We start from the raw sequence: 67,409 nt of genomic DNA, 5'->3' as shown, positions 1-67,409 counted from the left end.
CCCTCCTCACATCAAGGCAGTGCAAATTCTGCTCTCTAGACGATGAATGAGGCTTACGGAAAAACACAGGTAGGAAAATGTCCGTGGATGTGTGGAAGTGGGAAGCTACTTTGGGAAGGAAGGGCAGGTGAGATCGTAGTGGGACTTTATCTTTAAAAAAGATCGTATAAAGTGGCTCTGAGGTCAGTGTCCAGAGCTCTGATTCTCTTCTAGCCAAGGTTATCACTACCAAGGGGGAACATCCAACACCTGCAACCACGCGTTTCTCCTCATTACAACAGCCATAGCCATTGTCCTGGCCGCTGGGTCTGCAGAATCGAGGGCCGCCTGTAAGGTCATACGGGCCACCGTTTTGCCCTCCTCAGTCAAGGCCGCAAACTTCTTGTGGGAGTCCTGTGGAAGACGGTCCTTGAATTTGTCCATGACTGACCACATATTAAAAGCGTACTGCCCCAGTATGGCCTGCCGGTTCGCAATACGCAGTTGCAATCCCCCGGTGGCGTAGGTTTTTCTGCCCAACAGGTCCAACCTCTTGGGCTCCCTTGCCTTGGGAGTAGGACCCGGTGGGCCCTGGCGCTCCCTCTGTCCCACTGCTTGGACCACTATAGAACCCGGGGGAGGTTGTGAAAAAAGGTATTCATGGCCCATTTGGGGAACAAAATAAGGTCTCTCCACTCCTGCCTCCATTCCCCCCACACAGAAAGGAGTCAACCACAATAGCTTTGACATTTTCTCTACTGTCCTGTTAAGAGGCAGTGCCACCCTCCCCAGGGCATTGGGGGAGAGGATGTCCACCACTGGATCTGTGACTTGTTGGACTTCCTCTACCTTCACTGTCAGGTTCATAGCCAGCCTCCTCAAGAACTTCTGATGTGCTCTCACGTCCATCGCAGGGAGCAAGGGGGCTGGATCTCCGACGATGATGAGCAGGGCTCGACAAACCATGGCGAGATCTACTCGCCAGCCCCGCACCGTGCATGCGCTAGACTAGTACTGTGCATGCGTGCAGCACCGGTGAACAGGGCGAACGGAGTGACCAACTGAAGTCTACTCACCACGGGCGAGTAGAAACAGCAGTTTGTTGAGCCCTGATGATGAGTCCCTCAAGATAGGGTCAACCCCCAATGACTCATCATCATGGTGGCCTGCCTGTCCAGGTACTGGCTCCTGTATGGTAGACTGGTGGGCAACCCCAAGGGCATTTATGTCACCTGCTTCAGTCGGTCTAGAAGTCGACGCCCTCGTCGACTTTTCCACTTCCGATACTAGAGCACGATGAAGCAGTGTTGCTGATGGAGGGGACCTTCACCTCGAGAATCCCAACACCAATGCCATCGGGGGTAGGCCCTGAGCTAATGGTATGCCCAAGGAGTCCAGAAAGGCCATTGTTGCTGTGGCCAAGCGTACATTTGAGGCCCTGTCTCTTGCGAGGTTCCGTGATGAGACCATGAGCGGTGTCTGGACCTTGACCTGTATGAAGCCGTGCCCGATCTTAAGGACTCCACTTCTGACTTGGATGAGTAATCCGAGGCAGACCATGGTGGGGCATACCTCTGCTCTCTCTGGTGGTGAGCCATCACCCTCGGTTTCCCACAAGATGTCACGGGTGGTGGCGGAGGCAATATAGTCTGTGCTGGCATCCCATACGCGGGAACCATAGCTTGCGTGCTCAGAGCCAGCAGTGCCAGATGGGGCAGTACATTAGCTGCTCTCAACCCCAACCACATGGTGGATACCGGCAACATTGAGGGTTGTGTCAGTATCACGGAAACGGGCACTGGTGGTACTGGGATGGTGCATGACTTGGTGCCAGGGCCGCTGATGGGTACGGGAATCGACAAGAGCATGGGTTCGGTGCCACTGGCGGTGCCGATGCCGCTGATGGTACGGGTGCCGCTGAAGGTGTCGGCGCTGGTACTGGTGCCACTGATGGCTCCGGTGCCGGCATTGCTACCGGTGCCGCTGTCAGTGCTGGGTATGGTACTGAGTACGATACGGGGTACGGTGCCAGCGTCAGCGGCATGGCCGGTGCCAAGAAATGTCCTGGAATCCAGGGGTAGGAGTCCCAGGGCACGCAGGCGGTGGTGGTACCAGGAACTGGGATGGTGCCACGGTTGAGGTCGGCATCATGTTAGGTCCCCAATGGCTCATTGGGGCGATTGGTACCGGGATGGTGAGGCAGCAGCAGCTCCTGAGCAGTCATAGCTACAAGGTCCCGAGCCAGCTCAAAAGTTTCCGGGGTTGAAGGTCTCAGTTCTTGGAGTTGGCCTTCAGCTTCTCCGCTCAAGGGAGAGCGAGTATGGTCCAACTCCTTACGTAGCTCCCTAGGAGTCCTCGCTGCTGAGTGCCCCTCCTTAGGGTGCACTTTCTGGCCCCTCTTTTCTGGGGATCTGCCTCTGGAGTCCTTTGGTCTCCTCTGAACAGGGGAGTGGGATTGGTGCCGCAATGCCTTGGTCTTATGCTTCACCGGGGCCGTAGCGCCCTCTGGGACAAAGGAGGGGGTGCCCCGCACCAACTGAGGCCCCTCCGGTGCCGGCGGTTGCTGTGTTGTAGTGTGGGTACCTTGCTGGTTGCTAGGCTTGGGTTGTGAGTGACCTCCACTGGCTGCTGGCTGCAGCACAGCCCAGCAGGGCAGGGGATGAGTCATTATGCAAGGGGGCTTCAAACCTGTCTGACGAGTTATCTCCGAGGGAGCAGAACAATGGGAAGAAGGGGAGTGGAGCCCTGGCTGGGGGCAGGGCTGGAAGTGAGGGAGTTAGTTTTCTGTCTGGGAGCATGAAGGAGACAGCCTAGTGAACGGGGCTGGAATTTAGGGGCCCAGTCTCCCGCATCTCAAGGGGGCTGAGGCATCCTAGGCCTGCCCTGGAACCAGATGACATCTGTGCTGTGCTGTATTCTGGAGAAGCAATAAACTCCCTCTGTTCTACTGGCTGGGGGAGTCTGTCAGTGCCATTACGGGGGTGCAGGAGACGGGAAAACCCCAACGCGCCATCACAGTTGCAGAGAAGACTCTACGAGAAGCCTCTTCAGTCTGGCGTCTCTTTCTCTCCTGGTCCTAGGCTTGAACCCCCTACACCTTAGGCAGGAATCATGGGGGTCGCCAACAGGCATAGGCTTAAGGCAGGACGCGCACTGCTTAAAGCCATGGGTCCCTGGCATCCCCTCCTCGGCCGGGGAGAGGAGTAGGGAATAACAGTGCCCCTTATAATCAACTTGTACCAACTATTTACACTAGAAACTAAAACCGACCAGAAACGTAACTAATTACACAAAGCTAGGGGTAGACTGATTGTCTAGAGCGCTTCAGCTACTGTCATGGGCGGCAAGAAGGAACTGAGGGGGTGAGGGGCCAGCAGGGGTATGTAGGCACCGAAATGCCAGCGCCACTCCAGGGGGCTCCCCACGCTGGCCCTACAGATACCGCCAGGGGAAAAAGGCTCCGGAACTCCGTGCACGCGGCGCGCACACACCTGATTGGAATGGACATGAGCAAGCACTCGAAGAACTGGGGAGTGAGGGCTGCTTGTGTCACTCCTTGCTGGCCAGCAGGGTGCAGACATGCTCTCTGGGGCTGGGGAGGGACCTGAGAGGAGGATCCCAGGCTGGGGCTGTGGGCAGCCCTGTCCCTGAGCGGACACTCGCGGCGGTGCCCCAGAACCTGTCATATTACAACAGCATCTCCTGAGCCTCAGCTGGGGGGGCTGTGACCGGGAAGCAGGACAGTGACTGGGGTGGGGATAGCTGGAAGCAAGTCAGGCTGGGAGAACTGGGGTGAGGGGCAGGTCCCTGGCTCTGGGCTCCCATGTCCCCACAAGGGCGATCACTGAGCACTCCTGGTTCTGGTGCATGGGGTGTCCCTCCGGCTAAGCCCCCACCCCTGCCATCCCGCATGCTGGATGCTCTGAGCCAGGGAGTCTGAACTGGTGGGAGCCCCCGGCCCAGCTGCATAAGGAGCAGCACCAGCACGGTGCCCCCACATCTCTGACAATGGGGACACCCCAATATCTGTCAGGGGGCATGTGTATCGGAGCCCTAACGACACACGGGGCTGAAGGAGGTTGGTTGTTTTTCAGCACTTTAATTAGCAAAAGAAAAGTTAATTATAAAATGAACAGAGAAAACAGCTGCGTGGGAAGGACCTTCCCAAACGTCTGGGGGGAGGCTAAGCCCCCGCGCCCACACGCAGCACCACTATTTACACAGATACCGGGGCTACACTGACATTTCTTACACCAGGACAAAATGTACACCGAACCCCACTGAGACACAATAAATTATTCAGTATTTAAGGCACGGCGCCACCTGGAAAGGGGGCGCTGGGAGGGGGGGTCCCTGGGACCAGGGGTGCTGGAAGGCAGGGATGGGGGGTCCCTGGGACCGGGGGGCGCTGGGAGGCAGGGATGGGGGGTCCCTGGGTCCGGGGGTGCTGGGAGGCAGGGATGGGGGTCCCTGGGACCAGGGGGCGCTGGGAGGCAGAGATGGGGGGTCCCTGGGTCCGGGGGGTGCTGGGAGGCAGGGATGGGGGGTCCCTGGGTCCGGGGGGTGCTGGGAGGCAGGGATGGGGGGTCCCTGGGACCGGGGGGCACTGGGAGGCAAGGATGGGGGGTCCCTGGGTCCGGGGGGCGCTGGGAGGCAGGGATGGGGGTCCCTGGGAGGCAGGGATGGGGGTCCCTGGGACCGGGGGGCGCTGGGAGGCAGGGATGGGGGTCCCTGGGACCGGGGGGCGCTGGGAGACAAGGATGGGGGGTCCCTGGGTCCAGAGGGCGCTGGGAGGCAGAGATGGGGGTCCCTGGGACCAGGGGCGCTGGGTGTCAGAGTTAGGAGGCGCCGTGGGGGGCTGACAAGTGGGGTCCCTGGAACCAAGGGTGGGGAAGTGCTGGACGGACACTGCAGCAGCGGGCTCCTGCTGCCAAAACAAGAGGCAAATTCTGACAGCTGTCAAGGGGCTGGGGCACAAGTATTGGGGTGACGGGGGCTGGGGGAGGACCATAGAGTACTGGGGGTGGGGGAGGGGATGTGTGGGGGTGACGGGGGCTGGGGGGGGACCATAGAGTACTGGGGGTGGGGGGGGGAGGGGATGTGTGGGGGTGACGGGGGCTGAGGGCAGACCATAGAGTACTGAGGGTGGGGGAGGGGACCATAGAGTACTGGGGGTGGGGGAGGGGATGTGTGGGGGTAACAGGGGCTGAGGGGGGACCATAGAGTACTGGGGGTGGGGGAGGGGATGTGTGGGGGTGACGGGGCCTGGGGGGGGACCATAGAGTACTGGGGGTGGGGGAGGGGATGTGTGGGGGTGACGGGGGCTGAGGGGGGACCATAGAGTACTGGGGGTGGGGGAGGGGATGTGTGGGGGTGACGGGGGCTGGGGGAGGACCATAGAGTACTGGGGGTGGGGAAGGGGATGTGTGGGGGTGACGGGGGCTGGGGGAGGACCATAGAGTACTGGGGGTGGGGGAGGGGATGTGTGGGGGTGACGGGGGCTGGGGGGGACCATAGAGTACTGGGGGTGGGGGAGGGGATGTGTGGGCGTGACGGGGGCTGAGGGGGGACCATAGAGTACTGGGGGTGGGGGAGGGGAAGTGGAGGGGTGACGGGGGCTGAGGGCAGACCATAGAGTACTGAGGATGGGGGAGGGGATGTGTGGGGCTAACGGGGGCTGGGGGGGCATAGAGTACTGGGGGTGGGGGAGGGGATGTGTGGGGGTGACGGGGGCTGGGGGAGGACCATAGAGTACTGGGGGTGGGGGAGGGGATGTGTGGAGGTGACAGGGGCTGGGGGGGACCATAGAGTACTGGGGGTGGGGGAGGGGATGTGTGGGGGTGATGGCGACCATAGATTACTGGGGGTGGGGGAGGGGATGTGTGGGGGTGACGGGGGCTGAGGGGGACCATACAGTAATCAGGGTGGGGGAGGGGATGTGTGGGGGTGATGGCAGCTGGGGGGAGACCATACAGTAATCAGGGTGGGGGAGGGGATGTGTGGGGGTGATGGCGGCTGGGGGGGGACCATACAGTAATCAGGGTGGGAGAGGGGATGGGTGGGGGTGATGGCGGCTGGGGGGGGACCATACAGTAATCAGGGTGGGGGAGGGGATGTGTAGGGGTGATGGCGGCTGAGGGGGACCATACAGTAATCAGGGTGGGGGAGGGGATGGATGGGGGTGATGGCGGCTGGGGGGGGACCATACAGTAATCAGGGTGGGAGAGGGGATGGGTGGGGGTGATGGCGGCTGGGGGGGGACCATACAGTAATCAGGGTGGGGGAGGGGATGTGTAGGGGTGATGGCGGCTGAGGGGGACCATACAGTAATCAGGGTGGGGGAGGGGATGTGTGGGGGTGATGGCAGCTGGGGGGAGACCATACAGTAATCAGGGTGGGAGAGGGGATGGGTGGGGGTGATGGGGGCTGGGGGGGGAGACCATACAGTAATCAGGGTGGGAGAGGGGATGGGTGGGGGTGATGGCGGCTGGGGGGGGACCATACAGTAATCAGGGTGGGGGAGGGGATGTGTAGGGGTGATGGCGGCTGAGGGGGACCATACAGTAATCAGGGTGGGGGAGGGGATGGGTGGGGGTGATGGGGGCTGGGGGGGGACCATACAGTAATCAGGGTGGGAGAGGGGATGGGTGGGGGTGATGGCGGCTGGGGGGGGACCATACAGTAATCAGGGTGGGGGAGGGGATGTGTAGGGGTGATGGCGGCTGAGGGGGACCATACAGTAATCAGGGTGGGGGAGGGGATGGGTGGGGGTGATGGCGGCTGAGGGGGACCATACAGTAATCAGGGTGGGGGAGGGGATGTGTGGGGGTGATGGCAGCTGGGGGGAGACCATACAGTAATCAGGGTGGGAGAGGGGATGGGTGGGGGTGATGGGGGCTGGGGGGGGAGACCATACAGTAATCAGGGTGGGAGAGGGGATGGGTGGGGGTGATGGCGGCTGGGGGGGGACCATACAGTAATCAGGGTGGGGGAGGGGATGGGTGGGGGTGATGGCGGCTGAGGGGGACCATACAGTAATCAGGGTGGGAGAGGGGATGGGTGGGGGTGATGGCGGCTGAGGGGGACCATACAGTAATCAGGGTGGGGGAGGGGATGTGTGGGGGGGGGTGATGGCAGCTGGGGGGAGACCATACAGTAATCAGGGTGGGAGAGGGGATGGGTGGGGGTGATGGGGGCTGGGGGGGGAGACCATACAGTAATCAGGGTGGGAGAGGGGATGGGTGGGGGTGATGGCGGCTGGGGGGGGACCATACAGTAATCAGGGTGGGGGAGGGGATGTGTAGGGGTGATGGCGGCTGAGGGGGACCATACAGTAATCAGGGTGGGAGAGGGGATGGGTGGGGGTGATGGCGGCTGGGGGGGGACCATACAGTAATCAGGGTGGGAGAGGGGATGGGTGGGGGTGATGGCGGCTGGGGGGGGACCATACAGTAATCAGGGTGGGGGAGGGGATGTGTAGGGGTGATGGCGGCTGAGGGGGACCATACAGTAATCAGGGTGGGGGAGGGGATGGGTGGGGGTGATGGGGGCTGAGGGGGACCATACAGTAATCAGGGTGGGAGAGGGGATGGGTGGGGGTGATGGCGGCTGAGGGGGACCATACAGTAATCAGGGTGGGGGAGGGGATGGGTGGGGGGGGGGTGGGGGGGGTGAGGGGTGGGGGCTGAGGGGGACCATACAGTAATCAGGGTGGGGGAGGGGATGTGTAGGGGTGATGGCGGCTGAGGGGGACCATACAGTAATCAGGGTGGGGGAGGGGATGGGTGGGGGGTGGGGGAGGGGGGAGGGTGGGGGAGGGGATGGGTGGGGGTGATGGCGGCTGGGGGGGGACCATACAGTAATCAGGGTGGGGGAGGGGATGGGTGGGGGTGATGGCGGCTGAGGGGGACCATACAGTAATCAGGGTGGGGGAGGGGATGGGTGGGGGTGATGGCTGAGGGGGGCTGCTGGGGGGGACCATACAGTAATCAGGGTGGGGGAGGGGATGGGTGGGGGTGATGGCGGCTGGGGGGGGACCATACAGTAATCAGGGTGGGGGAGGGGATGGGTGGGGGTGATGGCGGCTGAGGGGGACCATACAGTAATCAGGGTGGGAGAGGGGATGGGTGGGGGTGATGGCGGCTGGGGGGGGACCATACAGTAATCAGGGTGGGGGAGGGGATGTGTAGGGGTGATGGCGGCTGAGGGGGACCATACAGTAATCAGGGTGGGGGAGGGGATGGGTGGGGGTGATGGGGGCTGATAGGGAGCAGTACAGTCTTGGGAGTGAGGGAGGGGATGTGTTGGGGTGATGGGGGGCTGCCCAATATTGGGGGGGTCACTGCTCCTCAACCAAATCCTCCCCAACCCTGCCCACATTGCCCCCGATTTATTGCTATGAGCCCCGATCCCAGTGTTACTGGGGGGGGCAGCTGCCAAAGGTCCCTTCGCTGCCGTCCAAAGTCCGCCGGCCCCTGAGCCAGGGGTGAAAGGTCACATCTACCCGGAGCAGGGGGAGGGCCCCGGCTAGCCGTAGGGGGCCCCCCTCAGCTGTTGCTGGAGATGAGGGTGATGACTTGCTCGAGTCGCTGGGCCAGCCCCTGCCGCCGGCAGCTCCCATCCCGCTCCAGCGCCCCCAACACCTGCAGGAGCCACAGATCAGGGACTGCACCCCGCACACGGGCACAGGCGCAGCAAGGGAGCTGGGGAGCTCACCTCCTCACCGCAGCGCCCCATGTACTAGCCTGTCGGAGTTAGGGGGCAGACGGTGAGCATGGGGGGTGGCAGTGGGGCTGACCTCAGGGTAATGCACCACGTTCTGGCTGACTGGCAATAGGGGCAGGCAGTGGGTGTGGGGTGCAGTGGCGGGGGGGAGACTCACCTCCTCGCGGTAGCACCCACGTGCTGGCTGGCTGGCAATAGGGGACAGGCGGTGGGTGTGGGGTGCAGTGGGGGGCGGGGAGACTCACCTCCTTGCGGTAGCGCCCACGTGCTGGCTGGCTGGCAATAGGGGACAGGCGGTGGGTGTGGGGTGCAGTGGCCGGGGGGAGACTCACCTCCTCGCGGTAGCACCCACGTGCTGGCTGGCTGGCAATAGGGGGCAGGCAGTGGGTGTGGGGTGCAGTGGGGGGCGGGGAGACTCACCTCCTTGCGGTAGCACCCACGTGCTGGCTGGCTGGCAATAGGGGGCAGGCGGTGGGTGTGGGGTGCAGTGGGGGGCGGGGAGACTCACCTCCTTGCGGTAGCGCCCACGTGCTGGCTGGCTGGCAATAGGGGACAGGCAGTGGGTGTGGGGTGCAGTGGGGGGCGGGGAGACTCACCTCCTTGCGGTAGCGCCCACGTGCTGGCTGGCTGGCAATAGGGGACAGGCAGTGGGTGTGGGGTGCAGTGGGGGGCAGGGAGACTCACCTCCTTGTGGTAGCACCCACGTGCTGGCTGGCTGGCAATAGGGGCAGGCAGTGGGTGTGGGGTGCAGTGGGGGGCGGGGAGACTCACCTCCTTGCGGTAGCACCCACGTGCTGGCTGGCTGGCAATAGGGGCAGGCGGTGGGTGTGGGGTGCAGTGGGGGGCGGGGAGACTCACCTCCTTGCGGTAGCGCCCACGTGCTGGCTGGCTGGCAATAGGGGACAGGCGGTGGGTGTGGGGTGCAGTGGGGGGCGGGGAGACTCACCTCCTCGCGGTAGCACCCACGTGCTGGCTGGCTGGCAATAGGGGACAGGCAGTGGGTGTGGGGTGCAGTGGGGGGCGGGGAGACTCACCTCCTTGCGGTAGCGCCCACGTGCTGGCTGGCTGGCAATAGGGGACAGGCGGTGGGTGTGGGGTGCAGTGGCCGGGGGAGACTCACCTCCTCGCGGTAGCACCCACGTGCTGGCTGGCTGGCAATAGGGGGCAGGCAGTGGGTGTGGGGTGCAGTGGGGGGCGGGGAGACTCACCTCCTTGCGGTAGCACCCACGTGCTGGCTGGCTGGCAATAGGGGGCAGGCGGTGGGTGTGGGGTGCAGTGGGGGGCGGGGAGACTCACCTCCTTGCGGTAGCGCCCACGTGCTGGCTGGCTGGCAATAGGGGACAGGCGGTGGGTGTGGGGTGCAGTGGGGGGCGGGAAGACTCACCTCCTCGCGGTAGCACCCACGTGCTGGCTGGCTGGCAATAGGGGCAGGCAGTGGGTGTGGGGTGCAGTGGGGGGCGGGGAGACTCACCTCCTCACGATAGCGCCCCACATACTGGTACAGCTCCCCCAGTGCCCCCAGTGTGTTGAACTCGCCGGCGTGCAGCCGCGACTGCTCCCCCAGATACGCATCCATGTCCTGGTCACTGACGGGCGCCATCTTCGCAATGTCACGGTAGTACCTGGGGCAGGTAGGGCTCTCTGCTGACTCCGCCCCCGGCCTTGGGACCACCTCCCCCTGCGACTCCGCCCCAACTTCACCCCCACCCCAAGGCCCCGCCCCAAAGCCCCCAGACCTAGCCCCCATTCATTCTGTCCCCCTCCCAGCTTGGGGAGCTGGCTGCAGGAGGGGGCTCGGGGCAGGGGGGAGTTGGGGGGCTGGCTGCAGGAGGGCTCAGGGCAGGGGGGCTGGAGAGATGCAGGCTCCAGTCGGGGGACAGGCTCCAGGGCTGCCCCAGGCCTGGCTAGGGCTTGGTGTGTGACTTGGCTGAGGGCCAGGGGCAGGGAGGCTGCCCCGCTGTCTGCCCACGTGCACTGCAGATGGCTGGCGTCCCCCAAGCACCAGGTGGGGGCTGAGACCTGGGGCACCTTTTGCCCAGGAAGCAGGACAGAGGCCAGGGGAGGGGCAGCTGGAGCGCGGCTGGGGACGTGGGGGGGAGGGCAGGCCTGTGGCTCTGGGCTCCCTGCCCCCACGAGGACTCCCGGTTCTGGTGCATGGGGCTGCGGGCGGGGCCTGCTGGATGCTCCAAGCTCTGAGAGGCGGCGCCCGGAGCACCCCTGGCCATGTCCCGCTCACCGCTCCACCCAGCCGCGGTAGCAGGGCAGGTCCTTGGCATAGAGGAGCTTGGTGGAGGGCGAGTCCTTGCCCAGGCGCTGGGGCGACGTGGAGCACGAGTCCATGAAGGTCTGGGCCACAACGGAGAGACACGCGTCCATGGTGCTGCTCTTGTGCACGTCGAACACGAACTGCGGGTTCTTAATCACGTTCACCCAGAACCGCAGGGGCAGGCTGGGGGGCGGGGAAGGGGTTCAGAGAGTGCCAGGGTTCCCCCTGAACCCCCCATTCCCAATCTCCCTCCCCAGAGCCGCAGGGGCAGGGGTTCAGAGAGTGCCAGGGTTTCCCCATGAACCCCCCATTCCCAATCTCCCTCCCCAGAGCCGCAGGGGCAGGGGTTCAGAGAGTGCCAGGGTTTCCCCATGAACCCCCCATTCCCAATCTCCCTCCCCAGAGCCGCAGGGGCAGGGGTTCAGAGAGTGCCAGGGTTCCCCCTGATTCCCCCATTCCCAATCTCCATCCCCAGAGCCGCAGGGGCAGGCTGGGGGGGCGGGGGAGGGGTTCAGAGAGTGCCAGGGTTCCCCCTGAACCCCCCATTCCCAATCTCCCTCCCCAGAGCCGCAGGGCCAGGCTGGGGGGCGGGGGAGGGGTTCAGAGAGTGCCAGGGTTCCCCCTGAACCCCCCATTCCCAATCTCCCTCCCCAGAGCCGCAGGGGCAGGCTGGGGGGGCGGGGGAGGGATTCAGAGAGTGCCAGGGTTCCCCCTGAACCCCCCATTCCCAATCTCCCTCCCCAGAGCCGCAGGGCCAGGCTGGGGGGCAGGGGAGGGGTTCAGAGAGTGCCAGGGTTCCCCCTGAACCCCCCATTCCCAATCTCCATCCCCAGAGCCGCAGGGGCAGGCTGGGGGGGCGGGGGAGGGGTTCAGAGAGTGCCAGGATTCCCCCTGAACCCCCCCATTCCCAATCTCCCTCCCCAGAGCCGCAGGGGCAGGCTGGGGGGCAGGGGAGGGGTTCAGAGAGTGCCAGGGTTCCCCCTGAACCCCCCATTCCCAATCTCCCTCCCCAGAGCCGCAGGGGCAGGCTGGGGGGCGGGGGAGGGGTTCAGAGAGTACCAGGATTCCCCCTGAACCCCCCATTCCCAATCTCCCTCCCCAGAGCCGCAGGGGCAGGCTAGCCAGGGGCGAGGGGTTCAGAGAGTGCCAGGGTTCCCCCTGAACCCCCCATTCCCAATCTCCATCCCCAGAGCCGCAGGGGCAGGCTGGGGGGCGGGGGAGGGGTTCAGAGAGTGCCAGGGTTCCCCCTGAACCCCCCATTCCCAATCTCCCTCCCCAGAGCTGCAGGGGCAGGCTGGGGGGCGGGGGAGGGGTTCAGAGAGTGCCAGGGTTCCCCCTGAACCCCCCATTCCCAATCTCCCTCCCCAGAGCCGCAGGGGCAGGCTGGAGGGCGGGGGAGGCGTTCAGAGAGTGCCAGGGTTCCCCCTGAACCTCCCATTCCCAATCTCCCTCCCCAGAGCCGCAGGGGCAGGCAGGGCCGGAGCCCTGGGGCTCTCACCAGTTGCTTTTCCACGTGTGCCGCACGTCGGGGTCACCGATCTGGCGCCGATCTGCCTGCTCGTCCAGGAAGTCGAACATGTACTTGATAGGCAGGGGCAGGGCACTGGCTCGGTGCGCCGTGCTGAACAGCGTCTCAAACAGGTCGTCCACGAACTTCTGCAACGTGCCCTGGGGGCGCCGGGGGTCAGCCGGGCCAGGCCGGGCCCCCACGAGGCCCCTGGGTCCTCCACACACGCCCATCCCCTGCACAGGGACATGCCTCCCCATTGGGCCCCCACATGTGCTCATCCTCTTATGGTGCCCAGACCCCACAGCACCCTGGCCCCCTGTGTTCGCTCACTTTTCTGGTGATCTCTACTCTCCTGCACTGATCTGTAGTAAGGTGGGGGGAACGTGCCTCAGTTTCCCAGCTGGCCATGGGAATTTTGGATGTGACTCACTGAGGTTACAAAGGAGAAGGTGGGGTGGCTGCAGGACTGAGATGAGGCTGCTGGGTAGGGGAGGGGTCTCAGTTGACTTGGGGGGCAAGGAGGGGGCAGGGCCCTGGTTTGGGGGCAGGGCTCTGGCTCTGGGCCCCCTCCCCAAGCTGGGCTGTCCTGGCGGCTCGGTGCTGCCGAGTCTGTTCTCCACTGTGCCCCGTCTCCTCAGCCCCCCCGCTGTGCTCCCGCCAGTTGAGCCCCTTGCCTGGCTGGGGGGGGGGGGCTAGTGACTCTCCCACACCTTGTTGGCACCCCCACGCCCACCCATCACCCCCATGGTGCCCTAGCCCCACATGCACACATGCCCTCCCCCCACAACAGCACCCTGGCTGGGCCCCGGGCCTCATATGCCCTTCCAGGCCCCCACATGGCCCACTAGACCCTGCATGGCATTGACCCCTGCAGAGCTCCCTGCCCCATACCATCCCCCCACAGCCTCTCAGCATGGCCCCTGGCCCCCCCATTGCCCTTGGCCTGTGCCAGCCCCACCCTGGCCCCAGCACCGCACCCTGTACCTTGGTGGCCAGGAGCCGGGTGAGGTAGATTTCTGACACCATCTTGCTGCCCCCCTCCTTGGGGTCGGCCAGCGGGTCATGGCTGCGGACGAGGTGCCAGAGGCGGGTGCCGCCCTCGCGCTCCGGGCTCAGCGTGGGGGCCTGGGGGCGCAGGCTGTCTGGGTTGCTGGATGTCCGCAGGAGGCTCTCTGGGTGGGAAGGGACAAATGGACTGACATCGCCCAGGGGCATATGGGCTGCTGGCTCCCCCAGGCTGGGGGCAGGAGTGCCGGGTGCGGAGCCTGGTGTTGGGGGGCCGCCCCTGATTCTGAGTGGCCCTGGCAGGGATCCCAGGGGGCACTTACCGTAGCGGCTCAGTGAGCGACTGAAGGTGCAGGAGTTAGGCAGGTTGCTCCCTGAGACCTGCCGGGGCGTCAGGGCCACCCTGGAACCATCAGTCACCTGGGGGGAGGCAGCAGGTTAGGGGGCCGGGGGAAACGGGGGGAGCAAGGGGACGTGGAGCGGGGGGTGGGGAAAAGCACGGGGAGGGGTGCTGGGCAGGAGGAAAGGGGAGAACTGGGGCAGAGGCAGGGGAGGTGGGGAGTTGTGGGCAGAGCAGGGGGACGTGAGGTGCTGGGCAGGAGGAAAGGGGAGAACTGGGGCAGAGGCAGAGAAGTGGGGAGTTGTGGGCAGAGCAGGGGGACGTGAGGTGCTGGGCAGGAGGAAAGGGGAGAACTGGGGCAGAGGCAGAGAAGTGGGGAGTTGTGGGCAGAGCAGGGGGACGTGAGGTGCTGGGCAGGAGGAAAGGGGAGAACTGGGGCAGAGGCAGAGAAGTGGGGAGTTGTGGGCGGAGCAAGGGGACGTGAGGTGCTGGGCAGGAGGAAAGGGGAGAACTGGGGCAGAGGCAGAGAAGTGGGGAGTTGTGGGCGGAGCAGGGGGACGTGAGGTGCTGGGCAGGAGGAAAGGGGAGAACTGGGGCAGAGGCAGGGGAGGTGGGGAGTTGTGGGCAGAGCAGGGGGACGTGAGGTGCTGGGCAGGAGGAAAGGGGAGAACTGGGGCAGAGGCAGAGAAGTGGGGAGTTGTGGGCGGAGCAAGGGGACGTGAGGTGCTGGGCAGGAGGAAAGGGGAGAACTGGGGCAGAGGCAGAGAAGTGGGGAGTTGTGGGCGGAGCAAGGGGACGTGAGGTGCTGGGCAGGAGGAAAGGGGAGAACTGGGGCAGAGGCAGAGAAGTGGGGAGGGGTGGTGGGGAGTTGTGGGCGGAGCAGGGGGACGTGAGGTGCTGGGCAGGAGGAAAGGGGAGAGCTGGGGCAGAGGCAGAGAAGTGGGGAGTTGAGGGAAGACCAGGGGGACGTGAGGTGCTGGGCAGGAGGAAAGGGGAGAACTGGGGCAGAGGCAGAGAAGTGGGGAGTTGTGGGCAGAGCAGGGGGACGTGAGGTGCTGGGCAGGAGGAAAGGGGAGAACTGGGGCAGAGGCAGGGGAGGTGGGGAGTTGTGGGCAGAGCAGGGGGACGTGAGGTGCTGGGCAGGCGGAAAGGGGAGAACTGGGGCAGAGGCAGAGAAGTGGGGAGTTGTGGGCAGAGCAGGGGGACGTGAGGTGCTGGGCAGGAGGAAAGGGGAGAACTGGGGCAGAGGCAGGGGAGGTGGGGAGTTGTGGGCAGAGCAGGGGGACGTGAGGTGCTGGGCAGGAGGAAAGGGGAGAACTGGGGCAGAGGCAGAGAAGTGGGGAGTTGTGGGCGGAGCAAGGGGACGTGAGGTGCTGGGCAGGAGGAAAGGGGAGAACTGGGGCAGAGGCAGAGAAGTGGGGAGTTGTGGGCGGAGCAAGGGGACGTGAGGTGCTGGGCAGGAGGAAAGGGGAGAACTGGGGCAGAGGCAGAGAAGTGGGGAGGGGTGGTGGGGAGTTGTGGGCGGAGCAGGGGGACGTGAGGTGCTGGGCAGGAGGAAAGGGGAGAGCTGGGGCAGAGGCAGAGAAGTGGGGAGTTGAGGGAAGACCAGGGGGACGTGAGGTGCTGGGCAGGAGGAAAGGGGAGAACTGGGGCAGAGGCAGAGAAGTGGGGAGTTGTGGGCAGAGCAGGGGGACGTGAGGTGCTGGGCAGGAGGAAAGGGGAGAACTGGGGCAGAGGCAGGGGAGGTGGGGAGTTGTGGGCAGAGCAGGGGGACGTGAGGTGCTGGGCAGGCGGAAAGGGGAGAACTGGGGCAGAGGCAGAGAAGTGGGGAGTTGTGGGCAGAGCAGGGGGACGTGAGGTGCTGGGCAGGAGGAAAGGGGAGAACTGGGGCAGAGGCAGAGAAGTGGGGAGTTGTGGGCGGAGCAGGGGGACGTGAGGTGCTGGGCAGGAGGAAAGGGGAGAACTGGGGCAGAGGCAGAGAAGTGGGGAGTTGTGGGCGGAGCAGGGGGACGTGAGGTGCTGGGCAGGAGGAAAGGGGAGAACTGGGGCAGAGGCAGAGAAGTGGGGAGTTGTGGGCGGAGCAGGGGGACGTGAGGTGCTGGGCAGGAGGAAAGGGGAGAACTGGGGCAGAGGCAGGAGAGATGGGGAGTTGTGGGCAGAGCAGGGGGACGTGAGGTGCTGGGCAGGAGGAAAGGGGAGAACTGGGGCAGAGGCAGAGAAGTGGGGAGTTGTGGGCGGAGCAGGGGGACGTGAGGTGCTGGGCAGGAGGAAAGGGGAGAACTGGGGCAGAGGCAGGGGAGGTGGGGAGTTGTGGGCGGAGCAGGGGGACGTGAGGTGCTGGGCAGGAGGAAAGGGGAGAACTGGGGCAGAGGCAGGGGAGGTGGGGAGTTGTGGGCGGAGCTGGGGGACGTGAGGTGCTGGGCAGGAGGAAAGGGGAGAACTGGGGCAGAGGCAGAGAAGTGGGGAGTTGTGGGCGGAGCAGGGGGACGTGAGGTGCTGGGCAGGAGGAAAGGGGAGAACTGGGGCAGAGGCAGGGGAGGTGGGGAGTTGTGGGCGGAGCAGGGGGACGTGAGGTGCTGGGCAGGAGGAAAGGGGAGAACTGGGGCAGAGGCAGGGGAGGTGGGGAGTTGTGGGCGGAGCAGGGGGACGTGAGGTGCTGGGCAGGAGGAAAGGGGAGAACTGGGGCAGAGGCAGGGGAGGTGGGGAGTTGTGGGCGGAGCAGGGGGACGTGAGGTGCTGGGCAGGAGGAAACGGGAAAAATGGGGCAGAAGCGGGGAAGTGGGGGGCTGTGGGAAACCCCTCACCTGGTAGTGACCCAGTGTGTTCAGCTGCTGCCAGTCGCCCTCGATGCGGCTTGTCGCATCTTCATCTCGCAGGAGCGTGGGGCCTGATTGTCCCTGGTGCCACTCTGGGTACGGAGGAGGGAGTCTCAGTGCCCGGACAGTGCCCCTCCCTCACTACTCCCCCCTCCTGCCCTCAGCCACCACAGCAGCACTGAGCCTGCAGGGACCCCACAGACCCCTGTGCCTAAAGCCTCGTCAGCCCCTTTCCAGCCTCCCTCAAGGCGCTGGGAGTAGGGCACCCCCCATACCCAGGTCCGTGTCACTGGCCCAGGGGCGCCGGGACTAGGGCACCCCCCGTACCCGTCGCACCCAGCTCTGTGTCACTGGCCCGGGGGCGCCAGGACTAGGGCACCCCCCGTATCCCTCGTACCCAGCTCCGTGTCACTGGCCCGGGGGCGCCAGGAGTAGGGCACCCCCCGTACCCCTCGCACCCAGCTCCGCGTCGCTGGCGGGGGTGCCGGGACTAGGGCACCCCCTGTACCCCTCGCACCCAGCTCCGCGTCGCTGGCGGGGGCGCCGGGACTAGGGCACCCCCTGTACCCCTCGCACCCAGCTCCGCGTAGCTGGCGGGGGCGCCGGGACTAGGGCACCCCCTGTACCCCTCGCACCCAGCTCCGCGTTGCTGGCGGGGGCGCCGGGACTAGGGCACCCCCTGTACCCCTCGCACCCAGCTCCGCGTTGCTGGCGGGGGCGCCGGGACTAGGCCACCCCCCCGAACCCCTCGCACCCAGCTCTGTGTCTCTGGCCCGGGGGCGCTGGGAGTAGGGCACACCCCCGAACCCCTCACACCCAGCTCCGTGTCTCTGGCCCGGGGGCGCTGGGAGTAGGGCACCCCCCGAACCCCTCACACCCAGCTCCATGTCTCTGGCCCGGGGGTGCTGGGACTAGGGCACCCCCTCGAACCCCTCACACCCAGCTCCGTGTCTCTGGCCCGGGGGCGCTGCGAGTAGGGCACCCCCCCGAACCCCTCACACCCAGCTCCGTGTCTCTGGCCCGGGGGCGCTGAGACTAGGGCACCCCCCCCATACCCAGCTCCATGTCTCTGGCCCGGGGGCGCTGGGACTAGGGCAACCCCCATACCCAGCTCCGTGTCACTGGCCCGGGGGCGCTGGGAGTAGGGCACCCCCTGTACCCCTCGCACCCAGCTCCGCGTCCCTGGCCCAGGGGCGCCGGGACTAGGGCACCCCCTGTACCCCTCGCACCCAGCTCCGCGTCGCTGGCGGGGGCGCCGGGACTAGGACACCCCCCCGAACCCCTCGCACCCAGCTCCGTGTCTCTGGCCCGGGGGCGCTGGGACTAGGGCATCCCCCCGAACCCCTCACACCCAGCTCCGTGTCTCTGGCCCGGGGGCGCTGGGAGTAGGGCACCCCCCCGAACTCCTCACACCCAGCTCCGTGTCTCTGGCCCGGGGGCGCTGGGAGTAGGGCACCCCCCCGAACCCCTCACACCCAGCTCCGTGTCTCTGACCCGGGGGCGCTGGGACTAGGACACCCCCCCGAACCCCTCACACCCAGCTCCGTGTCTCTGGCCCGGGGGCGCTGGGAGTAGGGCACCCCCCCGAACCCCTCGCACCCAGCTCCGTGTCTCTGGCCCGGGGGTGCTGGGAGTAGAGCACCCCCCCGAACTCCTCACACCCAGCTCCGTGTCTCTGGCCCGGGGGCGCTGGGAGTAGGGCACCCCCCCGAATCCCTCACACCCAGCTCCGTGTCTCTGGCCCGGGGGCGCTGAGACTAGGGCACCCCCCATACCCAGCTCCATGTCTCTGGCCCGGGGGCGCTGGGACTAGGGCACCCCCCATACCCAGCTCCGTGTCACTGGCCCGGGGGCGCTGGGAGTAGGGCACCCCCCGAACCCCTCGCACCCAGCTCCATGTCTCTGGCCCGGGGGCGCTGGGACTAGGGCACCCCCCCGAACCCCTCGCACCCAGCTCCATGTCTCTGGCCCGGGGGCGCTGGGACTAGGGCACCCCCCCGAACTCCTCACACCCAGCTCCGTGTCACTGGCCCGGGGGCGCTGGGACTAGGGCACCCCCCCGAACCCCTCACACCCAGCTCCGTGTCTCTGGCCCGGGGGTGCTGGGACTAGGGCACCCCCCCAAACTCCTCACACCCAGCTCCGTGTCTCTGGCCCGGGGGCGCTGGGAGTAGGGCACCCCCCGTACCCAGCTCCGTGTCTCTGGCCCAGGGGTGCTGGGACTAGGGCACCCCCCCGAACTCCTCACACCCAGCTCCGTGTCTCTGGCCCGGGGGCGCTGAGACTAGGGCACCCCCCCGAACCCCTCACACCCAGCTCGGTGTCTCTGTCCCGGGGGTGCTGGGACTAGGGCACCCCTCACACCCAGCTCCGTGTCACTGGCCCGGGGGCGCTGGGACTAGGGCACCCCCCCGAACCCCTCACACCCAGCTCCGTGTCTCTGGCCCGGGGGCGCTGGGAGTAGGGCACCCCCCCGAACCCCTCGCACCCAGCTCCGTGTCTCTGGCCCGGGGGTGCTGGGACTAGGGCACCCCCCATACCCAGCTCCATGTCTCTGGCACGGGGGCGCTGAGACTAGGGCACCCCCCATACCCAGCTCCATGTCTCTGGCCCGGGGGCGCTGAGACTAGGGCACCCCCCATACCCAGCTCCGTGTCACTGGCCCGGGGGCGCTGGGAGTAGGGCACCCCCCCGAACTCCTCACACCCAGCTCCATGTCTCTGGCCCGGGGGCGCTGGGAGTAGGGCACCCCCCGAACCCCTCACACCCAGGTCCGTGTCACTGGCCCGGGGGCGCTGGGAGTAGGGCACCCCCCCTCACCCCTCACACCCAGCTCCGTGTCACTGGCCCGGGGGCGCTGGGAGTAGGGCACCCCCCCGAACCCCTCACACCCAGCTCCGTGTCTCTGGCCCGGGGGCGCTGGGAGTAGGGCACCCCCCTGAACCCCTCACACCCAGCTCCGTGTCTCTGGCCCGGGGGCGCTGGGAGTAGGGCACCCCCCCGAACTCCTCACACCCAGCTCCGTGTCTCTGGCCCGGGGGCGCTGGGAGTAGGGCACCCCCCACACCCAGCTCCATGTCTCTGGCCCGGGGGCGCTGAGACTAGGGCACTCCCCCGAACTCCTCACACCCAGCTCCGTGTCTCTGGCCCGGGGGCGCTGAGACTAGGGCACCCCCCATACCCAGCTCCGTGTCACTGGCCCGGGGGCGCTGGGAGTAGGGCACCCCCCTGTACACAGCATCCAGCAGCTTCTCCTTCGTCTGGCTGATGGTGTCACAGTTCAGCACCTTGACGGGCACCTCAGGCCCACCGGGGGCATCCGGGCTGGCACAGAGAAGCGTCTGGGGGGCGGCAGGAGGAGGGGGGTCAGTCTGGCACAGGGCAGCGTCTGGGGGGGCAGAAATTTGGGAGAATCAGGCTGGCATAGGGCAGCATCTGGGGGTGGCAGTTCAAGGGTGTTAAGCTGGCACAGGCAGCACAGGCGGGTGGCAGGTCAGGGGTCGGGCTGGCACAGGGCAGTGTCTGGGGGGATAGCAGGTCGGGGGGTCGGGCTGGCACAGGGCAGTGTCTGGGGGGATGGCAGGTCAGGGGTCGGGCTGGCACAGGGCAGTGTCTGGGGGGATGGCAGGTCGGGGGGCAGGCTGGCACAGAGCAGTGTCTGGGGGGATGACAGGTCGGGGGGGCAGGCTGGCACAGAGCAGTGTCTGGGGGGATGACAGGTCGGGGGGTCGGGCTGGCACAGGGCAGTGTCTGGGGGGATGGCAGGTCGGGGGGTCGGGCTGGCACAGGGCAGTGTCTGGGGGGATGGCAGGTCGGGGGGCAGGCTGGCACAGAGCAGTGTCTGGGGGGATGGCAGGTCGGGGGGGCGGGCTGGCACAGAGCAGTGTCTAGGGGGATGGCAGGTCGGGGGCGGGCTGGCACAGAGCAGTGTCTGGGGGGATGGCAGGTCGGGGGGGCGGGCTGGCACAGAGCAGTGTCTAGGGGGATGGCAGGTCGGGGGCGGGCTGGCACAGAGCAGTGTCTAGGGGGATGGCAGGTCGGGGGGGCGGGCTGGCACAGAGCAGTGTCTGGGGGGATGACAGGTCGGGGGGGCGGGCTGGCACAGAGCAGTGTCTAGGGGGATGGCAGGTCGGGGGCGGGCTGGCACAGAGCAGTGTCTGGGGGGATGGCAGGTCAGGGGTCGGGCTGGCACAGGGCAGTGTCTAGGGGGATGACAGGTCGGGGGGGCGGGCTGGCACAGAGCAGTGTCTAGGGGGATGGCAGGTCGGGGGCGGGCTGGCACAGAGCAGTGTCTGGGGGGATGGCAGGTCAGGGGTCGGGCTGGCACAGGGCAGTGTCTGGGGGGATGACAGGTCGGGGGGGCGGGCTGACACAGAGCAGTGTCTAGGGGGATGGCAGGTTGGGGGCGGGCTGGCAAAGAGCAGTGTCTGGGGGGATGGCAGGTTGGGGGCAGGCTGGCACAGAGCAGTGTCTGGGGGGATGACAGGTCGGGGGCGGGCTGGCACAGAGCAGTGTCTGGGGGGATGGCAGGTCGGGGGCGGGCTGGCACAGAGCAGTGTCTAGGGGGATGGCAGGTTGGGGGCGGGATGGCACAGAGCAGTGTCTGGGGGGATGGCAGGTTGGGGGCAGGCTGGCACAGAGCAGTGTCTAGGGGGATGACAGGTCGGGGGGGCGGGCTGGCACAGAGCAGTGTCTAGGGGGATGGCAGGTTGGGGGCGGGCTGGCACAGAGCAGTGTCTGGGGGGATGGCAGGTCAGGGGTCGGGCTGGCACAGGGCAGTGTCTAGGGGGATGACAGGTCGGGGGGGCGGGCTGGCACAGAGCAGTGTCTAGGGGGATGGCAGGTCGGGGGCGGGCTGGCACAGAGCAGTGTCTGGGGGGATGGCAGGTCAGGGGTCGGGCTGGCACAGGGCAGTGTCTAGGGGGATGACAGGTCGGGGGGGCGGGCTGGCACAGAGCAGTGTCTAGGGGGATGGCAGGTCGGGGGCGGGCTGGCACAGAGCAGTGTCTGGGGGGATGGCAGGTCAGGGGTCGGGCTGGCACAGGGCAGTGTCTGGGGGGATGACAGGTCGGGGGGGCGGGCTGACACAGAGCAGTGTCTAGGGGGATGGCAGGTTGGGGGCGGGCTGGCAAAGAGCAGTGTCTGGGGGGATGGCAGGTTGGGGGCAGGCTGGCACAGAGCAGTGTCTGGGGGGATGACAGGTCGGGGGCGGGCTGGCACAGAGCAGTGTCTGGGGGGATGGCAGGTCGGGGGCGGGCTGGCACAGAGCAGTGTCTAGGGGGATGGCAGGTTGGGGGCGGGATGGCACAGAGCAGTGTCTGGGGGATGGCAGGTCGGGGGGGCGGGCTGGCACAGAGCAGTGTCTAGGGGGATGGCAGGTTGGGGGCAGGCTGGCACAGAGCAGTGTCTGGGGGGATGGCAGGTCGGGGGGGCGGGCTGGCACAGGGCAGTGTCTAGGGGGATGGCAGGTCGGGGGCGGGCTGGCACAGAGCAGTGTCTGGGGGGATGGCAGGTCAGGGGTCGGGCTGGCACAGGGCAGTGTCTAGGGGGATGGCAGGTTGGGGGCGGGATGGCACAGAGCAGTGTCTGGGGGGATGACAGGTCGGGGGGGCGGGCTGGCACAGAGCAGTGTCTAGGGGGATGGCAGGTTGGGGGCAGGCTGGCAGAGAGCAGTGTCTAGGGGGATGGCAGGTTGGGGGCGGGCTGGCACAGGGCAGTGTCTAGGGGGATGGCAGGTTGGGGGCGGGCTGGCACAGGGCAGTGTCTAGGGGGATGGCAGGTTGGGGGCGGGCTGGCACAGAGCAGTGTCTGGGGGGATGACAGGTCGGGGGGGCGGGCTGGCACAGAGCAGTGTCTAGGGGGATGGCAGGTTGGGGGCGGGATGGCACAGAGCAGTGTCTAGGGGGATGGCAGGTTGGGGGCGGGATGGCACAGAGCAGTGTCTGGGGGGATGGCAGGTCGGGGGCGGGCTGGCACAGAGCAGTGTCTGGGGGGATGGCAGGTTGGGGGCAGGCTGGCACAGAGCAGTGTCTGGGGGATGGCAGGTCGGGGGCAGGCTGGCACAGAGCAGTGTCTAGGGGGATGGCAGGTCGGGGGGGCGGGCTGGCACAGGGCAGTGTCTAGGGGGATGACAGGTCGGGGGGGCGGGCTGGCACAGAGCAGTGTCTGGGGGATGGCAGGTCGGGGGGGCAGGCTGGCACAGAGCAGTGTCTGGGGGGATGACAGGTCGGGGGGGCGGGCTGGCACAGAGCAGTGTCTGGGGGGATGGCAGGTTGGGGGCGGGCTGGCACAGAGCAGTGTCTGGGGGGATGGCAGGTCGGGGGCAGGCTGGCACAGAGCAGTGTCTGGGGGGATGGCAGGTTGGGGGCAGGCTGGCACAGAGCAGTGTCTAGGGGGATGGCAGGTTGGGGGCAGGCTGGCACAGAGCAGTGTCTGGGGGGATGGCAGGTCGGGGGCGGGCTGGCACAGAGCAGTGTCTGGGGGGATGGCAGGTTGGGGGCAGGCTGGCACAGGGCAGTGTCTAGGGGGATGGCAGGTTGGGGGCAGGCTGGCACAGAGCAGTGTCTGGGGGGATGGCAGGTTGGGGGCAGGCTGGCACAGGGCAGTGTCTGGGGGGATGGCAGGTTGGGGTCGGGCTGGCACAGAGCAGTGTCTAGGGGGATGGCAGGTTGGGGGCGGGCTGGCACAGAGCAGTGTCTAGGGGGATGACAGGTCGGGGGGCAGGCTGGCACAGAGCAGTGTCTGGGGGGATGGCAGGTCGGGGGGGCGGGCTGGCACAGAGCAGTGTCTGGGGGGATGACAGGTCGGGGGGGCGGGCTGGCACAGAGCAGTGTCTAGGGGGATGGCAGGTTGGGGGCAGGCTGGCACAGAGCAGTGTCTGGGGGGATGCCAGGTTGGGGGGCCTCCTCCCAGTTTGGAAGGGGCACTGTCCTGCTCAGATGCCTCCTGCCAGGGTTCCTAACAGAGGTGTGACCCCTGCTGTACGCTCCTTCTATGGGGCGCTGACCCAAGAGCCTCCTGCGACTGCCCCCAGTACGGCTGGCAGGGGGGCTGGTGTGACTTTGGGGGCTGCCAATGAGACACAGCCAGGGACACGGGGTTGGAGGGAAGGGCCCCAGGGAATGCATGTGGGCTGAGGGGATCACTCCTTGGAGCTCCTGGAACAGCCTCCACTCCTGCCCTCCCCCCGTCCACTCCCCGTGCCCCTCCCTTCCAGCCCCACATCCCCCAGGATCTGCACTCCCCTGACCCAGCTGACCAGAGTCTTGTAGTCGATCTGCTGCCGGAGTAGCTTGTCCTCACTCAGCGAGTAGCGAGCTTCCCCGCTCACCGCGTCCAGCGGCCCCTTCTCCATCTGCTGCTTGATGGCGCAAAACAACAGGAACAGCGGCTCCCCGGCGCACTCCTGGGGAGCATCAGTGAGAATCAGGCATCTGGGCTCCCGTCCCCCCCAACCCAGTAACGGAACCCGGGTGTCTGGGCTCCCGTCCCCCCCAACCCAGTAACGGAACCCAGGTGTCCGGGCTCCCGTCCCCCCCAACCCAGTAACGGAACCCAGGCGTCCGGGCTCCCGCCCTTCCTCCCCCAGGCAGTAACAGAACCCAGGCGTCCGGGCTCCCGTCCCCCCCCAACCCAGTAACGGAACCCGGGCGTCCGGGCTCCCGTCCCCCCCAACCCAGTAACGGAACCCGGGTGTCTGGGCTCCCGTCCCCCCCAACCCAGTAACGGAACCCGGGCGTCAGGGCTCCCGTCCCCCCCAACCCAGTAACGGAACCCAGGCGTCCGGGCTCCCGCCCTTCCTCCCCCAGGCAGTAACAGAACCCAGGCGTCCGGGCTCCCGTCCCCCCCCAACCCAGTAACGGAACCCGGGCGTCCGGGCTCCCGTCCCCCCAACCCAGTAACGGAATCCGGGCGTCCGGGCTCCCGTCCCCCCCAACCCAGTAACGGAACCCAGTCGTCCGGGCTCCCGTCCCCCCAACCCAGTAACGGAACCCGGGTGTCTGGGCTCCCGTCCCCCCCAACCCAGTAACAGAACCCAGGCGTCCGGGCTCCCGCCCTTCCTCCCCCTGGCAGTAACAGAACCCAGGCGTCCGGGCTCCCGTCCCCCCCCAACCCAGTAACGGAACCCGGGTGTCTGGGCTCCCGTCCCCGCCAACCCAGTAACAGAACCCAGGCGTCCGGGCTCCCGCCCTTCCTCCCCCTGGCAGTAACAGAACCCAGGCGTCCGGGCTCCCGTCCCCCCCCAACCCAGTAACGGAACCCAGGCGTCCGGGCTCCCGTCCCCCCCAACCCAGTAACAGAACCCAGGCGTCCGGGCTCCCGCCCTTCCTCCCCCAGGCAGTAACAGAACCCAGGCGTCCGGGCTCCCGTCCCCCCCCAACCCAGTAACGGAACCCAGGCGTCCGGGCTCCCGTCCACCCCAACCCAGTAACAGAACCCAGGCGTCCGGGCTCCCGCCCTTCCTCCCCCAGGCAGTAACAGAACCCAGGCGTCCGGGCTCCTGTCCCCCCCAACCCAGCAACAGAACCCAGGCATCCGGTTTCCCATCCCTCCTCCCCCCAGCCAGTGCAAGAACCCAAGTGTCTGGGCTTCTGATCCCCATCTCACCCTGAGGAACCGATGCAACAGGAAGGTGAACCAGTTCGTCAGCATCTTCTCAGCCACAGACTCCGTCCTAGGGGAGGGGAGAAGAGGGGACCCAGGTGTCCAGGTCACTGGGGTTTTGGGGGGGGCTCACCAAGAGATGACATGGCTCAGCAGGACCCCATGGCAGTGTGGGGGTCCAGGAAATGGGGGCCCCACTGAGGCTAGAGGTCTCAGGACCACAGAGGAGGTCCCATAGTGGTTCCAGGGGCAGGAGGCAGCTGAACTGGAGGTTCAGGGGGGAATTTAGAAGTGGGAGGGTCATGGAGGTTCAGGGGTCCCAGGGAAGTTAGGGAATGCCAGGGGAACCCGGTGGGGAGGGGGGCAGGGGAGTCCCAGGGGAGTGTGAGGGTCGTGGAGGGTTCCATGGCAGATTCAGCATCTGAGGGGAATTTTGGGGTCCAGGGAGAGTTAGACGGTGAAGTGGGGATTTTATTCACCTCGGTATGTTGAATGAGTTCTGCTGTCTTATAGTAACCCTGTGTGCGCCTCAGTTTCCCTAGACACTGCACCAACTCCTGGATGGGGATTTCCGGGTGGCAGACTCCCCCACATACAGTGCCCGAGGCCCTTCGTACCCTGAGCCTGGGACAGCCAAATGACACCTTGTGCCTGGGAAAGGCTGGGCAGGGGGAGAGGAGACTGCTGAGTGGGTGAGGGGGGGTCTCAGCTGACTTGGGGGGCAGGGAGGGGGCAGGGCCCTGGCCTGGGCTGTCCTGGCGGCTCCTGGGGCCGGTGCTGAGGAGTCCGTTCCTGCCGGCTGAGCCCCACATCTGGTTGGGGGGGGCAGGGAAGGGGACTCCCCACCATGGTGACAGAAGGTTCCAGGGGAATTGAGATTGATGTTTCCAGAGGGGTCCTGGGGCAGTTGTGGGTCCCCAGGCCGCACCTGCGCAGCAGCAGCTTGGGGTGAGCCCGATTCTGCAGGTTCTTCTCAATGAGGTCAGCCAGCAGCTGCTTGAGGACGCGGGTGGCGTAGTCCAGCCGGCCCTGCAGGGCCACCAGCGTGAGGGAGGCCACGGCTCCGCGGTCCCGCATGGAGAAGCCACGCTGCCCCTCCAGTGCATGGATGAAGGTCAGCAGGAAGGGCCGGCACTGAAGCAGCTGCCCGAAGAGCCGCAGGCCCCGTTCCGCCCCGGGAGGCACCTGAGGGGCCATGGGGTGAGACCGGAGCTCTGTGGCCCTGCCCCAGCCCTGCCCCCACCCTCCCCATGTATTTCAGCATTGGTTAGAGGACTCTCCATAGGGTACGTAATTGGATGCATAGGGACTTGCTTGTAAGTTGTCGGCTTCTGTCGCCAGACAGCAGCTACTGGAAGGCCTTGCTCCCTGCTAGGGCTACAGATCAAGGTGTGCCCTTGTCTGCGTCCCACACTACGGCCTGCGAGATCCCTTCCTTACTGCTCCTCCTCTAGTGACTGAGAAACTGCCCAGGAGCAGGACAGCAGCACAGAGCCCAGGTGATCAAGTGGGAGTCTTGAAGATAACAAGGGAACAGCCGTTGTCTGAGGCTGAACTGCATTAGCAGCATTGAGGAACCCTGGAGACCGGCAGAGACAGGGGCAGCCTGGCAGCTCTGGAAAACCCAGACTAACGCCTCCTATGACTGCAGCTGCCACTGCACCCCCGGCCTCCCATGGGACCTGGCAGGGACAAAGCGAGGGGCTTGCCACTGCACTCGGAGGAGCCTCAAATTGCCATCAGCAAGAAGCCGACTCCGCAGTCAGTCGGGCTGGCCTGGCCAGTAAGACCAACTTGCGTCACACCGGACCCATGGGCTTCCCACACACGAAACACCGGCACTGCCCCACCCTGCCCTGCTCACGTGGGCCTGGCACAGCAGGGGGGGCAGCTGGACGGGGAAGAGCACCCGGAGGGCGTATGTCCGGTAGTCCAGGAACGGGATCTTCACCCCCGCCAGGTTGCTAGTCAGCTCGTTAATGTCAGTCTGCAACTCTGCGAAGGCTGGCGGGCGGAGGAGGCACCCGTGAGCTCCCCTGCCCTGCATCCAGCCTCTCCCGCCCCCCCATTCCCTCCTTCCCGCAGCCTCACTCCCTGCACCCTACCCGCCCCCCTGCCTATTCCCTCCTCCCCGCTGCCTCACTCCCTGCACCCTCCTGCCCGCTGCCTCACTCCCTGCACCTTACCCGCCCCCCTGCCTATTCCCTCCTTCCCGCTGCCTCACTCCCTGCACCCTCCATCCCGCTGCCTCACTCCCTGCACCCTACCCGCCCCCCTTCCTATTCCCTCCTTCCCGCTGCCTCACTCCCTGCACCCTCCATCCCGCTGCCACACTCCCTACACCCTCCTGCCCGCTGCCTCACTCCCTGCACCCTACCCGCCCCCCTGCCTATTCCCTCCTTCCCGCTGCCTCACTCCCTGCACCCTCCATCCCGCTGCCTCACTCCCTGCACCCTACCCGCCCCCCTTCCTATTCCCTCCTTCCCGCTGCCTCACTCCCTGCACCCTCCATCCCGCTGCCACACTCCCTACACCCTCCTGCCCGCTGCCTCACTCCCTGCACCCTACTCGCCCCCCTTCCTATTCCCTCCGCCCCGCTGCCTCACTCCCTGCACCCTCCTGCCCGCTGCCTCACTCCCTACACCCTACCTGCCCCCCTGCCTATTCCCTCCTCCCCGCTGCCTCACTCCCTACACCCTACCCGCCCCCCTTCCTATTCCCTCCTCCCCGCTGCCTCACTCCCTACACCCTACCCGCCCCCCTGCCTATTCCCTCCTCCCCGCTGCCTCACTCCCTACACCCTACCCGCCCCCCTGCCTATTCCCTCCTGCCCGCTGCCTCACTCCCTGCACCCTACCCGCCCCCCTTCCTATTCCCTCCTTCCCGCTGCCTCACTCCCTGCACCCTCCTTCCCGCTGCCACACTCCCTGCACCCTACCCGCCCCCCTTCCTATTCCCTCCTTCCCGCTGCCTCACTCCCTGCACCCTCCTGCCCGCTGCCTCACTCCCTGCACCCTACCTGCCCCCCTGCCTATTCCCTCCTCCCCGCTGCCTCACTCCCTGCACCCTCCTGCCCGCTGCCTCACTCCCTACACCCTACCCGCCCCCCTTCCTATTCCCTCCTCCCCGCTGCCTCACTCCCTGCACCCTCCTGCCCGCTGCCTCACTCCCTGCACCCTACCCGCCCCCCTTCCTATTCCCTCCTTCCCGCTGCCTCACTCCCTGCACCCTACCCGCCCCCCTTCCTATTCCCTCCTTCCCGCTGCCTCACTCGCTACACCCTCCTTCCCGCTGCCTCACTCCCTGCACCCTCCTTCCCGCTGCCACACTCCCTACACCCTCCTTCCCGCTGCCTCACTCCCTACACCCTACCCGCCGCCCTTCCTATTCCCTCCTTCCCGCTGCCTCACTCCCTACACCCTACCCGCCGCCCTTCCTATTCCCTCCTTCCCGCTGCCTCACTCCCTACACCCTACCCGCCGCCCTTCCTATACCCTCCTCCCCGCTGCCTCACTCCCTGCACCCTCCTGCCCGCTGCCTCACTCCCTACACCCTACCCGCCCCCCTTCCTATTCCCTCCTCCCCGATGCCTCACTCCCTGCACCCTCCTGCCCGCTGCCTCACTCCCTGCACCCTACCCGCCCCCCTTCCTATTCCCTCCTTCCCGCTGCCTCACTCCCTGCACCCTACCCGCCGCCCCCTTCCTATTCCCTCCTCCCCGCTGCCTCACTCCCTACACCCTCCTTCCCGCTGCCTCACTCCCTGCACCCTCCTTCCCGCTGCCACACTCCCTACACCCTCCTTCCCGCTGCCACACTCCCTACACCCTACCCGCCGCCCTTCCTATTCCCTCCTTCCCGCTGCCTCACTCCCTACACCCTACCCGCCGCCCTTCCTATTCCCTCCTTCCCGCTGCCTCACTCCCTACACCCTACCCGCCGCCCTTCCTATACCCTCCTCCCCGCTGCCTCACTCCCTACACCCTCCTTCCCGCTGCCTCACTCCCTACACCCTACCTGCCGCCCCTTGCTATTTCCTCCTTGCTGCAGCCCCCCTCCCTACATCCTACCTGCCCCCCTTCCTATTCCCTCCTTCCCGCTGCCTCACTCCCTGCACCCTACCCGCCGCCCCCTTCCTATTCCCTCCTCCCCGCTGCCTCACTCCCTACACCCTCCTTCCCGCTGCCTCACTCCCTGCACCCTCCTTCCCGCTGCCACACTCCCTACACCCTACCCGCCGCCCTTCCTATTCCCTCCTTCCCGCTGCCTCACTCCCTACACCCTACCCGCCGCCCTTCCTATACCCTCCTCCCCGCTGCCTCACTCCCTACACCCTCCTTCCCGCTGCCTCACTCCCTACACCCTACCTGCCGCCCCTTGCTATTTCCTCCTTGCTGCAGCCCCCCTCCCTACATCCTACCTGCCCCCCTTCCTATTCCCTCCTTCCTGCTGCCCCCCTCCCTAAGCCCTACCCGCCCCCCTTCCTATGACCTCCTCCCCGCTGCCTCACTCCCTGCACCCTCCTTCCCGCTGCCTCATTCCCTACACCCTACCCGCCGCCCCTTCCTATTCCCTCCTTCCCGCTGCCTCACTCCCTACACCCTACCTGCCGCCCCTTCCTATTCCCTCCTTCCTGCAGCCCCCCTCCCTACACCCTACCTGCCCCCCTTCCTATTTCCTCCTTCCTGCTGCCCCCCTCCCTAAGCCCTACCCGCCCCCCTTCCTATGACCTCCTCCCCGCTGCCTCACTCCCTGCACCCTCCTTCCCGTTCCTCACTCCCTACACCCTACCCGCCGCCCCTTCCTATTCCCTTCTTCCCGCTGCCTCACTCCCTACACCCTACCCGCCGCCCTTCCTATTCCCTCCTTCCCGCTGCCTCACTCCCTACACCCTACCTGCCCCCCTTCCTATTCCCTCCTTCCCGCTGCCTCACTCCCTACACCCTACCCGCCGCCCTTCCTATTCCCTCCTTCCCGCTGCCTCACTCCCTACACCCTACCTGCCCCCCTTCCTAGTCCCTCCTTCCTGCTGCCCCCCTCCCTAAGCCCTACCCGCCCCCCTTCCTATTCCCTCCTTCCCACTGCCTCACTCCCTACACCCTACCCGCCGCCCCTTCCTATTCCCTCCTTCCCGCTGCCACACTCCCTACACCCTCCTTCCCGCTGCCTCACTCCCTACACCCTACCCGCCGCCCTTCCTATTCCCTCCGCCCCGCTGCCTCACTCCCTGCACCCTCCTGCCCGCTGCCTCACTCCCTACACCCTACCTGCCCCCCTGCCTATTCCCTCCTCCCCGCTGCCTCACTCCCTGCACCCTCCTGCCCGCTGCCTCACTCCCTACACCCTACCCGCCCCCCTTCCTATTCCCTCCTCCCCGCTGCCTCACTCCCTGCACCCTCCTGCCCGCTGCCTCACTCCCTGCACCCTAGCCGCCCCCCTTCCTATTCCCTCCTTCCCGCTGCCTCACTCCCTGCACCCTACCCGCCCCCCTTCCTATTCCCTCCTTCCCGCAGCCCCACTCCCTACACCCTAGCCGCCCCCCTTCCTATTTCCTCCTTCCCGTTGCCTCACTCCCTACACCCTACCCGCCGCCCTCTTCCTATTCCATCCTTCCTGCTGCCTCACTCCCTACACCCTAGCCGCCCCCCTTCCTATTTCCTCCTTCCCGTTGCCTCACTCCCTACACCCTACCCGCCGCCCTCTTCCTATTCCATCCTTCCTGCTGCCTCACTCCCTACGCCCTACCCGCCGCCCCCTTCCTATTCCCTCCTTCCCGCAGCCCCACTCCCTACACCCTAGCCGCCCCCCTTCCTATTTCCTCCTTCCCGTTGCCTCACTCCCTACACCCTACCCGCCGCCCTCTTCCTATTCTCTCCTTCCCGCTGCCTCACTCCCTACCCGCCGCCCTTCCTATTCCCTCATCCCCGCTGCCTCACTCCCTACGCCGTACCCACCCCTCCTTCCTATTCCATCCTTCTCGCTGCCTCACTCCCTACGCCCTACCCGCCCCCCTTCCTATTCCATCCTTCCCGCAGCCCCACTCCCTACACCCTAACCGCCGCCCCCTTCCTATTCCCTCCTTCCCGGTGCCTCACTCCCTACGCCCTACCCGCCCCCCTTCCTATTCCCTCCTTCCCGCTGCCTCACTCCCTACACCCTAACCGCCCCCCCTTCCTATTTCCTCCTTCCCGTTGCCTCACTCCCTACACCCTACCCGCCGCCCTCTTCCTATTCTCTCCTTCCCGCTGCCTCACTCCCTACCCGCCGCCCTTCCTATTCCCTCATCCCCGCTGCCTCACTCCCTACGCCGTACCCACCCCTCCTTCCTATTCCATCCTTCTCGCTGCCTCACTCCCTACGCCCTACCCGCCCCCCTTCCTATTCCATCCTTCCCGCAGCCCCACTCCCTACACCCTAACCGCCGCCCCCTTCCTATTCCCTCCTTCCCGGTGCCTCACTCCCTACGCCCTACCCGCCCCCCTTCCTATTCCCTCCTTCCCGCTGCCTCACTCCCTACACCCTAACCGCCCCCCCTTCCTATTCCCTCCTTCCCGGTGCCTCACTCCCTACACCCTAGCCGCCCCCCTTCCTATTTCCTCCTTCCCGGTGCCTCACTCCCTACACCCTACCCGCCGCCCCCTTCCTATTCCCTCCTTCCCGCAGCCCCACTCCCTACACCCTACCCGCCCCCCTTCCTATTCCCTCCTTCCCGCTGCCTCACTCCGTACACCCTACCCGCCGCCCCCTTCCTATTCCCTCCTTCCTGCTGCCTCACTCCCTACACCCTACCCGCCCCCCTTCCTATTCCCTCCTTCCTGCAGCCCCACTCCCTACACCCTACCCGCCCCCCTTCCTATTCCCTCCTTCCCGCTGCCTCACTCCCTATGCCCTACCCGCCCCCCTTCCTATTCCCTCCTTCCCGCTGCCTCACTCCCTACACCCTACCCGCCCCCCTTCCTATTTCCTCCTTCCCGCTGCCTCACTCCCTACACCCTACCCGCCCCCCTTCCTATTCCCTCCTTCCCGCTGCCTCACTCCCTATGCCCTACCCTCCTACCCGTGGCCCCCCTCCTTAGACCCTCCTACCTCCAGCCACCCCTGCCCTGGTCCTCACCCTCCTTGCACTCCAGGGCCACACGTGACTCCAGATTGTCCATCTGCAGCTGCAGCCGCTTGAGAGTCCGGTCCGCATCGCGCGTCTTGCGCTTGTAGGCGACTAGCACCCCGATAATGGCCAGCAGCAGCAAGGAGCCCCCGGCGCCCAGCCCTGCCAGTGCCCCCAGCGGCAGGGCTGCCTCGCGGTAGATGTGCAAGGTGCCAGGCATGAAGGAAAGGCCCCCCACCAGGATCTGCAACGGGAGACGGGTTAAGATGAGGGGGTCCCAGCACGTGGGGGGGGATGACTCGAAGGCACCCATCCCAGAACTGCAACGGAGCCCAACCCCATGCAGCCAATGAGACAACCTCCTCCCAGCCCCCACTGACTGCCCCCCAAGCCCACCTTTACCCAACACCCGTACATGTCACCCCACAAAGCCAGGGGCTGTCTCAAACAGCACGAACCCCCAAGCTACCCACCGTGACTGGCTGCTCCCCAGTCTGGCGGGGAGAGTCGCAAAGCAGCTGTGTCTCCGACACAGTCAGTGCACAGGGCTCGCTCCCGATGAGCACCGTGTAGTTCAGACGGGCCCCCCCAGCTGCCGCCGGGATCAGATTCCTGCCCTGGGGAGCAAGGAAAGGCTGGGCGAGATCAGAGCCAGGTATCTGGGGCAAGCACCGTACCAATGGGGACTCTCTTCCACCCTGCAGCCCCTGCCAGGTCAGCCCTGCCCCCCCCCGCCGGGGCCCCTCACCCCCACCCCGCAGCCCTCACCCCCCCGCCAGTGCCCCTCACTCCCACCCCGCAGCCCCTGCCAGCTCAGCTCTGCCCCCACCCTGCTGGTCCCCTCACTCCCACCCTGCAGCCCTTGCCCCCCCGCCAGTGCCCCTCACTCCCATCCCGCAGCCCCTGCCAGCTCAGCCCTGCCCCCACCCTGCTGGTCCCCTCACTCCCACCCTGCAGCCCTCGCCCCCCCGCCAGTGCCCCTCACCCCCACCCTGAAGCCCCTGCCAGCTCAGCCCTGCCCCCCCCACTGGGGCCCCTCACTCCCACCCCGCAGCCCCTGCCAGCTCAGCCCTGCCCACCTGCCGGGGCCCCTCACCCCCACCCCGCAGCCCCTGCCAGCTCAGCCCTGCCCCCCCCGCCGGGGCCCCTCACCCCCACCCCGCAGCCCCTGCCAGCTCAGCCCTGCCCCTCCCCGCCGGGGCCCCTCACCCCCAACCCGCAGCCCTCGCCCCCCCGCCAGTGCCCCTCACTCCCACCCCGCAGCCCCTGCCAGCTCAGCCCTGCCCCCACCCTGCTGGTCCCCTCACTCCCACCCTGCAGCCCTCGCCCCCCCGCCAGTGCCCCTCACTCCCACCCCGCAGCCCATGCCAGGTCAGCCCTGCCCCCCCCCGCCGGGGCCCCTCACCCCCACCCCGCAGCCCCTGCCAGCTCAGCCCTGCCCCCCCCGCCGGGGCCCCTCACCCCCACCCTGCAGCCCCTGCCAGCTCAGCCCTGCCTCCCCCCCCCGCCGGGGCCCCTCACCCCCACCCCGCAGCCCCTGCCAGCCCACCATACCTTGAGGACGACATGGGAGCCGGGTTTCACCTCCAAGACGCCGGTGGGGCTGAAGGGCTCCACCTGGGGGTCAGGGTAGTAGGTGAAGGCTGAGTGGTTGAGGGTTCGTGCCGCCTGCACATGGTCCAGCAAGAAGCCAAACTCATCAGGGGAGGCCCCCCCCGCGGGCAGGGGAGGCCCCCCCGACAGGATGCCGGGCGCCTGGCACAGCATGAGGGAGTCGTTCAGCACCTGGCAGCTCTGGGGAGAGGCAGAGGGTCAGTGGGGGAGGGACAAGGGGGCACAAGCCAGGGGAGGCTGATCCGCCCCAGGTGGCCTCACCACAGGGCACAACTCACGTTGACGGTTTCGATTCCCCCATACACTGCTCGGACACGCGGCTCCTGGACACTTAGCAGGCGGGTCCCAGTCACCGTCAGGCTGGTGCTGCCACTGGAAAAGGGGGGGGGGAAGAGATCAGCCCCCAGGGGGACACTGCTCTTGGGGGTGGGCCTGGCTGTGACATCTGCCCCAATCATGGCCCTGGGAACAGTCCACATTTTGCCCAGCCTCCCTCGGACACCCTCTGCCCCGCCCCCACTCCCATGACCCCCACATTCCTCTGCCCAGCTCTGCACGGCCCCTCCACCCACGGACCCCATCTCACAGTGCCTAGGGACCCCGCCCAGCCCAGGCTGGTCCTGGAGGCCGAGGGAGAGGCCATGCCGAGCCAGCGGTGCTGTTCCTCTGATGCCCTGGTGTGACAAAGGGGATTTAATTCTCCACGCCATGGCTGTTACACTGTCCCGTGTACGCACCTCAGTTTCCCTGGGATTTCGGGGCGACAGCCTCCCCCACATACACACTGGCCAAGGCCCTTCATAGAACTTGGGAGGGGGCAACCAGGAAGCAGGGCAAAGGTCGGGCAGGGGGGCTGAGACCAGGAGCTGGCTTGGGGGGCAGGGTCCTGGCTGCTCCTGGTGCCAGTGCTGACAGGTCTGTTCTACGCTGTGTCCCTGTCCTCTCAGCCTCCGCTGTGCTCCTGCCAGCTGAGCCCCGTGCCAGGCTGTGGGGGAGGAGGGCCCAGTGGCTCCCCCACAGCTTGATGACAGGAGGCTGCAGGGGGCAGAGGACAATGAATGGGGCTGAGGGCTGCAGGGAGCGTGTGTGGGAGCTGGGGGCCACAGGGAGGGAGCCCGGGGGTTGGGGGCCGCAAGGAGGGCACCTGGGGGCTGCAAGGAGGATGCCCAGGGGTTGAGGGCCACAGGGAGGATGCCCGGGGGCTGAGGGCCACAGGCAGGACGCGCAGGGGGCCCTGCAGGTCTCGGGACCACAAAGACTTCTTACTTGGCGATGCTCCACTGGGGCTCAACGTGGGTGACAGCCGGGTCAGGGGTGTAGCGGAAGCTCAGGCTGGGGGGGCTGGTGGTGCCATTGAGAGGGTCGGGGAGGCCCAGGCTGGCACGGTCGATGTGGACACTGAGTGGGGCTGGGCCAGGTCCCAGAGCAGATGGGGGGGTCAGGCAGACGATTTCCCCAGGTCCCCTCCTGCCAGGAGAAGAGAATGAGAGACGCCTCCCCATCACCCCTCATTACCTTCTGCCCCCAGCCCCACCGGTGCCTGCCCTGCCACACCCCCTCATACCCTCCCATCCTGCCCCTCCCACTTCTGCCCCCAGGCCAGTACCGGAGCAGCTGGCAGGGCGCCCCCTGCATGGAGATGTTCACGTTGCTCCCAGCATCCAGATGGGTCCCAGTGATGGTGATGTGGGTTCCCCCTGACACCGGCCCCCCTGTGGGGCTGAGCCCTTGCAGTGTGGGGGTCTGAAAGTCAGACAGCAGGTATGGGGGTAAATGCATGCGCAGATCCCCACAGGCCCACTGCACCCACCAGCCAGCCCCCCCCCCCCCCCCCCCCCCCGGCCCCTGGTCCCCTCAGCTACTCCCCATAGCCTTCCTGCCCCTGGGGTCACACCACTGCCCCCACGGCTCCCCTATCCCCAGGAGTCACCCCACTTCCTGCGACAGCCCCCCTGCTCCCTGAGGTCACCTCCACTGCCCCCACAGCTCCCCTGCCCCCCATATACTTCCAGGATCACCCCATTTCCCACCATGCCCCCTGATCCCTGAGGTCACTGCCCCCATGGGTCCCCTGCCCCTCATATCTCAAGGGTCACCCCACTGACCTGCTCTCTGTCTCCCAGCTACCTTCAAGGGTCACCCCACTTCCGGCCATGGCCCCCCTGCTCCCTGGGTCACACCACTGTCCCCCATGACTCCCTCCATCCTCCGCCTACTCCCTGGGGTCATTCCATGGCCCCCCAGTACCACGAAGGTGAAGGGACTCGAGGAACGGGCCCGGAAGTCCACACTGCAGTCGCCAACGCAGACCTCCACGGGGCCGGGCGGGGGGTCGGGCACCAGTGACTCCTCCATCTCGCACACCAGCCTATGGACACGGGGCATTAGCCCAAGTCCGTGCCCGCCAGCCCCCATGTCCCAGCCCCCCATGTCCCTGCCCCCACCTGCCAGCCCCCCATATCTCTGCACCCCTGCCCTACACATCCCAGGCCCCATGTCCTTGGTTCCCCTCACCTCTGGGCGGGGACGTAGAGGCCCGGCAGCGAGTTGCAGCGCACCCCGGCCACGCGCACCCCGACCTCCTGTACCTGCAGCCCCAAGTTCTCGCCCTCGACTGTCACCAGGGTCCCGCCCTCCTTGGGCCCAGCCGCCGGCACCACCTGGGGGAGTCACGGGTCAGGGGGACAGAGACCCCCAGGCCTCCCCCACTCCAGCCCCCGAGTCAGGGATGGGGGGGTCTGCAGCAGAGACAGCCCTGGCCACAGATGGCGGTGGGTTCCAGAGGCCCCCGAGGCCCAGTCACGGGAGGGGAGGGGGCGCGCTACCCAGGCAGCACAGGGGGTGCTGTTACCAGGGCACTGAGGGGTGGGGTGGGGAGGGAGCAGGACAGAGGGGGCGTTGCCTGGGTGATGGGGGGGCCGCACAGAGCAGGCGTTGCCTGGGTGATGGGGGGGTGGCACAGATGGGGCGTTGCCTGGATGATGGGGGGGCGGCACGGAGAGGCGTTGCCTGGGTGATGCAGGGAGGGGCGGGACAGGGGTGTTACCTGGGTGATGGGGGGTGGCACAGATGGGGCGTTGCCTGGGTAATGGGGGGGTAGCACGGAGGGGGCGTTGCCTGGGTGATGCAGGGAGGGGCGGGACAGGGGGTGTTACCTGGGTGATGGGGGTGGCACAGAGGGGGCGTTGCCTGGGTAATGGGGGTGGCACGGAGGGGGCGTTACCTGGGTGATGCAGGGAGGAGTGGGACAGGGGGTGTTACCTGGGTGATGGGAGGGTGGCACAGAGGGGGCGTTACCTGGGTGATGGGGGGTGGCACAGAGGGGGCGTTGCCTGGGTGATGGGGGGTGGCACAGAGGGGGCGTTGCCTGGGTGATGGGAGGGCCGCACAGAGGGGGCGTTGCCTGGGTGATGGGAGGGTGGCACAGAGGGGGCGTTGCCTGGGTGATGGGGCGTGGCACAGAGGGGGCGTTGCCTGGGTGATGGGGCGTGGCACAGAGGGGGCGTTGCCTGGGTGATGGGGCGTGGCACAGAGGGGGCGTTGCCTGGGTGATGGGAGGGCCGCACAGAGGCGTTGCCTGGGTGATGGGGGGTGGCACAGAGGGGGCGTTGCCTGGGTGATGGGAGGGCGGCACAGAGGGAGCGTTGCCTGGGTGATGGGGGGGTGGCACAGAGGGGGCGTTGCCTGGGTGATGGGGGGTGGCACAGAGGGGGCGTTGCCTGGGTGATGGGGGGTGGCACAGAGGGGGCGTTGCCTGGGTGATGGGAGGGCCGCACAGAGGGGGCGTTGCCTGGGTGATGGGAGGGTGGCACAGAGGGGGCGTTGCCTGGGTGATGGGGCGTGGCACAGAGGGGGCGTTGCCTGGGTGATGGGGCGTGGCACAGAGGGGGCGTTGCCTGGGTGATGGGGCGTGGCACAGAGGGGGCGTTGCCTGGGTGATGGGAGGGCCGCACAGAGGCGTTGCCTGGGTGATGGGGGTGGCACAGAGGGGGCGTTGCCTGGGTGATGGGAGGGCGGCACAGAGGGAGCGTTGCCTGGGTGATGGGGGGTGGCACAGAGGGGGCGTTGCCTGGGTGATGGGAGGGCGGCACAGAGGGGGCGTTGCCTGGGTGACGGGGGGTGGCACAGAGGGGGCGTTGCCTGGGTGATGGGAGGGCGGCACAGAGGGGGCGTTGCCTGGGTGATGGGAGGGTGGCACAGAGGGGGCGTTGCCTGGGTGATGGGAGGGTGGCACAGAGGGGGCGTTGCCTGGGTGATGGGAGGGTGGCACAGAGGGGGCGTTGCCTGGGTGATGGGAGGGCCGCACAGAGGGGGCGTTGCCTGGGTGATGGGAGGGCCGCACAGAGGGGGCGTTGCCTGGGTGATGGGGGGTGGCACAGAGGGGGCGTTGCCTGGATGATGGGAGGGCCGCACAGAGGGGGCGTTGCCTGGGTGATGGGAGGGCCGCACAGAGGGGGCATTGCCTGGGTGATGGGGGGTGGCACAGAGGGGGCGTTGCCTGGGTGATGGGGGGTGGCACAGAGGAGGCGTTTCCTGGGTGATGGGAGGGCCGCACAGAGGGGGCGTTGCCTGGGTGATGGGAGGGCCGCACAGAGGGGGCGTTGCCTGGGTGATGGGGGGTGGCACAGAGGGGGCGTTGCCTGGGTGATGGGAGGGGCGCACAGAGGGGGCGTTGCCTGGGTGATGGGAGGGCCGCACAGAGGGGGCATTGCCTGGGTGATGGGGGGTGGCACAGAGGGGGCGTTGCCTGGGTGATGGGAGGGCCGCACAGAGGGGGCGTTGCCTGGGTGATGGGAGGGCCGCACAGAGGGGGCGTTGCCTGGGTGATGGGGGGCGGCACAGAGGGGGCGTTGCCTGGGTGATGGGGGGTGGCACAGAGGGGGCGTTGCCTGGGTGATGGGGGGTGGCACAGAGGGGGCGTTGCCTGGGTGATGGGAGGGCCGCACAGAGGGGGCGTTGCCTGGGTGATGGGAGGGCCGCACAGAGGGGGCGTTGCCTGGGTGATGGGAGGGCCGCACAGAGGGGGCGTTGCCTGGGTGATGGGAGGGCCGCACAGAGGGGGCGTTGCCTGGGTGATGGGAGGGCCGCACAGAGGGGGCGTTGCCTGGGTGATGGGAGGGCCGCACGGAGGGGGCGTTGCCTGGGTGATGGGAGGGCCGCACGGAGGGGGCGTTGCCTGGGTGATGGGAGGGCCGCACAGAGGGGGCGTTGCCTGGGTGATGGGGGGTGGCACAGAGGGGGCGTTGCCTGGGTGATGGGAGGGCCGCACAGAGGGGGCGTTGCCTGGGTGATGGGAGGGCCGCACAGAGGGGGCGTTGCCTGGGTGATGGGAGGGCCGCACAGAGGGGGCGTTGCCTGGGTGATGGGAGGGCCGCACAGAGGGGGCGTTGACTGGGTGATGGGGGGTGGCACAGAGGGGGCGTTGACTGGGTGATGGGGGGTGGCACAGAGGGGGGTTGCCTGGGTGATGGGAGGGCCGCACAGAGGGGGGCGTTACCTGGGTGATCCGGGGGTGGCTGCAGCGGGCCCCGCGCCGGCCGGAGGGCACCCAGTGGAGGTGGGGGGCCGGGCAGTGGGGGCGCAGGAGGCAGCGACGCTCGGCCAGGCACCAGCCACACTGGTAGCGCGGGTCAGCACGAAGACAGAGCCCGCAGCTCGGACGCTGGGCCGGGCACTTGTACAGCAGGGCTGGGGGCGAGGGGGGGTGAGAGACAGACAGACTCCCCACCCCCTCGCCCCAGTTATACCCCCCAGTGCAGCCCCCCGGCATATCCCTCCCCATGGCCTCAATCCCGTTCCCACTCTCTGGCCCCCCCTTCCCCATTACCCAACCCCATGCCCAGCCCCCTGGCATGGCCCCCTCCCCTCGCAGCCCCCTGTACCGTGGAAGCCGGGGGGCTGGTCGATGGCGAAGGCACCGTCCCAGACCACGGCGAATTCCACGGGCAGCTCCCCGACAGCGTCACCCTCGTACCAGTACTGGGGAGCAAGGGGGGGGCAGAGCAACGGGAGACAAAGGGTTAAAAGGACGATGCCAGGCATCTCCTCCAACAACCAAACCGTCACCTAGCAACACAGCATCCCCCCGGGGGTGAAACATCAAACACCCTGACCCCCAACCCCCCCAGCCCGGCCGCTGTCCCTCGCTCCCGCCCCCCAGCCCTGCCGCAGCCCCTCGCTCCCACCCCCCAGCCCCCAGCCCTGCCGCTGCCCCTCGCTCCCACCCCCCAGCCCCCCAGCCCTGCCGCTGCCCCTCGCTCCCGCCCCGCAGCCCCCAGCCCTGCCGCTGCCGCTCGCTCCCGCCCCGCAGCCCCCAGCCCTGCCGCTGCCCCTCGCTCCCGCCCCCCAGCCCAGCCCTGCCCCTCGCTCCCGCCCCGCAGCCCCCAGCCCTGCCGCTGCCCCTCGCTCCCACCCCCCAGCCCCCAGCCCTGCCGCTGCCCCTCGCTCCCACCCCCAGCCCTGCCCTGCCCCTCGCTCCCACCCCGCAGCCCCCAGCCCTGCCGCTGCCCCTCGCTCCCGCCCCCCAGCCCTGCCGCTGCCCCTCGCTCCCGCCCCGCACCCCCCAGCCCTGCCGCTGCCCCTCGCTCCCACCCCCCAGCCCTGCCGCTGCCCCTCGCTCCCGCCCCGCAGCCCCCAGCCCTGCCGCTGCCCCTCGCTCCCGCCCCGCAGCCCCCCAGCCCGGCCGCTGCCCCTCGCTCCCGCCCCGCAGCCCCCAGCCCTGCCGCTGCCCCTCGCTCCCGCCCCGCAGCCCCCCAGCCCGGCCGCTGCCCCTCGCTCCCGCCCCGCAGCCCCCCAGCCCGGCCGCTGCCCCTCGCTCCCGCCCCGCAGCCCCCCAGCCCTGCCGCTGCCGCTCGCTCCCGCCCCGCAGCCCCCAGCCCTGCCGCTGCCCCTCGCTCCCGCCCCGCAGCCCCCAGCCCTGCCGCTGCCCCTCGCTCCCGCCCCGCACCCCCCAGCCCTGCCGCTGCCCCTCGCTCCCGCCCCGCACCCCCCAGCCCTGCTGCTGCCCCTCGCTCCCGCCCTGCAGCCCCCCAGCCCAGCCGCTGCCCCTCGCTCCCGCCCCGCAGCCCCCCAGCCCGGCCGCTGCCCCTCGCTCCCGCCCCGCAGCCCCCCAGCCCGGCCGCTGCCCCTCGCTCCCGCCCCGCAGCCCCCCAGCCCTGCCGCTGCCCCTCGCTCCCACCCCCCAGCCCCCCCAGCCCTGCCGCTGCCCCTCGCTCCCGCCCCGCAGCCCCCAGCCCTGCCGCTGCCCCTCGCTCCCGCCCCGCAACCCCCCAGCCCTGCCGCTGCCCCTTGCTCCCACCCCCCAGCCCTGCCGCTGCCCCTCGCTCCCGCCCCGCAGCCCCCCAGCCCTGCCGCTGCCCCTCGCTCCCGCCCCGCCCCCCACCCGCCCCGCACCCCCCAGCCCTGCCGCTGCCCCTCGCTCCCGCCCTGCAGCCCCCCAGCCCCCCAGCCCGGCCGCTGCCCCTCGCTCCCGCCCCGCAGCCCCCCAGCCCGGCCGCTGCCCCTCGCTCCCGCCCCGCAGCCCCCAGCCCTGCCCCCAGCCCGGCCGCTGCCCCTCGCTCCCGCCCCGCAGCCCCCAGCCCTGCCGCTGCCCCTCGCTCCCGCCCCGCAGCCCCCCAGCCCGGCCGCTGCCCCTCGCTCCCGCCCCGCCCCCAGCCCCCAGCCCCCAGCCCTGCAGCTGCCCCTCGCTTCTGCCCCGCACCCCCCAGCCCTGCCGCTGCCCCTCGCAACCACCCCGCACCCCCCAGCCCTGCCGCTGCCCCTCGCTCCCGCCCTGCAGCCCCCCAGCCCAGCCGCTGCCCCTCGCTCCCGCCCCGCAGCCCCCCAGCCCGGCCGCTGCCCCTCGCTCCCGCCCCGCAGCCCCCCAGCCCGGCCGCTGCCCCTCGCTCCCGCCCCGCAGCCCCCCAGCCCTGCCGCTGCCCCTCGCTCCCGCCCCGCAGCCCCCCAGCCCTGCCGCTGCCCCTCGCTCCCACCCCCCAGCCCCCCAGCCCTGCCGCTGCCCCTCGCTCCCGCCCCGCAGCCCCCAGCCCTGCCGCTGCCCCTCGCTCCCGCCCCGCAGCCCCCAGCCCTGCCGCTGCCCCTCGCTCCCGCCCCGCAGCCCCCAGCCCGGCCGCTGCCCCTCGCTGCAGGCCCGCAGCCCCCAGCCCTGCAGCTGCCCCTCGCTCCTGCCCCGCACCCCCCAGCCCTGCCGCTGCCCCTCGCAACCGCCCCGCACCCCCCAGCCCTGCCGCTGCCCCTCGCTCCCGCCCTGCAGCCCCCCAGCCCTGCCGCTGCCCCTTGCAACCGCCCCGCACCCCCCAGCCCTGCCGCTGCCCCTCGCTCCCGCCCCGCAGCCCCCCAGCCCAGCCGCTGCCCCTCGCTCCCGCCCCGCAGCCCCCCAGCCCGGCCGCTGCCCCTCGCTCCCGCCCCGCAACCCCCAGCCCTGCCGCTGCCCCTCGCTCCCGCCCTGCAGCCCCCCAGCCCTGCCGCTGCCCCTCGCTCCCGCCCCCCAGCCCTGCCGCTGCCCCTCGCTCCCGCCCCGCAGCCCCCAGCCCTGCCGCTGACCCTCGCTCGCGCCCCGCAGCCCCCCAGCCCTGCCGCTGCCCCTCGCTCCCGCCCCGGAGCCCCCAGCCCTGCCGCTGCCCCTCGCTCCCGCCCCGCAGCCCCCCAGCCCTGCCGCTACCCCTCGCTCCCGCCCCGCACCCCCCAGCCCTGCCGCTGCCCCTCGCTCCCGCCCCGGAGCCCCCAGCCCTGCCGCTGCCCCTCGCTCCCGCCCCGCAGCCCCCCAGCCCGGCCGCTGCCCCTCGCTCCCGCCCCGCAGCCCCCCAGCCCGGCCGCTGCCCCTCGCTCCCGCCCCGCAGCCCCCCAGCCCTGCCGCTGCCCCTCGCTCCCGCCCCGCAGCCCCCCAGCCCTGCCGCTGCCCCTCGCTCCCACCCCCCAGCCCCCAGCCCTGCCGCTGCCCCTCGCTCCCGCCCCGCAGCCCCCAGCCCTGCCGCTGCCCCTCGCTCCCGCCCCGCAGCCCCCAGCCCTGCCGCTGCCCCTCGCTCCCGCCCCGCAGCCCCCAGCCCTGCCGCTGCCCCTCGCTCCCGCCCCGCAGCCCCCAGCCCTGCCGCTGCCCCTCGCTCCCGCCCCGCAGCCCCCAGCCCTGCAGCTGCCCCTCGCTCCTGCCCCGCACCCCCCAGCCCTGCCGCTGCCCCTCGCAACCGCCCCGCACCCCCCAGCCCTGCCGCTGCCCCTCGCTCCCGCCCTGCAGCCCCCCAGCCCTGCCGCTGCCCCTCGCTCCCGCCCCGCAGCCCCCCAGCCCTGCCGCTGCCCCTCGCTCCCGCCCCGCAACCCCCAGCCCTGCCTGCCCCTGCCCCTCCCTGCCCTGCCCTGCAGCCCCCAGCCCTGCCGCTGCCCCTCGCTCCCGCCCCGCAGCCCCCCAGCCCTGCCGCTGACCCTCGCTCGCGCCCCGCAGCCCCCCAGCCCTGCCGCTACCCCTCGCTCCCGCCCCGCAGCCCCCCAGCCCTGCCGCTGCCCCTCGCTCCCGCCCCGCAGCCCCCCAGCCCTGCCGCTGCCCCTCGCTCCCGCCCTGCAGCCCCCCAGCCCTGCCGCTGCCCCTCGCTCCCGCCCCGGAGCCCCCAGCCCTGCCGCTGCCCCTCGCTCCCGCCCCGCAGCCCCCCAGCCCTGCCGCTACCCCTCGCTCCCGCCCCGCAGCCCCCCAGCCCTGCCGCTGCCCCTCGCTCCCGCCCCGCAGCCCCCCAGCCCTGCCGCTGCCCCTCGCTCCCGCCCCGCAGCCCCCAGCCCTGCCGCTGCCGCTCGCTCCCGCCCCACAAACCCCCAGCCCTGCCGCTACTCCTCGCTCCCGCCCCGCAGCCCCCCAGCCCTGCCGCTGCCCCTCGCTCGCACTCCGCAGCCCCCCAGCCCTGCCGCTGCCCCTCGCTCCCGCCCTGCAGCCCCCCAGCCTCACTGCTGCCCCTCGCTCCCACTCCGCAGACCCCCAGCCCTGCTGCTGCCCCTCGCTCCCGCCCCACAACCCCCAGCCCTGCCGCTGCCCCTCGCTCCCGCCCTGCAGCCCCCCAGCCCTGCCGCTGCCCCTCCCTCGCACCCCCCAGCCTCGCTGCTGCCCCTCGCTCCCACCCCGCAGACCCCCAGCCCTGCTGCTGCCCCTCGCTCCCGCCCCGCAACCCCCAGCCCTGCCGCTGCCCCTCGCTCCCAACCCAGTGACTCATGGGGGTGCTTCTGCCTGCAGCCAGCTGGGAGTTAATGGCTGGGGGGGGTCTGGCACCAGGCTCTGGACCAGAGCCCACGTGACTGGAGAATTCCCAGCCGCCCTTCCCCCCATAGGCAGGGCTGGGAGATGTGGAAGCAATTGGGGGTCCCAAGCTCTGCCCACTGTCTCGGGGTTCTGGGTCGGGCTGAACTGGGCTCAATGCTCCTCTGTGATGAAGTGAAGGATTGGATTCACCCTGGCTGCTGTCCTGCAGGAACCCAGTGTGCGTGCCTCAGTTTCCCTGGGCACTGCACCAATACCTAGATGGGGATGGGGATTTCAGGGTGACACCCTCCGAAGCCCAGCCCGGCTGCGGGAGTCCCTCTGCCGGGAAGGGACACAGCAGGGCTGGCAGGGGAGCAGCAGAGGGAAGGGGGGCCCAGGGGTTGCAGGAGGCCGGGGGGGCTCACCGAGCTGTTCTGACACTGCACACTGGTGGAGTTGAAGCGCACGGCTGGCACACGCTGGCGCCGGCCCTGCACGGAGAAGACACACTCGTAGTTCTTCTGGCCCGACTGCGGCTGCGGCAGGTTCTTGGCCCGCAGCGTGATGGGCTGCAGCACCCCTGCCGGGACCAGGATCTGCCCTGCCGGGAGCAGCTCTGGACAGCCCTGGGGAGAGAAAGAACCAGTGAGAACCCAGGCACACGGCCCCCTGCTCTAACCACTGCACCCCACTCCCCTCCCAGGGCTGGAGAGATCCCAGGGATCCGGGCTCCCCGCCCCCCTGCTCTAACCACTGCACCCCACTCCCCTCCCAGGGCTGGAGAGATCCCAGGGATCCGGGCACCCCGCCCCCCTGCTCTAACCACTGCACCCCACCCCCCTCCCAGGGCTGGAGAGATCCCAGGGATCCGGGCTCCCCGCCCCCCCTGCTCTAACCACTGCACCCCACTCCCCTCCCAGGGCTGGAGAGATCCCAGGGATCCGGGCACCCCGCCCCCCTGCTCTAACCACTGCACCCCACTCCCCTCCCAGGGCTGGAGAGATCCCAGGGATCCGGGCACCCCGCCCCCCTGCTCTAACCACTGCACCCCACTCCCCTCCCAGGGCTGGAGAGATCCCAGGGATCTGGGCACCCCGCCCCCCTGCTCTAACCACTGCACCCCACTCCCCTCCCAGGGCTGGAGAGATCCCAGGTACCCGGGCTCCCCGCCCCCCTGCTCTAACCACTGCACCCCACTCCCCTCCCAGGGCTGGAGAGATCCCAGGGATCCGGGCTCCCCGCCCCCCTGCTCTAACCACTGCACCCCACTCCCCTCCCAGGGCTGGAGAGATCCCAGGTACCCGGGCTCCCCGCCCCCCTGCTCTAACCACTGCACCCCACTCCCCTCCCAGGGCTGGAGAGATCCCAGGGATCCGGGCTCCCCCACCCAGCACCAGAGGATGGAGCTAGAGATGCAGGATCCTGCAGGTCTCTTGGAGCTGCCATGGCAACCACAGCTGCTTAATTGTCACTTCCTAGGGGTGGGGCTGCTCTTTTGGTGGGGGGATGGAGCAGGGGCAATAAAGGAAACTGGCCCCACAACCAGCCCACCCCAGCCCCTCACTCCCGACCCACAGCCCCTGCCCTGCCGGTGCCCCTCACTCCGACCCACAGCCCCTGCCCCCAGCCCTGCCGGTGCCCCTCACTCCCGACCTACAGCCCCTGCCCCCAGCCCAGCCGGTGCCCCTCACTCCTGACCCACAGCCCCCGCTGCCCAGCCCTGCCAGTGCCCCTCACTCCTGACCCACAGCCCCTGCCCCCAGCCCTGCTGGTGCCCCTCACTCCGACCCGCAGCCCCCGCTGCCCAGCCCTGCCCATGCCCCTCACTCCTGACCCACAGCCCCTGCTGCCCAGCCCTGCCGGTGCCCCTCACTCCCGACCCACAGGCCGTGCCCCCAGCCCTGCCGGTGCCCCTCACTCCCGACCCACAGCCCCTGCCCCCAGCCCTGCCGGTGCCCCTCACTCCCGACCCACAGTCCCGCCCCCAGCCCTGCCGGTGCCCCTCACTCCCGACCCACAGCCCTGCCCCCAGCCCTGCCAGTGCCCCTCACTCCCGACCCACAGCCCCTGCCCCCAGCCCTGCCGGTGCCCCTCACTCCAACCCACAGCCCCTGCCCCCAGCCCTGCCGGTGTCCCTCACTCCCAACCCACAGCCCCTGCCCCCAGCCCTGCCGGTGCCCCTCACTCCGACCCCCAGCCCTGCCCCCAGCCCTGCCGGTGCCCCTCACTCCCGACCCACAGCCCCCGCTGCCCAGCCCTGCCGGTGCCCCTCACTCCCGACCCACAGCCCCCGCTGCCCAGCCCTGCCGGTGCCCCTCACTCCCGACCCACAGCCCCTGCCCCCAGCCCTGCCGGTGTCCCTCACTCCCAACCCACAGCCCCTGCCCCCAGCCCTGCCGGTGCCCCTCACTCCCGACCCCCAGCCCCTGCCCCCAGCCCTGCCGGTGCCCCTCACTCCCGACCCACAGCCCCTGCCCCCAGCCCTGCCGGTGCCCCTCACTCCCGACCCACAGCCCCTGCTGCCCAGCCCTGCCGGTGCCCCTCACTCCCGACCCACAGCCCCTGCCCCCAGCCCTGCCGGTGCCCCTCACTCCTGACCCACAGCCCCTGCCCCGCCGGTGCCCCTCACTCCCGACCCACAGCCCCTGCTCCCCAGCCCTGCCGGTGCCCCTCAGCCCGACCCACAGCCCCCGCCCTCCAGCCCTGCCGGTGCCCCTCACCCCCATCCCGCAGCCCCTGCCCCCCAGCCCTGCTAATGCCCCTCACTCCCAACGTGCAGCCCCTGCCCTCAGCTCTGCCGGTACCCCTTGTCATGGCTCCTTCCCCACTCTGGCACGGTAAATGCAGAAGTGGGGGCCAGCACCGTACCCCAAAGCCTTATCTACCAGGCTTCGGTATAAAACGTCCCCCACAATCTTCAAAACCTAGATCTTGGGAATCAAACTTCCGCTGCCACCACCCAAATATTAATAACGAGATTAGGAGAAAGATCATTTGGGAAATCTCACCCCTATTATAAAAATCAGGACCCAAGTAGCCACTGCCAGGTTAATAAAAAGAAAGGAGAAAACTTTTATTATTGCAACAAAATTCCTGTTGCAAGCATAAGGATCAGATGGAAAAGTAACAACATCTACTCATGGAGGAATTACCCCATGGGCTAGTGATAGAAAGTGCGTCTGGCCCACGAAAGCTCATCATCTAATAAACCATCTTGTTAGTCTTTAAAGTGCTACATTGTCCGTATTTTGTTTCACCCATAGGCTAGAACTTAGTTACAAAGAAAAGCCAAACCTCTCTTCAGCGGTGCCAGATCTCAGATCCCAAACCCAACCCTTAAACAGTAAACCTAACGGAACTACCTAACCCTACTCACAGAAAATGGAGAGTGGTGTCTTGGGGGGGGGAGACATGCTTGTCCCTCCCTGTAGCTGCGGAGGACTCACCCAGAGAGACAAAGGCAAGGAAAAAAAACAAATTCTTTTGTCCCAGGTGAAAGTCCCATCTCCATTCCTATTGGCCACTCCACCTGGCTAGGTGTAGTTAACCCCTTAGTCCCCAGGCTGCTGGCTAACCCTCATAATCATGAGACAAGAGACAGGGCTGTGCAGCACTTCAAAGACTAACAAGATGGTTTATTAGATGATGAGCTTTCGTGGGCCAGACCCACTTCCTCAGATCAAAGAGTGGAAGAAAATTGTCACAACCATATTTTCTTCCACTGTTTGATCGGAGGAAGTGGGTCTGGCCCACGAAAGCTCATCACCTAATAAACCATCTTGTTAGTCTTTAAAGGGCTGCACAGCCCTGTCTCTTGTCTCAGCTGCACCAGACTAGCACGGCTGCCTCTCCACCACTATTCCTCATGACACCCCCACTCTGACCCATAGCCCCTGCCCCCTTTGTGGGGCACTGATTACAGAGAAGTGGCTCAGAGGGGAGCACAGCAACAGCCATTTCCACCCAGTCCCTGAGGCCCCAGTCTGCAGCTGCAGCTCCAAACGGCAGCCAGGGCCCCATCAATTATTGCAGCGCCACTGCAGCCAATTTCTCGCCACAGGGCACCCAGCCCCGGCACCTGCCACCTCTCCCCCTCCAGAGCCCCGGGGCACTAGGCTGTGGCTGGGGACTCACCTCCGCGGTGCTGACCCGCCCCTCCGCAAAGGCGCACTGCTGCGGATCGGGGCTGCAGACATGCCTGTATTTGCACCACTGGCAGGCAAAGGGGCTCCTCACACAGGACAGGCACCTGGGGAGGGCAGCGAAGGGTTAATGGGGGCACTGTTCTCCCCAGCCTAGGAGACAGGGACCATGCTGGCAGCTGTACCCCCCCCCCCCGCCCCTTCTATGGCTGCTTCTCCCCCAGCAAGGTGCTAAGTGCTGGACTCCTCGGGGAGGGGGTCGCGGGTAAGGAGGGGGACTCACGAGGGCAGGAGGCTGCAGTTGTAGAAGACGAAGTCGGCACCAGCAAAGTCCATCCCGGTCTCCAGCGAGTGAAGCTGAAGCCGCACAGAGCGAGTGTCGCCTGGCGGAGACACAGGGAGGCAGCATCACGGGGGGATTCCCCAGCCCCCCCCCGTGATCCTGACCTTTGCCCCCTGCCCCGCCCTTTGGACTCACCATGGGGGCTGGTACCAGGGGGCAGCTCCCGAGGGGCTGGCGACTGGCACTGGATCAGGCCCTTGGGCAGCACCTGTGCCTCGCTCTGCCCCAGGCCCTCGAAGGAGCAGCTCACGCCAGGGCTCAGGTCCGGGAGGTTCTGCACCGTCAGCTGCAGCTGGACCCCAAATGTGCCAGGGCCCGAGAAACAGCAGTTAGAGTGGGGGCAGGGTCTGGGGGTACAGCTGGGGGGGCAGGGTCCCGGGGAGGACAGAGCTTGGAGGAGGACAAGGTCCCAGGAGGTTAGATCTGGGGGGGCAGGGTCCCAGGGGGGACAGAGCTTGGAGGGGGACAAGGTCCCAGGGGGTTACATCTGGGGGGGCAGAGTCCCAGGGGGGACAGAGCTTGGAGGGGGACAAGGTCCCAGGGGGTTACATCTGGGGGGCAGGGTCCCAGGGGGGACAGAGCTTGGAGGGGGACAAGGTCCCAGGGGGTTACATCTGGGGGGGCAGGGTCCCAGGGGGGACAGAGCTTGGAGGAGGACAAGGTCCCAGGAGGTTAGATCTGGGGGGGCAGGGTCCCAGGGGGGACAGAGCTTGGAGGGGGAAAAGGTCCCAGGGGGTTACATCTGGGGGGGCAGGGTCCCAGGGGGGACAGAGCTTGGAGGGGGACAAGGTCCCAGGGGGTTACATCTGGGGGGGCAGGGTCCCGGGGGGGGGACAGAGCTTGGAGGGGGACAAGGTCCCAGGGGGTTACATCTGGGGGGGCAGGGTCCCAGGGGGGACAGAACTTGGAGGAGGACAAGGTCCCAGGGGGTTAGATCTGGGGGGGCAGGGTCCCAGGGGGGACAAAGCTTGGAGGGGGACAAGGTCCCAGGAGGTTAGATCTGGGGGGGCAGGGTCCCAGGGGGGACAGAGCTTGGAGGGGGACAAGGTGCCAGGGAGTTAGATCTGGGGGGGCAAGGTCCCGGGGGGGACAGAGCTTGGAGGGGGACAAGGTGCCAGGGAGTTAGATCTGGGGGGGCAGGGTCCCGGGGGGGACAGAGCTTGGAGGGGGACAAGGTGCCAGGGGGTTAGATCTGGGGGGGCAGGGTCCCGGGGAGGACAGAGCTTGGAGGGGGACAAGGTCCCAGGGGGTTAGATCTGGGGGGGGCAGGGTCCTGGGGGGGACAGAGCTTGGAGGTGGACAAGGTCCCAGGGGGTTAGATCTGGGGGGGGGGCAGGATCCCGGAGGGGAAAGGGCTTGAGGGGGACAAGGTGCCACGGGGTTAGATCTGGGGGAGGCAGGGTCCTGGGGGGGACAGAGCTTGGAGGGGGACAAGGTCCCAGGGGGTTACATCTGGGGGGACAGGGTCCCAGGGGGGACAAAGCTTGGAGGGGGACAAGGTCCCAGGAGGTTAGATCTGGGGGGGCAGGGTCCCAGGGGGGACAGAGCTTGGAGGGGGACAAGGTGCCAGGGAGTTAGATCTGGGGGGGCAAGGTCCCGGGGGGGACAGAGCTTGGAGGGGGACAAGGTGCCAGGGAGTTAGATCTGGGGGGGGGGCAGGGTCCCGGGGGGGACAGAGCTTGGAGGGGGACAAGGTGCCAGGGGGTTAGATCTGGGGGGGCAGGGTCCCGGGGAGGACAGAGCTTGGAGGGGGACAAGGTCCCAGGGGGTTAGATCTGGGGGGGGCAGGGTCCTGGGGGGGACAGAGCTTGGAGGTGGACAAGGTCCCAGGGGGTTAGATCTGGGGGGGGCAGGATCCCGGAGGGGAAAGGGCTTGAGGGGGACAAGGTCCCAGGGGGTTAGATCTGGGGGGGGCAGGATCCCGGGGGGGAAAGAGCTTGAGGGGGACAAGGTCCCAGGGGGTTAGATCTGGGGGGGGCAGGGTCCCGGGGGGGACAGAGCTTGGAGGGGGACAAGGTGCCAGGGGGTTAGATCTGGGGGAGGCAGGGTCCTGGGGGGGACAGAGCTTGGAGGGGGACAAGGTGCCAGGGGGTTAGATCTGGGGGGGCAGGGTCCCGGGGAGGACAGAGCTTGGAGGGGGACAAGGTCCCAGGGGGTTAGATCTGGGGGGGGCAGGGTCCTGGGGGGGACAGAGCTTGGAGGTGGACAAGGTCCCAGGGGGTTAGATCTGGGGGGGGCAGGATCCCGGAGGGGAAAGGGCTTGAGGGGGACAAGGTCCCAGGGGGTTAGATCTGGGGGGGGGCAGGATCCCGGGGGGGAAAGAGCTTGAGGGGGACAAGGTCCCAGGGGGTTAGATCTGGGGGGGGCAGGGTCCCGGGGGGGACAGAGCTTGGAGGGGAACAAGGTGCCAGGGGGTTAGATCTGGGGGAGGCAGGGTCCTGGGGGGGACAGAGCTTGGAGGGGGACAAGGTACCAGGGGGTTAGATCTGGGGGGGCAGGGTCCCGGGGGGGACAGAGCTTGGAGGGGGACAAGGTGCCAGGGGGTTAGATCTGGGGGAGGCAGGGTCCTGGGGGGGACAGAGCTTGGAGGGGGACAAGGTCCCAGGGGGTTAGATCTGGGGGGGGCAGGATACCGGGGGGGAAAGAGCTTGAGGGGGACAAGGTCCCAGGGGGTTAGATCTGGGGGGGCAGGGTGCCAGGAGGTTAGATCTGGGGGGCAGGGTCCCTATGGGGCTAGGGTTGGGGGGCATGGGGTCCCTGGGAGGATCAGGCCTGGGGGGACTGCCTTAAAGCAAGGAACCCTGGAGTCCTGGCCCCCACTCACCAGGATGCTGGGTGCGGCAACAGAGACATTACTGGGCTCCACAAGCAGCTGGAGACAGAGGTCTGGCGCAGCGGTGAACCGGTTTGGCTCCAGCGCCCGGGGACACTCGCTCTGCCGGCAGCATCTGGAAGGGGGGGGTGTCAGCCACAGTCTGGGAACTCCCAGCCCTGCTCCCCCACTGGCTGCGCATGGCAGGGGCAATGCTGGGGGAGGGGCAGATCAAGGACCCATTAACCAGCAGTCGCTTCCCCCCCAGGGACTCGTTAGCGCAGGATCCAGGGGAGTTGGGACAGGACATCCGGTGCCAGGAGCTCCCAAGAGGGGCTGGGCTGGCAGGCTCTGCGGACCGGGAGAGAGGGGCACCGGCAGGAGTGTGGAGACAGGGCTGGGGGGCAGGGGCTGTGGGGTGGGAGTGAGGGGCACCGGCAGGGCTGGGCTGGCAGGGGCTGTGGGTCGGGAGTGAGGGGCACCGGCAGGGCTGGCAGGGGCTGTGGGTCGGAGTGAGGGGCACCGGCAGGGCTGGGGGCAGGGCTGCGGGTCAGAGTGAGGGGCACCGGCAGGGCTGGGGGCAGGGGCTGTGGGTCGGAGTGAGGGGCACCGGCAGGGCTGGGGGCAGGGCTGCGGGTCAGAGTGAGGGGCACCGGCAGGGCTGGGGGCAGGGGCTGTGGGTCGGGAGTGAGGGGCACCGGCAGTGCTGGGGGGCAGGGGCTGCGGGTCAGAGTGAGGGGCACCGGCAGGGCTGGAGGGCGGGGGCTGCGGGTCAGAGTGAGGGGCACCAGCAGGGCTGGGGGGCGGGGGCTGCGGGTCAGAGTGAGGGGCACCGGCAGGGCTGGGGGCAGGGGCTGTGGGTCGGAGTGAGGGGCATCGGCAGGGCTGGGGGGCAGGGGCTGTGGGTCGGAGTGAGGGGCACCGGCAGGGCTGGGGGGCAGGGCTGTGGGTCGGAGTGAGGGGCACCGGCAGGGCTGGGGGCAGGGCTGCGGGTCGGAGTGAGGGGCACCGGCAGGGCTGGGGGCAGGGCTGTGGGTCGGAGTGAGGGGCACCGGCAGGGCTGGGGGGCAGGGGCTGTGGGTCGGAGTGAAGGGCACCGGCAGGGCTGGGGGCAGGGCTGCGGGTCAGAGTGAGGGGCACCGGCAGGGCTGGGGGCAGGGCTGCGGGTCAGAGTGAGGGGCACCGGCAGGGCTGGAGGGCGGGGGCTGCGGGTCAGAGTGAGGGGCACCGGCAGGGCTGGGGGGCGGGGGCTGCGGGTCAGAGTGAGGGGCACCGGCAGGGCTGGGGGGCGGGGGCTGTGGGTCAGAGTGAGGGGCACCGGCAGGGCTGGGGGCAGGGGCTGTGGGTCGGAGTGAGGGGCACCGGCAGGGCTGGGGGGCAGGGGCTGTGGGTCGGAGTGAGGGGCACCGGCAGGGCTGGGGGGCAGGGCTGTGGGTCGGAGTGAGGGGCACCGGCAGGGCTGGGGGCAGGGCTGCGGGTCGGAGTGAGGGGCACCGGCAGGGCTGGGGGCAGGGCTGTGGGTCAGAGTGAGGGGCACCGGCAGGGCTGGGGGCGGGGGCTGTGGGTCGGAGTGAGGGGCACCGGCAGGGCTGGGGGCGGGGGCTGTGGGTTGGAGTGAGGGGCACCGGCAGGGCTGGGGGGCAGGGGCTGTGGGTCGGAGTGAGGGGCACCGGCAGGGCTGGGGGGCAGGGGCTGTGGGTCGGAGTGAGGGGCACCGGCAGGGCTGGGGGCAGGGCTGTGGGTCAGAGTGAGGGGCACCGGCAGGGCTGGGGGGCAGGGGCTGTGGGTCGGGAGTGAGGGGCACCGGCAGGGCTGGGGGAGGGGGCTGTGGGTCTGAGTGAGGGGCACCGGCAGGGCTGGGGGGCAGGGGCTGCGGGCCGGGATGGGGGCTGATCGCTGGGGGTGGGGTGTCACTTGCATCTATTTCGAGCAGGGAGGTGCGAATCCAGCAGAGGTGTGAGGTGGGTGCTGGGGAGGCTGGGGGAGGAGACGTGAACACGGCTGCCCCCGCTCAGGCTGGGGGGCGCCTGCCAATTCATTGTGTGTCCCGGGGTTACAGGGAGAGTGGGAGCCCGTGGCTGGAGCAGGGAGCCTGGACTGCTGGATTGTCCCGGCTCTCAGGGGCAGTGCGGCCTGGTGGTTAGAGGTTCTCGGTTCTCCCGGCTCTGGGGGTCTCACCGATTGTGCAGCACACACCAGCCACAGTGGGGGTCCCTGGAGCCCAGGCAGGCCTCACACGTGGGATACTGGCCACACGTCTCCACCGGCAGCCGCACCACCTGGCAGGGGAGGGAGCTGATGAAGCTCCCTCTGCACAGCAGCCCAGCCCACCTCCCCCCACCGTTCCTGCTCCTCTCCCCCCAGCCCTTCCCCACCTGTCCACGGCTCAGCACGTAGAGGTGTCTCTGGTCAGGACTCAGCTCCATGTCCCGCAGCAGGGGCTGCCCAGGGGTCACTGGCACCGACTCGTAGAGATGGGCGTCCTGGGGACCATCCACCCGCACCTGAGGGGGGCAGCTGTGAGAGCCATGGCCCCGATCTCCTTCACCCAGCCCAGTCCCCCCACCCCCAAGTCTGCAGCACCGGAGGGGGGCAGCTGTGAGAGCCATGGCCCGGATCTCCTTCACCCAGCCCAGTCCCCCCACCCCCAAGTCTGCAGCACCGGAGGGGGGCAGCTGTGAGAGCCATGGCCCGGATCTCCTTCACCCAGCCCAGTCCCCCCACCCCCAAGTCTGCAGCACCTGAGGGGGGCAGCTGTAAGAGCCATGCCCCGGATCTCCTTCACCCAGCCCAGTCCCCCCATCCCCAAGTCTGCAGCACCGGAGGGGGGCAGCTGTGAGAGCCATGCCCCGGATCTCCTTCACCCAGCCCAGTCCCCCCAGCCCCTGGCCCCCAAGTCTGCAGCACCGGAGGGGGGCAGCTGTAAGAGCTATGGCCCAGATCTCCTTCACCCAGCCCAGTCCCCCCACCCCCAAGTCTGCAGCACCGGAGGGGGGCAGCTGTGAGAGCCATGCCCCGGATCTCCTTCACCCAGCCCAGTCCCCCCACCCCCAAGTCTGCAGCACCGGAGGGGGGCAGCTGTAAGAGCCATGCCCCGGATCTCCTTCACCCAGCCCAGTCCCCCCATCCCCAAGTCTGCAGCACCTGAGGGGGGCAGCTGTAAGAGCCATGGCCCGGATCTCCTTCACCCAGCCCAGTCCCCCCACCCCCAAGTCTGCAGCACCTGAGGGGGGCAGCTGTGAGAGCCATGCCCCGGATCTCCTTCACCCAGCCCAGTCCCCCCAGCCCCTGGCCCCCAAGTCTGCAGCACCGGAGGGGGGCAGCTGTAAGAGCCATGCCCCGGATCTCCTTCACCCAGCCCAGTCCCCCCAGCCCCTGGCCCCCAAGTCTGCAGCACCTGAGGGGGGCAGCTGTGAGAGCCATGGCCCAGATCTCCTTCACCCAGCCCAGTGCCCCCACCCCCAAGTCTGCAGCACCAGAGGGGGGCAGCTGTAAGAGCCATGCCCCGGATCTCCTTCACCCAGTTCAGTCCCCCCAGCCCCTGGCCCCCAAGTCTGCAGCACCGGAGGGGGGCAGCTGTGAGAGCCATGGCCCAGATCTCCTTCACCCAGCCCAGTCCCCCCATCCCCAAGTCTGCAGCACCGGAGGGGGGCAGCTGTAAGAGCCATGCCCCGGATCTCCTTCACCCAGCCCAGTCCCCCCAGCCCCTGGCCCCCAAGTCTGCAGCACCTGAGGGGGGCAGCTGTGAGAGCCATGGCCCAGATCTCCTTCACCCAGCCCAGTGCCCCCACCCCCAAGTCTGCAGCACCAGAGGGGGGCAGCTGTAAGAGCCATGCCCCGGATCTCCTTCACCCAGCTCAGTCCCCCCAGCCCCTGGCCCCCAAGTCTGCAGCACCGGAGGGGGGCAGCTGTGAGAGCCATGGCCCAGATCTCCTTCACCCAGCCCAGTCCCCCCATCCCCAAGTCTGCAGCACCGGAGGGGGGCAGCTGTGAGAGCCATGCCCCGGATCTCCTTCACCCAGCCCAGTCCCCCCAGTCCCCCCACCCCCAAGTCTGCAGCACCGGAGGGGGGCAGCTGTGAGAGCCATGGCCCGGATCTCCTTCACCCAGCCCAGTCCCCCCAGCCCCAAGTCTGCAGCACCGGAGGGGGGCAGCTGTGAGAGCCATGGCCCGGATCTCCTTCACCTAGCCCAGTCCCCCCACCCCCAAGTCTGCAGCACCGGAGGGGGGCAGCTGTGAGAGCCATGGCCCGGATCTCCTTCACCCAGCCCAGTCCCCCCACCCCCAAGTCTGCAGCACCGGAGGGGGGCAGCTGTGAGAGCCATGGCCCGGATCTCCTTCACCCAGCCCAGTCCCCCCAGCCCCAAGTCTGCAGCACCGGAGGGGGGCAGCTGTGAGAGCCATGCCCCGGATCTCCTTCACCCAGCCCTGTCCCCCCAGCCCCTGGCCCCCAAGTCTGCAGCACCGGAGGGGGGCCCACAGGGAGCAGTGGGGAAGGGGAGACCAGCATCGGTGTCTCCCCTCCCCCTACCTCCCCACCTTAACGACCCCTTTCATTGCTGCCAACAAGAGCCCATTGACGGGGGGGCTGCCCCAGAGCAGCCCCCCCTGAACAAAGGGCTCTTTCAGAGCTGGGGCCGCAGCCCTTGGCCACCCCTGGGCCAGTGTCTCAGACAAGGGAGTCGGTGTCTGGGGGAGCAGAGAGGGAGAAGAGTTGCCTCCCCCCACCTCACTGAATTAGCCCCATTTACAAGCGGAGCGGTCGCCCCTGGGGGGTTCAGGAGTTCAGAGACCCCTGAGTAACCCAATTCCCAGGTCAGAGCAGGGGTAGAGCCGGACACACCAGACAGGGCCCCTGGGACTCCTCCGCCCGCCCCTCCGCAAGGAGAGAGGATGGAGGGAGGGGGTGTGGCAGGAGCCCAGGGCCAGGTTAGCAGGGGCTGCGGGTCGGAGTGAGGGGCACCGGCAGGGCTGGGGGCAGGGGCTGTGGGTCGGAGTGAGGGGCACCGGCAGGACTGGGGGGAGGGGCTGTGGGTCGGAGTGAGGGGCACCGGCAGGGCTGGGGGCAGGGGCTGTGGGTCGGAGTGAGGGGCACCGGCAGGGCTGGGGGCAGGGCTGTGGGTCGGAGTGAGGGGCACCAGCAGGGCTGGGGGCAGGGGCTGTGGGTCGGAATGAGGGGCACCGGCAGGACTGGGGGGAGGGGCTGTGGGTCGGAGTGAGGGGCACCGGCAGGGCTGGGGGCAGGGGCTGTGGGTCGGAGTGAGGGGCACCGGCAGGGCTGGGGGCAGGGCTGTGGGTCGGAGTGAGGGGCACCGGCAGGGCTGGGGGCAGGGCTGTGGGTCGGAGTGAGGGGCACCGGCAGGGCTGGGGGCAGGGCTGTGGGTCGGAGTGAGGGGCGCCGGCAGGGCTGGGGGCAGGGCTGTGGGTCGGAGTGAGGGGCACCGGCAGGGCTGGGGGCAGGGCTGTGGGTCGGAGTGAGGGGCGCCGGCAGGGCTGTGGGTCGGAGTGAGGGGCACCGGCAGGGCTGGGGGCAGGGCTGTGGGTCGGAGTGAGGGGCACCGGCAGGGCTGGGGGCAGGGGCTGTGGGTCGGAATGAGGGGCACCGGCAGGGCTGGGGGCAGGGCTGTGGGTCGGAGTGAGGGGCACCGGCAGGGCTGGGGGCGGGGCTGTGGGTCGGAGTGAGGGGCACCGGCAGGGCTGGGGGCAGGGCTGTGGGTCGGAGTGAGGGGCACCGGCAGGGCTGGGGGCAGGGCTGTGGGTCGGAGTGAGGGGCACCGGCAGGGCTGGGGGCAGGGCTGTGGGTCGGAGTGAGGGGCGCCGGCAGGGCTGGGGGCAGGGCTGTGGGTCGGAGTGAGGGGCACCGGCAGGGCTGGGGGCAGGGCTGTGGGTCGGAGTGAGGGGCACCGGCAGGGCTGGGGGCAGGGCTGTGGGTCGGAGTGAGGGGCGCCGGCAGGGCTGGGGGCAGGGCTGTGGGTCGGAGTGAGGGGCGCCGGCAGGGCTGGGGGCAGGGCTGTGGGTCGGAGTGAGGGGCGCCGGCAGGGCTGGGGGCAGGGCTGTGGGTCGGAGTGAGGGGCACCGGCAGGGCTGGGGGCAGGGCTGTGGGTCGGAGTGAGGGGCGCCGGCAGGGCTGGGGGCAGGGCTGTGGGTCGGAGTGAGGGGCGCCGGCAGGGCTGGGGGGAGGAGGGAGGCAGAGCTGGACCGGCAGGGCAGACACCCAGATGCATTTTGCCCTGGACTCAGCATTTTCCACCCCAACCCGCCAACAGCCAGTTTGGAAGGAAGCGAGTTGGTTTGTGGGGAGTTGGAGGGGACGGGAGGGGAGGGGAGCGGGGGGAGGGGAGGGGAAGAGAGGGGAGGGGGGGACCGCAGCCCGTGGCACTGAACTGGCTTTGCTGGCAGACTGTACACCCACCCCCGAGACTGGGCGGTGCCCCTCACTCCCGCCCCACAGCCCCTGCCCCCCCAGCCAGTGCCCCTCACTCCCGCCCCACAGCCCAGCCCTGCCCCCCCCAGCCAGTGCCCCTCACTCCCGCCCCACAGCCCAGCCCTGCCCCCCCCAGCCAGTGCCCCTCACTCCCGCCCCACAGCCCCTGCCAGCCCAGCCCTGCCCCCCCAGCTAGTGCCCCTCACTCCCGCCCCACAGCCCAGCCCTGCCCCCCCCAGCCAGTGCCCCTCACTCCCGCCCCACAGCCCCTGCCAGCCCAGCCCTGCCCCCCCAGCCAGTGCCCCTCACTCCCGCCCCACAGCCCAGCCCTGCCCCCCCCAGCCAGTGCCCCTCACTCCCGCCCCACAGCCCCTGCCCCCCCCAGCCAGTGCCCCTCACTCCCGCCCCACAGCCCCTGCCCCCCCCAGCCAGTGCCCCTCACTCCCGCCCCACAGCCCCTGCCAGCCCAGCCCTGCCCCCCCCAGCCAGTGCCCCTCACTCCCGCCCCACAGCCCCTGCCAGCCCAGCCCTGCCCCCCCAGCCAGTGCCCCTCACTCCCGCCCCACAGCCCCTGCCAGCCCAGCCCTGCCCCCCCCAGGCAGTGCCCCTCACTCCCGCCCCACAGCCCCTGCCAGCCCAGCCCTGCCCCCCCCAGCCAGTGCCCCTCACTCCCGCCCCACAGCCCCTGCCAGCCCAGCCCTGCCCCCCCAGCCAGTGCCCCTCACTCCCGCCCCACAGCCCCTGCCAGCCCAGCTCTGCCCCCCCCCCAGCCAGTGCCCCTCACTCCCGCCCCACAGCCCCTGCCAGCCCAGCCCTGCCCCCCCCAGCCAGTGCCCCTCACTCCCGCCCCACAGCCCCTGCCAGCCCAGCCCTGCCCCCCCAGCCAGTGCCCCTCACTCCCGCCCCACAGCCCCTGCCAGCCCAGCCCTGCCCCCCCAGCCAGTGCCCCTCACTCCCGCCCCACAGCCCAGCCCTGCCCCCCCCAGCCAGTGCCCCTCACTCCCGCCCCACAGCCCCTGCCAGCCCAGCCCTGCCCCCCCAGCCAGTGCCCCTCACTCCCGCCCCACAGCCCAGCCCTGCCCCCCCCAGCCAGTGCCCCTCACTCCCGCCCCACAGCCCCTGCCAGCCCAGCCCTGCCCCCCCAGCCAGTGCCCCTCACTCCCGCCCCACAGCCCCTGCCAGCCCAGCCCTGCCCCCCCCAGCCAGTACCCCTCACTCCCGCCCCACAGCCCCTGCCAGCCCAGCCCTGCCCCCCCCAGCCAGTGCCCCTCACTCCCGCCCCACAGCCCCTGCCAGCCCAGCCCTGCCCCCCCAGCCAGTGCCCCTCACTCCCGCCCCACAGCCCCTGCCAGCCCAGCCCTGCCCCCCCAGCCAGTACCCCTCACTCCCGCCCCACAGCCCCTGCCAGCCCAGCCCTGCCCCTCCCAGCCAGTGCCCCTCACTCCCGCCCCACAGCCCCTGCCAGCCCAGCCCTGCCCCCAGCCAGTACCCCTCACTCCCACCCCACAGCCCCTGCCAGCCCAGCCCTGCCCTCCCAGCCAGTGCCCCTCACTCCCGCCCCACAGCCCCTGCCAGCCCAGCCCTGCCCCTCCCAGCCAGTGCCCCTCACTCCCGCCCCACAGCCCCTGCCAGCCCAGCCCTGCCCCCCCAGCCAGTGCTCCTCACTCCCGCCCCACAGCCCCTGCCAGCCCAGCTCTGCCCCCCCCCCAGCCAGTGCCCCTCACTCCCACCCGCAGCCCCTCTGCTTTCTCTCTTTTCCATCTGGGCTGCTTGGAAGTGGCTGGGGTCAAGAGGGAGGCCGGGGTTAGCAGGGGCTGTGGGGCGGGAGTGAGGGGCACTGGCAAGGCTGAGGGGGAGGGGGAAGTGCCGGGCTGCCAGGGGCTGCAGGGCGGGAGTGAGGGGCACTGGCAGGGCTGGGGGGCAGGGCTGGGGCTGCAGGGTGGGAGTGAGGGGCACTGGCAGGGCGGGGGCGGAGGGTAGGGCGGGGGGCAGGGCGGGAGTGAGGGGCACTGGCAGGGCGGGGGCGGGGGCAGGGCGGGGGGGCAGGGCTGGGGCTGCAGGGCGGGAGTGAGGGGTACTGGCAGGGCTGGGGGGGCAGGGCTGGGGCTGCAGGGTGGGAGTGAGGGGCACTGGCAGGGCGGGGGGCAGGGCGGGGGGGCAGGGCGGGAGTGAGGGGCACTGGCAGAGCGGGGGGGGCAGGGCTGGGGCTGCAGGGCGGGAGTGAGGGGTACTGGCAGGGCGGGGGGGCAGGGCGGGAGTGAGGGGCACTGGCAGGGCGGGGGGGCAGGGCTGGGGCTGCAGGGCGGGAGTGAGGGGCACTGGCAGGGCGGGGGGCAGGGCGGCGGGGCAGGGCGGGAGTGAGGGGCACTGGCAGGGCGGGGGGCAGGGCGGCGGGGCAGGGCGGGAGTGAGGGGCACCGCCCAGCCTGGGGCTGTGGGCCGGGGGTGGGGGTGCTGTTGGCAGGGGGGCCCACACATGGGAGATGGGAGCCCCAGTCGCGCTGGGGAAGTCCCTTCCGGGGGGGCTGCCATTGCTGAGTGGGGGGCGGAGCCTCCAGGTCCCACCTTCTTGAGGGTGCCGGCGCGGGTGCCCAGGAAGACGACAGAGTGGCCCTGGTAGGTGTAGGCGGCCAGGCTGGCCAGACCCTCGCTGCGCTCAGCCAGCAGGGGGCGCCCCTCGAGCACCTGCAGCCCCCCCAGCGGCTGGTTCAGCACCAGCCCGCAGAAATTGCCAGTGATTTGCATGGGCTGGGGAGAGAAGGGGGGGTCAGTGTCAGCTCAGTGCAGCCACCAAAACTCCCCCAGACAAGCCCCGCCCCTCAACAGGCCCCACCCCGATACACCCCCAGACAAGCCCCGCCCCTCAACAGGCCCCACCCCGATACACCCCCAGACAAGCCCCGCCCCTCAACAGGCCCCACCCCGATACACCCCCAGACAAGCCCCGCCCCTCAACAGGCCCCACCCCGATACACCCCCAGACATGCCCCGCCCCTCAACAGGCCCCACCCCGATACACCCCCCAGACATGCCCCGCCCCTCAACAGGCCCCACCCCAATACACCCCCCAGACATGCCCCGCCCCTCAACAGGCCCCACCCCGATACACCCCCAGACAAGCCCCGCCCCTCAACAGGCCCCACCCCCGATACGCCCCCAGACATGCCCCGCCCCTCAACAGGCCCCACCCCCGATACGCCCCCAGACATGCCCCGCCCCTCAACAGGCCCCACCCCCGATACGCCCCCAGACATGCCCCGCCCCTCAACAGGCCCCACCCCCGATACGCCCCCCAGACATGCCCCGCCCCTGCCCCGCCCTGCCCCGCCCCTCAACAGGCCCCACCCCCGATACGACCCCCAGACATGCCCCGCCCCTCAACAGGCCCCACCCCCGATACGACCCCCAGACATGCCCCGCCCCTCAACAGGCCCCACCCCTGATATGCCCCTGGACACACTCCTCCCTGCCCCAATACACTCAACATGCCCATCTCCTGCCCTGCCCCCTGACACATCCCCCTCCTGAAATGGCCCCGTCCCCAACACGCCTCCACTTCCACATGTTCCCAACATGGCCCCGCCCCTTACATGGCCCAGACTTTCCCCCGTTTCCAACATGTCCATCCTACCAAATGCCCCACAAGGTCCCTAGCCCAAGTTACTCCAGTCTCCCCTTCCTTGCCCCCAAACACTCTGCCCCCACACTCCCTCCCACCCTCTGGATCTAGGAGGGAGTGGGGTCTAGTGGTGAGAGCAGGCAGGGTCAGGTTCTCTCCCTGGGAAGGGAGGGGGGCCTGGCCAACTGGATTGTCTCCACCAGGAGGGGAAGGGAGAGGGGCAGGTGGGTTAGAGCGGGGGGCCCGGCCCCATGGGTTCTATCCCCGAGAGGGGAGGGGAGAGGGGCAGGTGGGTTAGAGCGGGGGGCCCGGCCCCATGGGTTCTATCCCCGAGAGGGGAGGGGAGAGGGGCAGGTGGGTTAGAGCGGGGGGCCCGGCCCCATGGGTTCTATCCCCGAGAGGGGAGGGGAGAGGGGCAGGTGGGTTAGAGCGGGGGGCCCGGCCCCATGGGTTCTATCCCCGAGAGGGGAGGGGAGAGGGGCAGGTGGGTTAGAGCGGGGGGCCCGGCCCCATGGGTTCTATCCCCGAGAGGGGAGGGGAGAGGGGCAGGTGGGTTAGAGCGGGGGGCCCGGCCCCATGGGTTCTATCCCCGAGAGGGGAGGGGAGGGGAGAGGAAGGGAGGGGGCAGGTGGGTTGGGGGGAGCCCAGTCCGGCCCCCTGGTTCTCTCCCAGGGAGAGGAAGGGAGGGGGCAGGTGGGTTGGGGGGCACCGGCCCCCCGGGCTGTCTGGCCAGCAGAGGGCCGGGCGAGGCTGCTGGACACCGGGTCCCCACACCGTGCTGATGCAGGGCAGCTCCTTGTTGAGCAGCCAGGGCAGGGCAAGATGCCCCTCGCCGCGGTAGCAGCTCTGGACGCGCTCCTGGATGCGCTGGTTGATCTCGTCCAGGGTGAAGAGGCAGAGCAGGCTCTGGCGGGGTGGCGCCGCCCGGTTCTTCTGGCCCTGGGCGAAGGCGGCGTACAGCACATCTTGCCCCTCAGCCAGGCCCAGGGCCTGCGCCAGCTGGTGCCCGGCCTTAGCCAGCCGGGCAGCCTGCACCAGGCGGTACTCCACACCGGCGTGAGCACAGCCCAGCGGGAACTCCACATAGGAGTAGAACTCAGCGTCGCGGGCGCACAGCCGCACCAGCTTGGAGGAGAAGAAGCGCTCGGGGCCCGGGGCCACCCCGCCGCTGGGCCCCCCCTCCAGCGCCGCCTGCTGCGTGTCGAGCTGCAGCGTGAGGAAGTAGACGAAGGCGCCGGAGCTGAAGGCTGCCACGTAGTAGATGTCGAAGGCGGGATGCAGCGCCAGAGTGTCGGAGGGCACCTTGACCTGCGAGGAGACAAACTCGTCCTGGTAGAGCAGCGTGAACATGTCGGGGCTGGCAGGGTCGGGCGCCAGGCGCCGGCTGGACAGGGTGGGGAAGTACTCGGAGCGCCCCTCCACCGGAGTGCCCACAAAGAGCCGGCTGGGCTGGCCAGGCTGCTCCAAGATGAGGCCGGCCATGGCGTCGGCGGCGCGCCCGCCCCCCAGGTAATGCTCTTTGCGCTGGTGCGGCTCGCCCAGCTTGGCCAGGTCGGCCAGGCGCAGCAGGCGGCACACGCCCTGCCACACGCTGCCGCAGGCCACCAGCCGCCCACCCGCATAGTCCAGCAGCAGCAGCTTGTTGACGTTGTCAGCCGGGGCCAGCGGGTGCTGGCAGAGCCGCACGGCGGGCGGCGGGTAGCACCGGGCGTCGTCGGGCACCGGCCCCGTGCTGTGCACCCGCAGCTGGCTCAGGTTGGCTGCCAGCTTGTAGATGCGGTTCACAGCACCTGCGAAGACCTCGCCTGTCTCCCGGTGCACAGCCAGGTGGGTCAGCCCCTCGTCCGGCACCGCGAAGGAGGCCCAGGCTGCCGACGGGGGGGGCCCTGGACAAGCTGGGGGGGGCAGCAGCAGCAGAGCCACGGCCCCCAGCAGCAGGGGGGCCATGGTGGAATGCTTGGGGGGCGGCAAACCTAGAAGGGGAGACAGTGGTTAGATTGTGGAGCCCCCATCCCCTTTCCCACAGCTCACCCCCCAACCTGAGCCCCCCTCCCTCCGCCCCACAGCCCAGGTCACCCAAACCTCCATCTCCCCAGCTAATCTGCCCCGCAACCTCCCCCAAGCCCTCCCCATAGAGACTCAGTCCCCCCACCCAAGCCCCTGCCCCCATCAGCCCCTCACCCACGCCGGGCCCAGCCTCTGTCCCTACTGGGAGCTCTCAGTCAGGGGGGGCTGCCCCTCCCTCGCCTTTCTCAGCCCCCACTCAACATCCCTTCCCCATGTGAGGGAGCAAACGCTCCTCCCCCACAGCGGCCCCCACCTTGTGCGTGATGCACGAGGGCAGAACAGCAGCCCTGAAAGGAGGATGGGTCAGACGGTCCCCCAGCAACATGCGCCCCACAGTCCCCCATGGTCCTGCCCACTCCCAGGGCTTAGAGAAAACATGGCCCTGACCCCCGAGTGGGGGTGGGGGGGTTGCGCTAAAGGCTTCCCCATGGGCTGCTGCCCCAGAGCCCTTGGGGCCCAGGGCCCAGAGGTCCAACCTGTATGTGGGAGACCCATACAGCCCCCTGAAGCTGGAGCAGGGGAGAGGATGTTGGGTGACAGACCCCTCTTTAAGTCACCCCCCAAGAAAACCACACGGACATGGGTCAGACAGAGCCCCCCCCCCCCACAGATTCCCCTCCCCTCCTTGGAAACCTCCAGCCTCTGCCCACAGCTTTCTGGTCTCTCCCAGCCCCCAATGCACCATAGCTGCCCAGTCCCCTTCCCTGCCCCTGGATCCCTCTGGAAGAAGGGCGGAGAGCAGTCTGCCAGTGCCCCAGACAACGCCCCCCACCTCTGATCTGCAGAGAAATACCCCCCCCCCCCGCAAGACATCGCCGAGCAAGGAGAGAACCCAGGAGTCCTGGCTCCAGCCGCCCACCCCGCACTCCAGTGCCCGCCGGGAGTCAGGCCCAATGTGGGTTTTGGGGGGGCAGTTGGTCCATCCAGTCCCTCCCGTGCCAGGTGGCAGCTAGTCCCCTGTTCTGCTGGGAGAATAGAGGGATGGACACACACACCGGGGAAGGGCCCAGAGTAACGGGACAGGGCTAAGGGGACGCACCCAGTCCCTCAAATTTCCCCTCCACGCTCTGATCCCGGGCCCCCGACCCAATGCACCAGCCACTCCCCACCCCCGGCGCCGATCCTGGGGCTCCCCCTCCCCCGTTGCACCCAGCCTCGGCACCGATCCTGGGGCTCCCCCCGCTGCACCCAGCCCCTCCCCACCCCCGGCACCGATCCTGGGGCTCCCCCTCCCCCGCTGTACCCGGCTCCCCCTCCCCGGCACCGATCCTGGGGCTCCCCCCGCTGCACCCAGCCCCCCCTCCCCGGCACCGATCCTGGGGCTCCCCCTCCCCCGCTGTACCCGGCTCCCCCTCCCCGGCACCGATCCTGGGGCTCCTCGCTTCTGCACCCAGCCCCTCCCCACCCCCGGCACCGATCCTGGGGCTCCCCCCGCTGCACCCAGCCCCCCCTCCCCGGCACCGATCCTGGGGCTCCCCCTCCCCCGCGGTACCCGGCTCCCCCTCCCCGGCACCGATCCTGGGGCTCCCCCTCCCCCGCGGTACCCGGCTCCCCCTCCCCGGCACCGATCCTGGGGCTCCTCGCTTCTGCACCCAGCCCCTCCCCACCCCCGGCACCGATCCTGGGGCTCCCCCCGCTGCACCCAGCCCCCCCTCCCCGGCACCGATCCTGGGGCTCCCCCCGCTGCACCCAGCCCAACCCTACCTGCAGCTGCGGCCGCGCGCCCCGCTCCGGCTCTGCCCCCTCCCCACCCGGCCGGGCCCTTTAAACGCGGGCTCCACCATTGCAAGGTTGGGGGGGGCACGATGAGGAGCTGGATCGAGGGAGCCCCCGGGGCCCCGCCCTACGACCTCCGATTCCGTCCTCCCCTGCTCCCCCAGGTCCCCCCCTCGGGAGATGGGGCGGCCAGGCAAACCCCCCCGCCCCAGTCCCCTGAGTCTCCCCGCGCTGCAGGAATGGTTCAGCCCGATCATTCATTGCAGCTCTGCGACCATGGGCTGCAACCACGGGCAGGGGGGCGAGTGTGCAAGAGGCCCGCGCGTGCGCCAAGTGTGCAAGACCTGTCCCCACACCCGCACCTCAGGTGTGCAAGGGGCCCACGCTTGCGCCAAGTATGCCACGCCCATCCCCACACCAGGGTCTCAAGTGTGCAAGAGGCCCATGCGTGCACCAAGTGTGCAAGGCCCATCACCACACCAGGGTCTCAAGTGTGCAAGAGGCCCATGCGTGCACCAAGTGTGCAAGGCCCATCCCCACACCAGGATCTCAAGTGTGCAAGAGGCCCATGCGTGCACCAAGTGTGCAAGGCCCATCCCCACACCAGGGTCTCAAGTGTGCAAGAGGCCCATGCGTGCACCAAGTGTGCAAGGCCCATCCCCACACCAGGGTCTCAAGTGTGCAAGAGGCCCATGCATGCACCAAGTGTGCAAGGCCCATCCCCACACCAGGGTCTCAAGTGTGCAAGAGGCCCATGCGTGCACCAAGTGTGCAAGGCCCATCCCTACACCAGGATCTCAAGTGTGCAAGAGGCCCATGCGTGCACCAAGTGTGCAAGGCCCATCCCCACACCAGGGTCTCAAGTGTGCAAGGGGCCCATGTGTGCACCAAGTGTGCAAGGCCCATCCCTACACCAGGATCTCAAGTGTGCAAGGCCCATCCCCACACCAGGGTCTCAAGTGTGCAAGGGGCCCATGTGTGCACCAAGTGTGCAAGGCCCATCCCCACACCAGCACCTCAAGTGTGCAAAGGGCCCATGCTTGTGCCAAATGTGCAAGGTTTGCCCCCACCCCAGCATCTCAAGTGTGCAAGGGGTCCATATGTGCACCAAGTATTCAAGGCCCGTCCCTACACCAGCATCTTGAATGTGCAAGGGATCTTGCCCACGTTTGCACACTGAGGGGTCACCTCCTGACACGCACCCTGTCACTTGACCCTGCAAAGACTTCAGCATGCAAGGAGCTCCGCTTCCCAGGTGGGCAAGGCCTCACCACGCAGGCGGAAGGGACGCCCTGCAGACTGGGCCTTGGCTGGCAGGAGGCACCTGCTTCCCCTCCGACCCACGTGGGGCAGAGATGGAGAGGGTCTGGGCCTGAGACTCCTGGATTCTGTTCCCAGCTTAGTGAGGGGAGGGGCTTAGATGTGCCGGCTGGGAGTCAGTGAATGGGTTTGCTGCTGCCCCCCACTCCAGACCCACAGCTCCTGCCCCTCAGCCCTCTGCCCCTAGTTCTCCAGTGCCCCTCACTCCCAGCCCTGCCCCCACCCTGCTGTTGCCCCTCACTCCTGACCCACAGCCCCTACCAGCCCAGCCCTGCCGCTGCCCCTCACTCCTGACCCACAGCCCCTACCAGCCCAGCCCTGCCGCTGCCCCTCACTCCTGACCCACAGCCCCTACCAGCCCAGCCCTGCCGCTGCCCCTCACTTCTGCCCCACAGCCCCTACCAGCCCAGCCCTGCCGCTGCCCCTCACTCCTGACCCACAGCCCCTACCAGCGCAGCCCTGCCAGTGCCCCTCACTCCTGACCCACAGCCCCTACCAGCCCAGCCCTGCCAGTGCCCCTCACTCCTGACCCACAGCCCCTACCAGCCCAGCCCTGCCGCTGCCCCTCACTCCTGACCCACAGCCCCTACCAGCCCAGCCCTGCCGCTGCCCCTCACTCCTGACCCACAGCCCCTACCAGCGCAGCCCTGCCAGTGCCCCTCACTCCTGACCCACAGCCCCTACCAGCGCAGCCCTGCCAGTGCCCCTCACTCCTGACCCACAGCCCCTACCAGCCCAGCCCTGCCAGTGCCCCTCACTCCTGACCCACAGCCCCTACCAGCCCAGCCCTGC

The 67,409-nt window shown here is 68.8% G+C and overlaps 1 protein-coding gene across 6 annotated transcripts; it reads right to left on the bottom strand.

Annotated features, from left to right (window-relative positions):
• Positions 1–8,070: 8,070 nt before the first annotated feature.
• On the bottom strand, positions 8,071–65,431 carry PLXNA3 (plexin A3). Of its 6 annotated transcripts, XM_089770289.1 has the most exons (32): positions 65,286–65,430; positions 62,289–63,487; positions 60,461–60,643; positions 53,848–53,976; positions 53,651–53,751; positions 51,485–51,608; positions 48,796–48,952; positions 48,601–48,700; positions 48,310–48,424; positions 44,601–44,801; positions 39,845–39,941; positions 39,460–39,650; positions 36,477–36,622; positions 36,210–36,330; positions 35,569–35,705; positions 35,229–35,429; positions 34,241–34,334; positions 33,903–34,142; positions 32,822–32,965; positions 32,358–32,592; positions 27,109–27,248; positions 26,173–26,429; positions 25,248–25,314; positions 23,899–24,045; positions 19,822–19,981; positions 16,629–16,732; positions 13,808–13,904; positions 13,464–13,651; positions 12,468–12,637; positions 10,940–11,152; positions 10,175–10,325; positions 8,071–8,621 (listed from the first exon to the last, which is right to left on the bottom strand). In XM_089770289.1, exons 2-32 carry the CDS (start codon positions 63,459–63,461, stop codon positions 8,526–8,528), a joined length of 5,679 nt encoding a protein of 1,892 aa, XP_089626415.1. In that variant the 5' UTR covers positions 63,462–63,487; positions 65,286–65,430; the 3' UTR covers positions 8,071–8,525. The 6 variants fall into 6 exon arrangements, 5 of the variants coding, with proteins under 5 accessions (XP_089626415.1, XP_089626414.1, XP_089626412.1 ...); XM_089770288.1 differs by lacking the exon at positions 8,071–8,621 and having other exon boundaries at positions 8,630–10,325; positions 26,173–26,273; positions 65,286–65,431; XM_089770286.1 differs by lacking the exon at positions 8,071–8,621 and having other exon boundaries at positions 8,631–10,325; positions 65,286–65,431.
• Between the last annotated feature and the right edge of the window lie 1,978 nt (positions 65,432–67,409).

Source organism: Pelodiscus sinensis, chromosome 18 (assembly GCF_052426305.1).
Source record: "Pelodiscus sinensis isolate ZL-2025 chromosome 18, ASM5242630v1, whole genome shotgun sequence".
Taxonomy (NCBI): Eukaryota; Metazoa; Chordata; order Testudines; family Trionychidae; genus Pelodiscus; species Pelodiscus sinensis.
The sequence above is the reverse complement of the archived record's forward strand: the minus strand, read 5'-3'. Positions and strand labels throughout refer to the sequence as shown.

What these genes read in the sequence shown, in the direction of transcription:
- PLXNA3 (XM_089770286.1), bottom strand. Translation starts at nt 63,461, where the DNA reads ATGGCCCCCCTGCTGCTGGGGGCCGTGGCTCTGCTGCTGCTGCCCCCC. An exon ending in GGCGGGTCAGCACCGCGGAG is followed by an intron (nt 44,802 to 48,309) that starts GTGAGTCCCCAG and finishes TTCTCTCCCCAG; the next exon opens with GGCTGTCCAGAGCTGCTCCC. An exon ending in GCTCCCATGTCGTCCTCAAG is followed by an intron (nt 32,966 to 33,902) that starts GTATGGTGGGCT and finishes CTTGCTCCCCAG; the next exon opens with GGCAGGAATCTGATCCCGGC.